The sequence below is a fragment of the Cydia splendana genome, unplaced genomic scaffold (assembly GCF_910591565.1).
Source record: "Cydia splendana unplaced genomic scaffold, ilCydSple1.2 scaffold_122_ctg1, whole genome shotgun sequence".
Lineage (NCBI taxonomy): Eukaryota > Metazoa > Arthropoda > Insecta > Lepidoptera > Tortricidae > Cydia > Cydia splendana.
This window is the reverse complement of record NW_026946846.1, coordinates 89,925-162,013: the sequence shown is the minus strand read 5'-3', so window position 1 is coordinate 162,013 and position 72,089 is coordinate 89,925. Positions and strand designations below refer to the sequence as shown.

Sequence of the window (72,089 nt, the reverse complement as noted above, 5' to 3'; positions counted from 1 at the left end):
CACTACCGGTCTTTACCCTGTTGATCACAGAGACATCACTGAATATCCGTTTCTTGTCGGTCATGATGAATTCTATCTCGTTTCTCGTGGAACCGTCAGGACTCATCCAGGTCCATTTCCTGTGAGGCGGCTTCTGGAAGAAAGAGTTCATCATGAAGAGTTCCTCTCTCTCCAGAAAGTCGGCCAGCCTCTGACCCCTAGGGTTCCGTTGCCCATACCCAAATTGCCCCACTCTCAACTCATCCCCGCTTCTCTTGCCCAACTTTGCGTTGAAGTCCCCCATAACAACAGTAAAGTAGGTTTTAGAAGTATGTATGGCCCTACTTACGTCCTCATACATAGCTTCTACTTCATCATCGGAGTGTGACGAGGTCGGTGCGTATACCTGAATGACCTTCAGCGAATATCTTTTGGATATTCTGAGTATTAGGTATACCACCCTGCTCGACACACTGTCGATGGTTATTATGTTGTTTACGAGGGACTTGTGAACGAGAAACCCGACACCACCTTGGGACTGTTGGTCGCCCTCCCGGTGGTAGAGCAAGTTACCAGACTTCAGGGTTGTCGTGTCCTCCCCCTCTCTACGGACTTCGCATAACGCTACAATGTCCCAGTGTAACCTGCTCAGTTCCTCTTCCAGCTCGCAGATCTTTTCGTCAGTCCTCATAGTGCGTATGTTGTGTGTTACCAGGGCCAGTCGTCGTCGGGGCGGGTAGCCGGATCTTTGCCGGAGATTCTTAGCACCCCTGACCCCGCTAATGCCCTGACCGCTACCATAGCCAGAGCACCGGGGGTCGCCGGAACCTCGGGGCCATGGTTTTATTGTGCTCATCGTGATGGGGGGTGAATGCCATAATCGCCACGCTTGGCAGGCGGGTTGGCGATCGCAGTCGAGTACACCGAATTTGAGGGACGCTGCTGCCCGTCCACCGGTGGTCTTGGACGTAGTTTAAGGACATACCCGGGTCCAGCCTCTATATACAGGATGATCAATCCAAATGGGTCAGTATGGAGAAGTCGGAAACTATGAGAGATAGCGAGTTCTGTTCTTAGGAACCATGGCTTCGATTTTAGATTTAATAATAATGGCATTCAATTTTTTTTTAAATCTATCATACATAACCGGGATTCGAACCTGGTCAATATTCTTGTTGTTTGTTTGTATGGCAACTTTTAAACGATGCGTGATAGGTGGAGGGTGCTCGACCAAATATCATAGAGGGCCCCGAGACAAAACAAACTACATTAAAAAAAATTCAAAATGGCCGATTTTTTTTTTATTTTTTCAAGTTGGTCCGAGCGCGCTGAGATTTGGCATGCGGCGAGCATGGGGACCCAAGATTACCATGTCAAAAAAAATTTTGGAAAAATCCAAAATGGCGGCGGACACGGGCAAAGTCAAATTTCCAAGTAGGTTAAGCGAGCCCGAAGGGCGAACTTCAGGCCGGGAGGCCGAAGGCCGACCCCGGCGGAGGGCCGAAGGCCCGGAGCCTCCACCCCGACTCCCAAAACGCGAGGCCGAAGCCGAGTAAACGAAGGCCGAGCTCCGCGTAGGGCCGAAGGCCCGAAGCGTCACACGAAAGGGGGAAGTTGGAGCTTAAACACGACCCAACACTTTTCCTATTAAGAGTCGCGTTTTGGGAGTCGGGGTGGAGGCTCCGGGCCTTCGGCCCTCCGCCGGGGTCGGTCTTCGGCCTCCCGGCCTGAAACTCGCCCTTCGGGCTCGCTTAACCTACTTGGAAATTTGACTTTGCCCGTGTCCGCCGCCATTTTGGATTTTTCCAAAAAAAATTTTTGTCATGGTAATCTTGGGTCCCCAGGCTCGCCGCATGCCAAATCTCAGCGCGCTCGGACCAACTTGAAAAAATTAAAAAAAAGTCGGCCATTTTGAATTTTTTTAATGTAGTTTGTTTTGTCTCGGGGCCCTCTATGATATTTGGTCGAGCACCCCCCACCTATCACGCATCGTTTAAAAGTTGCCATACAAACAAACAACAAGAATATTGACCAGGTTCGAATCCCGGTTATGTATGATAGATTAAAAAAAAAAATTGAATGCCATTATTATTAAATCTAAAATCGAAGCCATGGTTCCTAAGAACAGATTTCGCTATCTCTTATAGTTTCTGACTTCTCCATACTGACCCATTTGGATTGATCACCCTGTATATATAATCATGCTAGTTTAAAACAGTTACATTATTGTACATAATAACGTTCATCCCTAAACAATTTTTTAAATGACAAGATGACGTATTTCAAGGTGCTGTTTTTGCAATGATGTAACTGTTTGAATACAATTATTATTAGAAACATAAAAATCATTAAAAAATATTGTATTACAGCCTTATTATTGTGTACTCAGTCTTATTACATAAGCCACTAATAGCATATTATAGGTAACAGCTGACATACAGATAGCTCACATTCCTGTTTGTATGTACATTAGGTATCTATTTTTGAGAGCAATGTGTGGAAATTTTAATATTTAACATTGGGCTCAAGCTAGTTGTTTTTGTGGCTAGCTACAAATACATTTTATTTTTCAGTAAATATCTGTTATTACTAATATTGGAAACCGGTTGGCTGCACCAATTCTTTAATTAACTCACCATAAAAAAAAACGTGGTAACGTCAATAAGATTCATACTCAGAACCAACTGATTTGCAATAGTAATCCAAATTTGATGTTGAATGTCTAAACCACAGGCAAATGGGTATCAAAATAATCAATTTCCTCTTTTTGACTATAACCTGATAAGTGACAACCACAAGTGATTAGACTTACATAATGCCAAGTGGCTGTAAAAACATTTAAAAAAATGTTTCCACCAAAAGTAACATTCTACAGATGGTCAACAAACTCTGTAGGCAGTCAACTAACTCCTACACATAGATTATAACCACTCTGAGCTAATACCGTCCATGGCACCGTACCCACTTATGTTTTTCATGTGAATACACGGCCGGAGAAAGTAAACGGCTCCTGTGATGAAACTGATAAACTTGCTGCAGCCAAGAGATGACATGTGAGAAATTATCAAACCTTTTAGGGAAAATACCTCAGGTACTCCACACTGGGCGAGATTTGGTCGGAACAACAAACGCTTCCGCCAACATCGGCTCATATATTCTGAAGATGCAGAGGGTTGCGGTAGAAAGGTGATGGGGCTACACAGCACCACATCTTCGCCGCTATCTTCGATGGTATCTTCAGATGTGCGATACAGGCCAGACAGAGGGACTGCACTGTTGAGCTCGCCTCCTCCTCTGAAACCATTAGAGTCCTGATTAGATATATTATAATTCAAATAATCATCATAGCTTTTTGGAATATTATGACTAATATCACAGTTAGTATTTAAAACATTATTGCAGCAAGAATTAATCACAATTTGTCTATTATTATTTTTAAAATGATCATTAACATTCAAATTATAAATAAGATTATCAAAAATAATAAAATTAGCTCCTTTAACGTCAGCATTTGCACGTGTAAGATTATTATCTACAAATTTGTCCTCAAGTAAAACAACGCTCACAGAATAAATAACCCTTTTAGGATTAACTGAGTCTATTAAGCGACAATACTCTTTGCACATTTCACCAAATCCTTCAAAAATATGCTGTTTTGCCTTATCATCCAGCTTACATCTCTTCTGATTAGGCACATGAGAGAATGCTACACAGCCAAAAATGTGTAGACGACGAAGATCTAACCTATCAGATCCGGTGCATACACAATCATGAATTCTGCTTGACAATGCACTGGTAGGCGATAAATAAGTGGCTGTCATATTAGCCACGCCCCAATAGCAGTCAGGCAACTGAGATTCATGTAACATGGCTCGAGCAAAAAACATATGACAAAATCTCTCACTAGTACCAATTTGAGAATGAGAAAAAATTGTTTGGTGAATGATGCTTTCTTTTTTAAGGTAATTGGACAAATTTTTAATGCAACATATAGTACCCTGGTCAATACACAAAACTTTAATATGCAATCTAGTTTGGCTTTCAACTAATGTTTTAAAATTAACAAAATTAGAACTCACCTCAGGCTTTTTCTTCAGAAGGCAGCTGAAGATACATCTTGATTTGTCATTGGTAAATGTCAGCAAATACTGAGCTCCGCCCCAGCTGGGTATTAGAACCAGTCCGGCACAGTCATAAAGCACCAGGTGCAGAAGGTTGGCAGCACGCACTGCACTTGACTGTGGAAATGATGTTTCACACATCTTCCAAGTAAGGCAGGCAATGCACCGAGCCATCACGCCGTCTTCAACCTGAAATACGACACAACACTCATGCCCTCCACCTAGTACAGACATACCATGGTTCACACCTAAATGCTTGTGCCAAGTAAAAGGCACAGCAGCAGCAGCATTGGCACTCGTGGATCCTTGTCTATACAGGGACATAGAGTTACCTAATAGGGGGTCAGGTCGAGTTTGCACATCTACATTAGACTTGAAGAGTTCATTGTTAATAATTTTGCTAACAATTAATGACTGATTGCCTGTGATTTGACATATTGTACTATAAGAATTGCAATAATTGTTTGAGAACACTACAACATAACCGGATTTATTAATTTCACTAACAGACATTACATTTTTCCCTAAATTAGGCACATATAGCACATTTAGAGTCAATTCAGGAGAGATAAAAGTCTTACCAATAACTACACTATTTAGTTGCTGTCCATTGGCTACTTTGATCACACATTGCTTGCTTTTGGCATCATGAAGTAGAGACAAGTCACCAGACTTGTGAGCCGAAGTCCCGCTGTCGCGCACATATTCCTTGGAATGTGTTGCTGAGTAAGCGGGAGCAGACATAGTGTGCTTCTGTCCAGTTTTCTTTATATCTTCTCGCTTCTTCTTAAAGCAGCGGCCCATCTTCTGACAGCAAGTACATATGTTATTGTTGGTTTTCTTCTTCCTGGTAGCCATAAAGGCTAAGTTGTCTGTTGTATTACAATTACATTGGCTTCGTCTGTGATCTTCTTGAAGTAATCTGGTTTTGTCCACTTCACTGGTCAAGGTGCTGGTGAGGTTAGCCGTCTCAAGGCTAAACACTAGTACAGTGAACTCCTCCAGTAGAATCTCAGCAGTTTCTTTATCGTCGATTACGTAGAGGTGTGGTTCACATGACAGACAAATTAACAGTCCGTCCTTTGTCGTATCCGTGTCTGTGCCACCGACGCAGCCCCATAAACCGTCGAGGGTAAGCACCATTTTCACAGCAAATTACCAATTAATCCATTTTTCCAAGCCTTTCAATTTCACTAAGCTGGATATGGAGGTTATGTCTCACGTGCTTGCAGTCGTCCCTGGTTGCGCCATTGCCGACCGTAACTCGGGTAATCTGGTAATTATCACAACGCCTTTATAGCTTTTCTTAAGCTTTTGTGTCTAGGCCCTGAACCTGTTAGAAATTAAGGAGCGAGAGCACAGGGAACCAGGCGATGGACTACAACCGAGATCACGGTAAATGAATAACGCAATGGCATATGTATGAGTGCGTATATTAATCACATATTAATAACGTACTATATCAATTTACAAATATGGGTTAAAAGTGTTTCTTGTAAAAGTAGTAAATTGTTAATAAAATATAAATGTATAAAAGGGGACGACACAATCTTACACGGCTGCTTGATCTGGGAGCCATAGACAAAGAGAGACGGACCACAGATAACATATTCACAGATTATGTACGGCATAGATAATATATTTCCAACATTCACTCCGTGGAGAAGTGTCATGGCGTGCGGGTGGCTGGCGGAGTGCACGAGTGATAACAGTTGTTTCATTTGATCACCCAGTACACAACGGAGCCTGGACGTCACAGATACTATTTGGAAAAAAACGTTCTACCTTAGCGACAAAAACAACATGTTTGCGAAGAAACTTGCACCGAAGTATGTGCCATGTAAAATCGTTGCTAAAAAGTCTAATTTAGTATACGAACTAGAAGACATGCAAGGGAAGAATATAGGTCACTGGCACGTTAAAGATTTTAAGATCACCAACTACAAAGTTTAATAGGATTAAATAGTCCCCTATATACGATTTCTACATTAACTGTCTAAATTTATTCATTAGCCTCATGAAACTGACTTATAAGCGCTGGCACATTCTCTAAATACTCTAGAATTCTAGATGTTAGATTAGATTATTTCTACTTTATAACCCCCTACCGGTTTGTGAATTCCATGCCTATCAATAGGCTATCAGGTCTTCTAAAGAGGCCTAAAATATACAGAATAGCCAGTATCATCATCTAGACCAGTGAGGTTAGTGAATAAACTTATTTAAGAACCATTAATAAATACATGAGAGTATTTATACAATCGTAAGTATAATACTCAGTCTGCTAGGACACAAAAACATATATAGAAATGTTTATTGCTTATTTGGCTGTGTGATGTATGTATGAAGAGGAGGTATATGTTGAGATTGAAGCCTGAATGATGACTAGTGTATCTATTAAGTAGACAACAGAAACAGCGGGTTTTCCTAGTAAAAACCCTAACCTAAAAAGAGGGGTATGTAACGGTTTACCGTTATTTTCTAATTAAAATTCTATAAAATAAGAAATAAACTAAAACCTAAATATAGCTATAAATTACTATAATACACATTTCATACATATTATCTAAAAAAATATACAAAAACCTTAAAAACTAATAAATAACATAAAATAAACCTACGAACAAACAGAATTGACGACTGCATTTGCTATTAGATGAAACTAGATGCGAATACAAAGGACTACGTCACCCGCTCGCGATAAGCGATGTGATCCGGCCAGCTAATGAGACACATACGCGTCCGCGACATTCCTACCACGGCTTTAACAGCGAGAGGTCAAATCGACTAAATACTCAGATACAATTTTCAAGTCATGATGTGACAAATTTTTTGTATGGTGTAAAATTTATTCTAATATTAAATGTGTTAATTAAATTAAGTTCCAGTATTTCCCCAAATAGGGGACCAAGTCTGGGGTTGGAGTCGGAATCTACCAACCTGAATGCGCATGCTCCGCTACGTTCCGGAAGGTTCCCGTGCTGGATCCGGAACCTTGTTTTGAAGACGGCCACCTCCAAGTGCGACGTTCTGCGACGTAGTGCAGGGAAGTGACCCCTATCAAGGACTCGTTTCGCTACTTGTTATTGCCAGCTCAGAAAAGATCCACAACCTTGTCTTTCCTTTAGTTTTTACTTTTTTACAATTATATTTCGTAAAATTTATTCAAGTTAGTTTTCTTCCGTCTCATTTTGCAATCTACCTACTTCATGCGACGCTAAACGTCACATAGTGACCAGTACAAGGATGATGACAGCGATGATGTAAACTCCCATAGTGACCAGATACCGGAGGATCATCAGACCACGGACGTGACAGATACCCTGGAGTGTGATGGAACCAGTCATTCAGGAGGACGAAGACAGTATGTAACCAACAGAGGGCGCATCACTGAGAAACCATTCAAGTATGATATTTAACTGGATTTGACAATATAAATATATGTATTTCTTTTATATTCCATGATAGTATACAATCTATGTACTAAAGAGTCTTAGATATCAATTTTTCTTTTTTTTTTCAATATAAAGTAAATTCAATAATAAATTGCATAATTAAGTTAAAAGTAAACAGTCCAGTAATTACTTTTTTTTTTTAAAGTAACTCAGTTTAAAGTGTGAAAAAAAAAAGGAAAGGAATGAAAAGTCAGTTTGCCAGAATGTGTAAATAGGCGTTAAGCATTAAGTGTATATAGGCGTGTATAGTAGGGTAAGATTCGGGTAAGATTATAGTATTGTGCGTAAAGAGAGGAATAAAAAAAAACAACAAACAAATTTGTGTATAATGTTAATATTGCATGCTTTGTAAATAATTACTTAATTTAATGAACTTAACTTAGTGCCGAATAAAATAAGGAAATTTGTAAATAGTGATAAATAGTTCTAAATAGTTATTAGAAAAAAGACACCGACTCCAAAACCATTTGTATAGTAAATATTAATGAACTATTGCATGATATGTAGTATAATTTATTTAGCTATTAGTGTATATAACAAGTCTAACATAAGACATTATTTCATTTATTAAATTGCTGTGTATATGTCGCTTAAAAAAAACATTACCTTTAAAAACAAAAAAACATTAAAAAAAGAAGAAAACTTTACAAAAAAAGATGTGCTGTATATAAATTGCTTGTAGTTTAAGGTGGTTCTCCTTATGCGAATTTCATACAATTTTATTGGTCAATTTTCTCTTAATAGGTAGATTTACAGCACTTACAACCTTGATGTTTAGGTAGTACATAATCGTCTGTCGTCGCCAAGTTAAAAATAATGACCAATTATTCAATATTTTTAATTGAAAAACCATTTGAAAAATGCGAAGATTTTAGTTGAGCGCTTGTTTGTGTGCGTGATCTTTACACTATCCATGTAAAACAAGATGGCGAGATTCAGTTTAATAATAACCAACATAGATGTCACTTTAACACAGGTAATTGACAACCGCAGGTAATTGCGGTTTTTAGCGGATTAAGGTGGATCATTACTAACCTAAAGTTAAGACCTGTAACTAACCCTTTTTCTGCAAATAAATATGAATATGAATATGAATATAGGTGACCTAACTAAGTAGTGTCTAATTTACTCAATAGATGGTAATAACGTAAAGGTATATAATTCACAAATTATGTTGTAATAGTTTAGCTTACAAACCATTTCTGTTAAAATTGGATCCCTACATTAGTACATGTAACTACCTAATCGGAGGTCAGGCTAGATTTGCTTTCTAAGGGTTTCTAGGAATCTTCGTTAATCAATTATGAGTTCAAAACTGGGATTGGTAGTAGGTGATTATTTGCAATGATTTTAAATAAAAATTATATATTTATAAATTATAAATGAATTTTCATTAATTTTCCAAATTTATAAGATCATAACATTTATAATAAATTATTATTAAGTCCGCCGGAGTGTGAAGGGTACTTATTCCATAGATAAGCTGTGCGTTTTTCTGCATACGTTTTTTCAAACTACCTACCTACCGCTCGAATTTTTTTACCGTCATCATTCTCTTGCCCTTGTCCCATTCACTTGGGGTCGGCGCAGCATGTCTTTCTCTTCCACACTTCTCTGTCGCCCGTCATTTCATCATTCACTTGCGTTCGATTCATATCATCTCTCACACAGTCCATCCACCTTTTCCTCGGTTTTCCTCTTCTCGTACTTCCCTCCACATTCATTCGTAATACCTTTCTCGTCACATGGCTTTCATCCCTCCGCATCACATGCCCGTACCACGCTAGGCGATTTGCCCTTACTTTTTCGGTTATGGGTGCAACTTTCAGGCTTCCTCTTATATACTCATTCCTTATCCTATCCATTCTCGTCACGCCACACATCCATCTTAACATTCTCATCTCCGCTACATGCAATCTCTTTTCATCCGTCACCTTCAGGGCCCAACACTCTGATGCGTACATGACGACAGGTCTTATGATTGATTTATAAATTTTGCCCTTCAACCGAAGAGGCATTCGGGCGTCGCAAATAGTTCCCGTAACCTGTCGCCATTTCATCCATCCTGTGCTAATCCGGTTTTTCACGTCACGGTCAATATCGCCATCGCACTGTACTAGCGAACCGAGATACTTAAAGTCGGAGCAGACCGGCAATGTAACGCCGTCGAGTTCAATGGCAGCAAAACTGGAGAGACCGCCAAAATCGCAGAACATGTGTTCTGTTTTAGATCTGCTGATCTTCAGGCCAACATTCTCCAATTTTTGCCGCCATCTCTCAAGTCTGCTCTGCACCTCGAGTTCGTTTTCACCAACAAGCACAATGTCATCGGCAAACAGCATACACCAGGGTGCCTCCTCCTGTATGTCAGACGATAGAGCGTCCATAACAAGCAGGAAGAGGTAAGGGCTTAAAGCCGATCCCTGGCGCAAGCCTACCGTGACACCGTACCGTTACCGTTACCGGTACCGTTTTTACCGTTCACCGTAAATTAGACTATTGTACGCAAGAGTATTGTGGTTGTGGTTTACTCGCTGGATTTATTTATACGGACGCCTAAACTAAAACTCATTAACAAGCTTTTATTAGGTCGACCTGAGCCTCTACCATGACTTGGCAGAGTATTTCTCACTTACTTTCAGTGAATAAACGTGCCGTATGTCACGTTTTACGTTTCTTTACGGTCTAATGTGCCTAACTTCACTCCACTCCAAACGATGCTGTCCCTTTCTAAGTATACTAAAAAACAGAGCAAGAGTTATATGGGAGTTTTGTACAGCGCCTCTAGGTTTCACCTAAAGAACTAAATATCAAAATTCACCCATTTTCTCACGTCTACGCCATCTACGTAATTTACTTTCTATGCATCTCACTTGCACTAATATGCGAGACCGAGATGCATAGAAAGTAATGTTACATAGAGCCCATCGACACCCCATAGTATGATAAATTAGGAACGTACTTGTTACCAACGTTGAGGCATAGAAATAATCTTATCGAGTTAAAATGACTGCTGTTGCATTTTGGTAGCACATACCATACTTGCTTTCAAACATAGACATATTATACTTTTGTTTAGGTTGGTATGTCCGGTAGTAAAACGTCAATAACGTCATTTTAAACGTAGTGGTAGTGATTTAATCATAGATATATAATATACTTAGATGACGCCTCAGCGAGCTGTCACTGTTACCACTTTTGTTTAGTGTACGATTAACAATGTGGCCCACCTTGCTGTAGCCATGTCGATAAAGTCATATCGATAAACTATCGACATTTCTTGCAATTTTAATTTTACTTCAAAGGTTTAACGATACCTAAAGTGAACAAAAACGCTTTTATTCTTTTTTGTGGTTATCAGATCACAATTTTATCGTCACGCCCCAGCAGGGAACCAAGGGAAAGTTCAGATATTTAATTAAAATACATAAATACCTACTAAAATATGTGTTCCGCAATAATTGAATTATTTTATTACATTATAATATATTCATTATCCATTAGCCAATTATGTGTATGTTTAACGAAGATATTGAAGCTTCAGTTAATCGCTATTTCGTTCCGCTGTGTGCTGTGTAGCGTTTATCGATATATTACATGATTAAAATCGACTTTTCACACCCCTAAAAGAGCACACATATACGCTTTTACGCACACATACACAACCTGGTTCTACCTAAAACGATAACACCTTGATTTGAAGTCCATCTTGTCAACAGTATGGTTGTCCTTTTTTGACAAACGGTATTTTTAAAAGAGCGAGGAGAGAGAAATGATTCTAGTTGCTGCGCCGTCAAAGAGAACAGAAAACGTTGGGGCCTTGGATTTAATTATCTTTGGTTACATACACGCGAGTGAATATGTCAATGTCAAAATGAATGGCAAATATAGGCTAGATTTTCCTCGCTGCCGTAGGCCTAAGGCCTCATTCTCACGAGAGCTTTTTCAACGCGCGTTAAAAAAGCGTTTGATTGTCACAAATGGAAACATGTGTATTTATTTATTCACACGATGGCGTTGGCGCTTTTTACCAAGCGTTGTTGGATTTTCGACTTTAAGCCTTGGTTATTAAATTGGATTTAGCGTGCAGACAGATTCAAGCGCTTTTTTAACGCACGTTAAAAAAGCGCTCGTGAGTGTGAGGCCTAAGCCCCCATTCGCACGGGAGCTTTTTCATCGCGCGTTAATAAAGCATTTGAATGACACAAATGGATAACCATTACTACATTGAAGGTCAGAAATCATTCTTTATCGCGCCGACTTATTGAAGTGCTGAGCGGCGCATTATAAATGATAAAGAATGCAATATATAACAGTTTTCTCGCCAACGGCGCAATAAAAAAAGATTAAATAATTATCGTTTTTTCTTTCGCCGTCTTGCAAAGCCGAGCGGCGCAATACGAAGAAAAACGCAAGATTCATATGAAACGCTATGATGCACCAACTAGCGTTCTCAGCGCGTCCAAGAAACATTCGTCTCGTGTAGTCAACGTGCAATCTGAACGCATCCCTTCGTGCTCGTGCGGGCGGCAGCACTGCGCAATCCTCGAGTTCCTCGACCAATCGCAGCGCCGTACGTGAACGCCGAGAGAACGCAACACTGCGATTCAACACACAGCGATAACGCGACGACGCCATTAATCCGTTTCGTGTTTGAACAATTTAATTTATTAATAGCACAGTTAGATAGCATCATAAATGTTATCCGCCTAAGGGACAATCCTCAAGTGAGCGCTACCAGCAGCAGCGCAAATGGCGTAAGTGTCAAGTCGGAGAACCTCAAACTGCCTCGGGTCGTCATAAAAACATTGACAGGTAAATACACAGAATATTACGAATTTATAAACATGTTCACAGCCATGATCGATAAGTGTACTTCTTTTTCAGCAGTGCAGAAGCTGTATTATCTTAAAAGTTTTTTAAGTGATGAACCGCTCGATTTAATAAAAAATCTTCCATTAGAAGACAGCACCTACCCAGAAGCACTGCGCTTACTGAAGGAACGATACGATAATAAAGTTCGAATTACGCAAGAACATATTAATACACTGCTAGATATGCCTACAATCACGCGATCTAATGTCACTAATTTACGAAATTTTATTTCAGTTTTCAAACAGCATCTTGCTGCTCTGCAAAACCTGGGTGAGCCTGTAGATAAGTGGGATGCCGTAATTATTTGCATCCTATTTAAGAAGATCGACCTGCCTACCTACAGAGCATTTCAAGTGGAGCGAAATAACAATGTGTCGCCCACGGTAAAGGAATTCCTAGGATACGTTGAAAACCGTGCCCTAGCATTTGAAAACACTGACATGCAGAAGGAGCCTTCGCAGAGCTTTGTCAGCCATCCTGTAATATATATTGTAAAAAATGTATACAATCATGAGGTCAAAAAAAGGAAAAGATGTAGGTAATATGACTTTAGGTCAATTTCGCCAAAAAAAAATATTTTTTTTGTTTTTTATTTTTTTAATGTATTTGTACATAAAAAGTAAATGCTATTGGTAAACTTGTCACTTAAAATGGATTTTTACTTTTTTTTTCGTAAAACTTAGTTTTTGCAAAGTGTTACTTGTCACTTTTTGACATCTATCAATAAGGATATTTAGACTAAATCCCATAGTAGCAACATCGCCATCAAACAGGCGTTTTGCACTATGTAACAATAAAAACTTGTTTTTTTTTTATTGGTATTAACTCTGAAACTAGGCGAATTTCAAAAAAGTTTATAGGACATTTTTGTCTCTAAATATGATCAGGGGCCGATTGCATAACAAACTACAACTAATATTACAAGCGGAACTCCTTATTTAATAAGTGAAATTAGAAAAGGAGTTCCGCTTGTAATATTAGTTGTAGTTTGTTATGCAATCGGCCCCAGGAATACGCTGTTATAATTATTCGGTTTCCTCATGTTACACCGTGTATAATAAATCAGTTTCGAACCCTAAGTAAAAACTATGTTATTTCGAATTTTGACAAGCTAATACATGAATATGGTGCATCATATAAAAAAAATGAATATGACCTTTTTTTATTAAGAATTTATTAAGGATTATTTCTTTCATTGACACTTTTTACCTAAAATGTATACTTTCCTCAAAAAAATTAAAAAACTGTGAACTGGGACATATTTCATGCAAAAAGGGGAGGTTGCGTCAGGGGGAGGGGAAGTGACGCTAGTGTGCGTAAAGCACCATACCCTAAGGTATCATACTACATTCATAAAAGGCTGGCTATAAGTAGTTTTCAAAAAACACAATTTGACCGAATCAATAGTTATGATTACTTAAACATTACCTACCTAGGGCCTAAAATGAATAAAGTATGGAATAATGTTTCGCCCCGAAAAACTCTGAAATACATACTTTGTAGCATGTGGTATGTATAATGAATGATTTATTTATTTGAAACAATATACCCTGTATTGTATTAATCCTTGGCAGTGCTTTTAACAATTTGTTCGAAAATGTGCGGCAATGATGACATTTAGGGTAGACCGAGGCGAATCGGATCACTGGGGAAATCGGATCAAAATAAGCATTTCTGTAAAATTTGAAAGATCACGGTTCGTTACAGCCAGTCAATCAGCGTCCCGCGTTTGCTCTGTTCCTAACGCATGTCGCCACAGTTACTGTCATTGTAAAAGACTCATGCGTCGGTCACGGTGACACTTCCCGATGAGTCGCTCGTACAGGTGTATTGTGATTTTACCGCCGATGTAAAAAATGTGCAAATACAGTCCGTGATAAAAGTAAACGCAAAAGGCTAAAGGTTTGTAATTGTTGTTACTTATTGTTAATGGCGCATAGTGTTTCCTGATTTGATTTTGTTTTTATTGTATTTAAAGGTATGTTTCCGTTACACGAAAATAATTCAAACATATGATATGGGGTTATTCGGATCATCTGATTGGGGGCGATTCGGATCACATTAGAAAACAAGGTTTTTGGACGTTTTTTTGGCTTATTTTATGTTCGCATGTTTTAGATGGTGCGTACGTATAAAAACGAAACGACGAAAGTCTTTAATCAATGTGTGTTTCCAGTGATGACTTACGGCTCCGAAACGTGGTCTTTCACTATCGGCCTCATCTCAAAACTCAAAGTCGCTCAACGAGCTATGGAGAGGGCTATGCTCGGAGTTTCTCAACGTGATCGAATCAGAAATGAGGAGATCCGTAGACGAACTAAAGTCACCGACATAGCCCACCGGATTAGCAAGCTGAAGTGGCAATGGGCAGGCCACATTGCACGCAGAGAAGATGGCCGATGTGGTCGAAAAGTGCTCGAGTGGAGACCACGGACTAGCAAGCGCAGCGTAGGACGTCCACCCACAAGATGGACAGACGATCTTGTTAAGGTCGCCGGAAGAAGCTGGATGCGGGTCGCTTCCAACCGGCACGTATGGAGGTCCAAGGGGGAGGCCTATGTTCAGCAGTGGACGTCTTATGGCTGAGATGATGATGATGATGATGACGTATAAAAAGAAGAGGTATCAGGGGGAATGGTCGGGAGAAAATATGACTACAGCTGCTAATAAGGTTTTAACGAGAGCGCTGTCCCTACGTAGAGTCTTTTGTTACCAACAACTAATTTTCTCATATGGGGTGAATCCGATATGTGTGATTTTTCATGTTTTGGTTTGCAAAAGTTTACAGTTTTTGTTTATTTTCATTTAAGTTATTCGATTTTGTTGGTAAATGGCCATTAGCATGTTTTGGATTTATTGTTAATATATATAGTGGCATATAGGAGTGATATTATGTTGCACTTTCTGTAGGTGGCGTGATAAAAAATTTAACTGGAAAGGGGGAATAAAAATAATGGTCAAATGCAACATTAAAGATACCAATGATAGTTGATCTCAATTATTTGACCTTTGTGATTCTTAATCTTATGATTAACATTGTTAACCATTATTAATTAAGATTTTAGGACAGTTTTTTGATCCGTTTTACCCCTTAAAATGGGGCGAATCGGATTTTTTACGAGGTTTTGTATTTTATTTTTCATAAATCATATTTAAGTTTTATTTTGTGTCTGAACCTTGGATTCCGTTCATTAATAAACAATTTATCCAACTGAATATTAATAAAAACAGTATCACCTTAAAAAAAATATTTATTGACCGTCAAACAAAAAATGATCCGATTCGCCTCGGTCTACCCTATTATACTTCCTATCCAAATCCAAGACAACAATATAATTTACTGAGCAGCAGTATGTAGTGAATAAAAATGCTGTTGAAGGTAAATTGGAGTGTGTTGTGGGAAAAGTAATAAGTTTGAATGTTTTTGATAATTAATGGGAAAATGCCTCGGATAAAATCCGCAGTAAAACATTGGGCTATTGGAGTACAAGGGTCCTCTTGTTGAGTTAACCTGGTTATTGGGAGTCTGGTGGGATGTTGAGAAAAGATAATGTGACGATTACACAATAAACAGTACCACGCAACTACCCGCTAGCTTCACTCCGTGGAGAAGTGCGATGGCGGCGGGTGGCTGGCGGAGTGCACGAACAATAACAGTTGTTTCATTTGATCACCCAGTACACAACGGAGCCTGGACGTCACAGATGGCGACGAGGGTAAAATATTACAAAAAAAATACGGAAAGGAAAGGTAACGGTGGCGGAAAAAAAACAAACCTAAAGTATGGAAATCCTAACCTAATAGCTACCGTATTTGTCCATTTCCTCCCGAGCTGCCGATTGTATTCAGGTAATACAAAATTTTGGGCGAGGTGATATTCAGTGTAACGAGTGACGTACGGTTGTACATAATGCGAAAATTTGTTGACTATTTACATAAGAACAGTGGTTAACTTTACAACTATTATTGAGTAAATAATTGATGGTACGTAACTCGGGAGGAATGTTTACTAAGCAAAGAAGAAATATACGCGTGCTTATTACACTAACTCTTTGACAATGGCTACTGTGCGTGAGCCTAGTTACCAAATGTAAATCCAAAAGTGTAATCAATGCAAGATAGATCAATAATTGGGGTCACTACAAAAAATAATGTACTCATGTTACATTATTCCTATGATGTGGCACCGACGTATTAGCCATGAATATTTCCATGAAATGACAGAAACGAATATGCTGATGGTTTGCGTGTTACAAATACAGATGGTACATGGTTTATTTTCTGACTCAAAATCGTATATTAGAATTCATATGATATAAAGGGTAAATAATCAAACTACCTTCGCGGAAATCATAATTATTATGAGTTGTGTATTTACCGTTCATACTTAAAATATACCGACCTACTTAGTCGTGTAATCAAATACTAAGATATTTTTACATGAGGGAACGTATAGAGAAACCTGCATATTAAGTCGGTATAGTTGTATACATTTTATGGACCTTATGTCCTAAAAGAAATATTGTTCGGTTAAAATAACCAGTTATAATCAATTGAAATGCTATGTATAGCACGATATGGGTATGAATCGATGTTAACTTAGTGTCGACTTAACATGTATTTATATATACATAGGTATATGCTGTTTATGATAATAAACAATGCTAGCAGGTAACGGACCAGTTAAATTATCAAGGACCGTTACGATGTCAAGTGAGTCAAGAACATAGATAGCGTACTTAGACTGATGAATGCCGAGGGCTTTGTTATTGTTTTACTGTAGGAGTAGACACGTAAACTCAGCATCAAATGAATTGAGTAGTAAGTCGGAGTCGGACTAACAAGAAAAATAAATTGCAAGAAGTAAACTGTACATCACATCTATGCTGCAGTTGGTATAAGTAATAATTAGTAGGTTGAAACGTTCAACTGGTACTAGCAAAACAAATAATAAGTAGGTTGAAACTTTCAACCGGTACTAGCAAAACAAATAATTAGTAGGTTGAAACTTTCAACCGGTACTAGCAAAACAAATAATTAGTAGGTTGAAACGTTCAACTGGTACTAGCAAAACAAATAATTAGTAGGTTGAAACGTTCAACTGGTACTAGCAAAACAAATAATTAGTAGGTTGAAACTTTCAACTGGTACTAGCAAAACAAATAAGTAGTAGGTTGAAATGTTCAACTGGTACTAGCAAAACGAATAATTAGTAGGTTGAAACTTTCAACCGGTACTAGCAAAACAAATAATTAGTAGGTTGAAACTTTCAACCGGTACTAGCAAAACAAATAATTAGTAGGTTGAAACTTTCAACCGGTACTAGCAAAACAAATAATTAGTAGGTTGAAACGTTCAACTGGTACTAGCAAAACAAATAATTAGTAGGTTGAAACGTTCAACTGGTACTAGCAAAACAAATAATTAGTAGGTTGAAACTTTCAACTGGTACTAGCAAAACAAATAAGTAGTAGGTTGAAATGTTCAACTGGTACTAGCAAAACGAATAATTAGTAGGTTGAAATGTTCAACTGGTACTAGCAAAACAAATAGTTAGTAGGTTGAAACTTTCAACCGGTACTAGCAAAACAAATAATTAGTAGGTTGAAACTTTCAACCGGTACTAGCAAAACAAATAATTAGTAGGTCGAAATGTTCAACTGGTACTAGCAAAACAAATAATTAGTAGGTTGAATCTTTCAACCGGTACTAGCAAAACAAATAATTAGTAGGTTGAAACGTTCAACTGGTACTAGCAAAACAAATAATGAGTAGGTTGAAACGTTCAACTGGTACTTGCAAAACAAATAAGTAGTAGTTTGAATCTTTCAACCGGTACTAGCAAAACAAATAATTAGTAGGTTGAAACGTTCAACTGGTACTAGCAAAACAAATAATTAGTAGGTTGATTGTTCAACTGGTACTAGCAAAACAAATAATTAGTAGGTTGGAACTTTCAACTGGTACTAGCAAAACAAATAATAAGTAGGTTGGAACTTTCAACTGGTACTAGCAAAACAAATAAGTAGTTAGTAGGTTGGAACTTTCAACTGGTACTAGCAAAACAAATAATTAGTGGGTTGGAACTTTCAACTGGTACTAGCAAAACAAATAATTAGTAGGTTGGAACTTTCAACTGGTACTAGCAAAATAAATAAGTAGTAGGTTGAATGTTCAACTAGTACTAGCAAAACAAAAGAAATGATAAGCGAAATCATAACACTTACCTACGATACAAACAGAGAATAATTAGTAAGTTGAATGTTCAACTGGTACTAACAAACCAAAAGAGTCAAATGTACCTAGTAACTAGTCTAGTAGACGCGATAGTGGTGGTTGGTACTAACGATAGGACCTTTTGTTATAGGTCGTCCAAATTAGTACAACATAGTACTTAAAAGTAAACTGACGCGATATAGTGTTGGTTGGTACTAACGATAGTATCTTGTTTTAGGTCATCCAAAATGTCCTAGATACCACCATTAGATGGATTCTTTAGCCCACCAAAACTTAATAGGGAGGCAAAATAGTCATTAACTGACATTATGTTAGTATAGAGTGACCTCCTATTATGTAATGTATTTATTGAATTCGAAATTATATAATAAGCAGTTAAGTGCCTCTGCCTACTGTTCCAGTTAACTTAAGGCGTAGGTATAGATGGATGGCCTCGGGAATAGGTATATCTACTAATGTAGATTCAGGATAGATTTCAATTATACAAAAAAAAATACGCCAGTTGGAAAACATTTCCTGTAAAGTATTACAATTTAACCTTCTTCTAAACTATACCCGTATCATAAATTTACTGCATTTTGCAGATGTTCGTATGGGTAAGAACTTAATGTATCAGTTTAAATAAAAACGAACAAAGTATATATAAAAATATATTATACGACGACTTTGACGGTATTCCGGTTAAAGATTGTTGTAGCAATCCTGTTGGAACAGTTAGAAGACAGGTTAAATTATAGTTTAAGAGAAACAAGCAGGTGACCAGGATAAGAGTAATAATGCATTCTGCGTAAGTAGCCGTGGAAATTGTGGAACACAGAGGCATGCCTAAACTGCCCAAATAAAACCTATAAATAGATGAGGATATACAATTCTTCAAAATCGTATATGACCCAGATTTCATATAATAAATCCCAATTCCAATCTATTTTAGAGCCGGAATACATGATTCTATAGAATAATAATCAGGGCAAAGCTCAATTACAAACCCAAGTACAACAGGTACGTAAATAGACGCTGGGCCTGTCATAATACATCATGTCATGTAGTACCTAAAGTCAATGCTGTAAAAACTGAAGTGGCGATGCGGGGAGCCTTACATGGTGAGGAAGCACTGCTTACTAAACTACGAAACTATACCCAAGGCAACCATGACTAAGGTACTAACAGAAAAACTCTAGTGACCAGCAGTTAACCTAATGTCTTGTAAATAGACATACGACTTTTGTCGGTTAACAGTGTAGATGACGAAGTCCCTTTTTAACTACCTAGGTAGTAGGTACACCTACTCAGATGAAGATGAGTGATGTGTGTGATGTGATGACTAATTATAATTAAGTGTAATTAAAAAGGCACTTTACCGGAAAATATATTTCCTTATTTCAGTCACATGCATAAACTTACAATAATTAAGGATGCCAAAACGCTTAGGTATGCGGTTGAGACAATACATACATTAGAAATTATACATAGTCTCAGAACCGATACATTAAATCAAAACAGAAACAAATAACTAAATACTGTGTGTCGGTACACATTCCTACACATTATAAAATAAAAACAATAAGTATTCGAATTAACCGTGATTTTGATCGCTCTCAATGACAGTTTGCCTGATGTTTAATTTGTTGAGGCTAACAAATTAAGTAAAACTAGTAGATTAAAGTTGTAGCTTGAACCACTTCATTGATCTACCCAAGAGTACACATTTATTGTACTAATTGAGCACTAAGACTCAAAAGACCAAAAACCTAGGTCTTATCATTTAGAAACGTTAAACGTAACGATAAAATGGTAAAGTACCTAAACATTCGAACTGTACTCTGGTGTACTCAGTATTTCATGGGATCATGGTTAGAATAATGGAATTCCATTGGTTCGTTGGGAGATGTTTATTGAAATTAAATGACATACTTACCAATGGCAGGATATAGGAAGCAGACATACTTACAAGGTGTATACCTATGTTTCAGGTTTATAAAATATGTTGCAAGTAATTGAAATAAACCGATGAAAAAGTGTATAAGTACAACTAATAATATTTATGTGACAGTCTGACAGTAATTATTGTGGAAATAATAATACAATACTTACTGGTCGCAATTCAATTGAAAAATCAGCTTTCAATTAGTAAAGTGTTACGTTATTTTCATAACATAAATTGTAATTATGATTCTTCGCATAAGTAAGTTGCTAGAATAATATTACATTCGATATTATATTTGCTGTGTTACTTTTTGAGCAATAAAATGAATAAAATAAATATTTGGATTAATTGATGTCAAGATTATATTATTCAAGTATTATAATTAAAGAACGATAATTAGATATGTATGCAATGCAATTAATAATAATAATGGTCAAATAGGCAGGTAAATCTTAGTAGGTACCTAACAAATTAATAATATATAAATCTATTTATATAGATTATTGTTTGCTTAACCTATTCACAAGTAAAACTAATCATAGGTACTTGACGTGGTACCTCTACAACGAATGTAACATTCCTACTTTATTTGACCTTGGATTATCTACAAGTATTTTAAATTGCATTATATATATTAACATCATACAAGACAAGTAAAACAGAGTCAATCAGTTATTGCCAATAAGTAACTAATGTCCAAGGCGCTTGGCAACCTAACAATGTTATTGTACCTAAATCATGAAATAGGTATTAATTAGTAAAATATTATATTGTATGCTAATGGAAATACCTGGAAATGTGTAAGCATCAAAAGGAAAATGTAGTAATTAAGGCGTTTAAAGTAAATCTTTGAGTTATAAGCAATTGAATAAAAAACTCAAAACTGCAAATAGGAGAAGGAGAGGGACTGACACCTAAGAAGAAATTGTAAAAGTAAAATAATAGTTTTACAGATTTAAAGGCTTGCTAGTGTTGGAAAATATTTATTATTTAACTGTTGTAAAATGAATACATCCACACCTCGCCGAGTTTCTTACGCCGGTTCTTCTCGGGTCTGAGGTTAACCTTTCCGAACCGGTGGTAGTATACCTAGATTGGAAAAATAAATTAACCTAGCGAGTATAAGATAATACGATAAACTGAACTATTGTTGCATGATAAATATATAAAGTAAAATAAATAAATCATTATAAAAAGGGAGAGATGTGACGATTACACAATAAACAGTACCACGCAACTACCCGCTAGCTTCACTCCGTGGAGAAGTGCGATGGCGGCGGGTGGCTGGCGGAGTGCACGAACAATAACAGTTGTTTCATTTGATCACCCAGTACACAACGGAGCCTGGACGTCACAGATAAGGCCAAATAACTAACATGCAATTTAATTATGTATACTAATTTGATACATGGCACACCGCCTAAGCGGGCGCTAGGAACAATGTTGGACCGCTAGTAAAACGTGGGCCGTCCCCACACACGATCGCGAAATGGGCGAGACGCGAGACTTTGGCCAAAATCAAAAACGTATAGTCAGTGCACTCACGTTACCGGAGCGAAGACGCTATGCGCGGGAGCAACAATACTCACCGCGGCAGACGGATCATAATCAAGTCGCGGCGGGCGTCCATCGAGCCTTAGCTTAGCAAGTCAAGGCGAGGACCTGCCCGCAGCAGCTGGTGCAGCATCAATGTGCCCACGTCTTAGGCCTTGGGATCGCCGAGCGACCCTGCCCGTCGCTCGACGCACGAGCCGTGGGCAGAAATCGTGCCCTACGGCATAAGACGGCGTCAATACGCCGCGCCGAGGGGCTGGTGGCGCACATGGGCGCGCAGGGGAGACATAACCTCCCGCCATGCTCGAATCCGCGAGCAATGTAGGAAACACTCTTCAATTCCCTTCATAAATACAATTCAAACGCGGCGGCAACCGCACAATACATTATGGCTACTCCCCCAGCCATACCAGACGGCGGAGGGAAGCGTAAATCCATCCCCGAATATTATCCCATCCTCTCAGTAGTGAGTCCCATTCTCAAGTTTTTGACACTAGTGACAGTTCTCTCACCCCAAAGGTCAAATACCGCCAGTGTTTCGTTTCGATCCATACCAACACGTTAAACGTCAAGCCAACTTAAATCTTTTCCAAATCAAATGATTCTCGAAAAATATAAATGCTCATTAACACTTGTAGTATCTTAAGTATTTAATAATAATTACCAATAATTACATTTTTATTGTACGTTTCTACCTTATTTCCTTTGGAATATATCCCCTGCTTATGCCGTAACTAAACGCGTGATTTTATAGCTGTCATTGCGCCTTGACACTTAGAACTACCTAACGAAAGTCTTTTTTATGTTTCTAAATAGTTTCATAAATGATTCTAAAATACTAATTAAATCAGGATGTGACCTGCTTGAGCAGTTAGAGTGAATCACGAGGGTCATTTTGAGATGCGTAAAGCCAGGTTCAGCTCAGTAACTTCAGCACAACCTGGGGGACAATTTCCGTTCAAGTGGCATGCTCTTTGGACTTGTTTCTTCGAAGCTAGCCAGGAGGCTGGATATGCTAATCAACCTGCAGCTAGGAAGGTACGTTACAGTTTTACATAAGTGTCATACTCTGGTGTATGTTATTCTGTCGAAAATGCGACACTAATGTTGTACAGGTTATGTTGTATGAGAAAGTATATGTTTGCTATAGGAAATTATGTAGCATCGCTACAATATCCCCTCTCTCGGCAAAGAGGTTAAGTCTGCTTAACCGAGGCAGCCGGGGTAACCGGGCAAAAATAGATTAAGCGGATACCAAATCAACAAGTCCATTAGGACATTAATTATGCATGCAGATATACATATTCGTTTAACATTAAGCTTTGACTCTTATTTATTGAGCGTGCTAAAATCTACCTATGTCCATCTCTGGGACTATAAGTTTTATTTCTAAATTTTAACTCTATTAGAAATCACAGTGCGTGGCCACTACACTGTGGTTTCTGCAACCTAACTAAATTTTTTTTTTTAATTCAAGTAATCCTAAATTGACTGGTCTGACCACTATTCAACATAAATAATAATAAGATATTCTTATTTCTAAGATTCACTAAAGTATTTAAATCCTAATTTAATATTAAGTATTTTCAACTATATTTATAAATTCTTACTATTTAGTATATTACAAGTAGTCATATACATAGTGCGATATTAATAATTAAGTTTAATATAGCATGCCCTACTATGTACATGCCTATGACTACAAAATTAAGTTACTAGTACCTTAATGTAATGTGGTAACTAGTTGCTAATTTATATCTACAAATTATATTAATAATAGTGGAGGCTAACTTGTAGCTCACACTCAAGTCAAATCCCAATGTGTAGCCAGCGGGCTTACACTAAGTGAAAAAAGAAAAAAACTTGGTTTTCCTTTTCATGTCTAAGTCAGTGAATTATATCCAATATAATTACATCACCCTGGACCCTTAGGGTGTGTAGTCACAAAAAAATTTGGTTTCCCGGAAATCGCTTAAAAAATCTTGACCAAATGAGTCAAGGAAGTATGCGTACTAAAAAAAATGGGTTGTTACCTATGTTCACCCGAATAATAAAAATAAGTTGCTAGCTTGAAAATACACCTTGTAAAATATAATATTGAGCATAATGTCACTTAACCAATGCTTTGCAATTAAAAGGTAACTGATTTTTTCCAGATTACCTTAACTACAAAGCGGTTTGCTCTAGCAGTCGGAAATTCGGAGGTTGTGTGACGAATCAGGAATACTACTCCATATGGAATGCAGCATGCCGTTCGACAACATGTCCCTACCTTTAGCGAATACAAATGGTGCATGTTTCAGTAGAACTTTAAAAAAAATGCTATGCAAAAATAGCTGAAATTGAGGTAGGTTCTAAGACCAATTTCCTCAAATTTCAAAAAAAGTAAAAACATAATAATATGAACATTTAAGTTCTATGAAATAGTTCCATTTAGAACTGAATAAGTCAAAATCAAAAAAAAATAGAGCGTCTCGTCTATGCTACTAAACTAAGTCTCCGGAATGTAAGTTTGAGTTGGTTTGACAAATAAAAATGAATTAATTGTTTAGTACTTTTGAAATGGGTGGGCCGGGCGGGCGGGTGTCCAACGCGGCACCCCATGGTCGCGTATTAAACAATGAGGCATTAGGCACGGGTAGGGGTGGGTAGTTAAAGTATCCCCCCCCCCTCCTACTTCATGAAATTCCTCTCCTTCCCCGTCCGGCATGTCGGTAGAAAAAAATGGTTTGCTTGTGTCAGGGTATATAATAAAGTATAATAAATTGATAACACTTCACTTTATACAGGAAGTGTTAAAATAAATTACCACTTTGCTCTCAAATGAAGCGTGGTGGAAAAAATAATTTGTGGCTAAGCGCTATGCTAATTAGTCATAGTGTAGCTTAATAAAATTGTAATAATTGATAAATATGCCACCCTGTCACAAGTAAACTTACAAATTAATTAATATTGTAGTTTTGAAAACAATAATTTCACAATTTTTTTTAACTATTAAGTTTTTTAAATGACAAAAAATTTACAAATTGATGTTATTACTCTTCCAAGCTCGTAGTAACCAGGTTTGATATTTAAATTAAGCTTTCTTCGGGCGCCATTGTAGTGAATAAAAATGTGACTTATAGTGGAGTGGAATGTATGTGGGAAAAATAATAGTTTTAAATGTTTTTATCTACACACATATCATAAACTCTCTATGATGCCTTCAAAATCCGTAAATAATGGCCCACATTACGATAAACTGTTTTGTTACAGCAAATTTCTTATCTGTGAAAATGTGGTAATAGCTTCATTACTATATCAAAATCGATTTGGTAATGCATTCAAATTTCGAACATCTCTGAAAAAAAAAAGCAAATTGATTTGACCCCTATTCTAATATCAGTCGAGATGACGTTTTATTCTAAATCAAATGACAATTGCATACAATATTGACAAATCTCGCATGTAAGTTGGTATCGGACGATATGGTAATCGACCCCGACTCTAGTTTGTCTTTGAATTAAAAAAAAACTACGGATGCGTGACGTGCGTGAAAAAAGTTTTCATTTGCCGCCATTTGACGTACAGTTTATCTTTTAATAGTTTGTAAGTAAAAAATAATTTGTTTTGTTGTTTTTAAAGTAACTATAACAAAAGTTTCGTGTAAAATGTGCGATAAAGATGTTTCGGAGACGCCATCTCATATCCGCGAGTTCCACCAGAGAGCAAAGTGCCCCAATGTCGGCTGTAATATGAGGTTAGAGAATATATCATAGAAAGTTTATAATATGTGTGTAGATAAAGCAGTGTATGTAACTGTACATAATTAGGCATTAAAACACTCGTGTGATACTATTATGAAACTCATTTCATTCGTTTCATAAACCCACACTCGTATTTTAATGCCTTTCATTATGTAGCAGTCACATAAACTACTATTAATAAGAACTGGAAAAATGCCCCGGATTAGATCCGCAGTAAAACATTGGGCTATTGGAGTACAAGGGTCCTCTTGTTGAGTTGACCTGGTTATTGGGAGTTTGGTGGGATGTTGAGAAAAGATAAGGCCAAATAACTAACATGCAATTTAATTATGTATACTAATTTGATACATGGCACACCGCCTAAGCGGGCGCTAGGAACAATGTTGGACCGCTAGTAAAACGTGGGCCGTCCCCACACTTATATCTAACACACGATCGCGAAATGGGCGAGACGCGAGACTTTGGCCAAAATCAAAAACGTATAGTCAGTGCACTCACGTTACCGGAGTGAAGACGCTATGCGCGGGAGCAACAATGCTCACCGCGGCAGACGAATCATAATCAAGTCGCGGCGGGCGTCCATCGAGTCTTAGCTTAGCAAGTCAAGGCGAGGACCTGCCCGCAGCAGCTGGTGCAGCATCAATGTGCCCACGTGTTAGGCCTTGGGATCGCCGAGCGACCCTGCCCGTCGCTCGACGCACGAGCCGTGGGCAGAAATCGTGCCCTACGGCATAAGACGGCGTCAATACGCCGCGCCGAGGGGCTGGTGGCGCACATGGGCGCGCAGGGGAGACATAACCTCCCGCCATGCTCGAATCCGCGAGCAATGTAGGAAACACTCTTCAATTCCCTTCATAAATACAATTCAAACGCGGCGGCAACCGCACAATACATTATGGCTACTCCCCCAGCCATACCAGACGGCGGAGGGAAGCGTAAATCCATCCCCGAATATTATCCCATCCTCTCAGTAGTGAGTCCCATTCTCAAGTTTTTGACACTAGTGACAGTTCTCTCACCCCAAAGGTCAAATACCGCCAGTGTTTCATTTCGATCCATACCAACACGTTAAACGTCAAGCCAACTTAAATCTTTTCCAAATCAAATGATTCTCGAAAAATATAAATGCTCATTAACACTTGTAGTATCTTCAGTAATTAATAATAATTACCAATAATTACATTTTTATTGTACGTTTCTACCTTATTTCCTTTGGAATATATTCCCTGCTTATCAATTTCAATTATTTATTTAAATGAAGATAACAGAGATCCCATTGTGTTAGTATTACATATTATAAGGCTTAAAAACTATATTAATACTTAAAAGTTATATTAGACTTAATTAATTTAATTAAATTTATCATAATGGGACAACAAACGTGATCAGCAATCATCCTTAGAATGCTGTTTGTGCTATCCCTGGTTCTACGCAGTAATGAGGCCGCTTTCTTGCGCATGATTGCTGCAAACGCATCAGTTCGAGCCTCCGCAAACATGGCGGAAGCGCTGCAGAACCTAGGCAGCCCAACCAGCACTCTAAAGGCGTTGTTGTACACCACTCGCAGAGCATTATAGGCTTTCTGGGTATAGCTGACCCAAAGGCTACCTGTGTAAAAGGATGAACAAAATGCCTTAAACAGAGTTATTTTTACCGCTTTTGAACATCTAGCAAACCTTCGGGCCAGCATATTCGCCCTTACACATAACGCTCTCCGCTCTCTCTCAATATCCTCATCATCCTTTAAGTCGTCGGTAACAATATGCCCTAAGTATTTAAACCTACTGACTCTCTCGAGAGCGGTCCCATTGAGTCGAACGGGGGGCACATGTGAGGGACATTTGCTACCGGCCTTAAAAACCATTACCTCGCTCTTTTTACCATTGTAAATCAAACCGTGTGAGGAAGCATAGGACTCGCATATGTAGACAAGTTTGCGGAGCGCGCCAATCGATGGCGCCAGCAGCACCATGTCGTCTGCGTAACTGATGTTGTTTAGGCATACGCCATCAACATGGCAGCCGACATGAGCGCTGCTAAGCTGCTCGATCAGCGCGTCCACATATAAGTTAAATAATATTGGTGAACTTAACCCACCTTGTCGTACGCCACATTCGAGCCTATACGGTTCCGTAAGCCGTAACTAAACGCGTGATTTTATAGCTGTCATTGCGCCTTGACACTTCTGGGTTACCTACGCCATTTCGAAAGATGTTTTGCCGATAGTTGTTTCGTCGAAGACCTTTTATCGAATCTACTTTTAGACGAAAGCTTGATCAATCGAAGGTACCATTCATCGAAATATCATTTCACCGACAATGCTTTTTGTCGAAAGCTTAAAACATCGAATATTCATTTTATCGAAACTTTTTTACACATGATATTTCATCGACATTTGATGTACATACTTACCTACTTATGCAATGTTTTATTTATTTACTACTAAACGAAAATATTATCTCGGATGATCGATGTTCGAAATGATATGTCATAGTCATAGTTATCAATTGTTACATGAAATTAAATACAATGCCCTACATGATGTTACAACAACGCTAATTATGCAGCATTTAATTACATACATTTTATGGAAAAAAATAGCTGTGTCGTTTAGTTTCTTTAAATGTGTCAGTGTCGCTTGTACGATTATTGATGATTTATGAAGGTACCTATTCAAAGTGACCCCTTATTTACCACATCGTATCCTTTCTCCCTTCCCTTACAGCAAATTAACTTCGTACATACTAGCCTAGCTACTTAACATCACGCTAATTATCAGTTTGACTATCCAATTCCAGTAGGTATAAGTATATATAATAGATAAATAAACTTGCAAATAATGAACGCCTAACTTACACGAATATTACGACTTCGTCTAAAACGCCTTTAGCACAATTAGGTAAGGTTTATAATCCTTAAACTTGGCATTATAATAAAATTGTATTTTTTTACTATAACTTTACCAATCTTGTACAAATCACTCACTTTTAATTAAGTTGTCTAATGGCTGTAACTACGGTTATAAAAAAAAATAAAGCTATATTATTTAAAGAAGATGTTTTGCATGGAGGTATTTGTATGTATATATGTATCTACTTTATTGTACATATAAATAAAAACACGAGAAACACAGTTACAGAGTAAATTAAATATAACAAAGGCGAACTTATCCTTTTATTTGGGACAATAAATTAAGTAAACCTATTTACATATAATAAGTAGGTATTATAATATTTCATTTAGTATTATTTCACCACGAGTTTGCATTACATTGACATACGTGAAAATATATGATTACACCAAGGACGATATAATTATTTACACAAATTATTTCGCATGGCAATACCTGATTAACATTATTTTTAGTCGCACTGAAATTGTAGGGTAGATTCAAAACAAACAACACTAATCTTGACAAGTAGTTGCTGGGTTCACTATTAATATATTGTATTAGTTGGCTCATAGTCTAATAAAACATGGTCTTCCATTCCCAGAGTGACACGGGGCTACGTCACAACAACATGGCCGCTATATATAGCGCTATCGCATATTATCATATAGCGCTGTCGCATGATGACGTAAGCCCGTGTCAGTTAGGTGACCTAGAAAAGACGGGAATGGAGTACCAGGCGGAGTATATTATTATACCATGAGTTGGCTTGTCTGTGATAACATCTAACCATGTCTGATTGTGATTACGTTCCAACTGCATTATCAAAGCGTGGAAAGGAAGTGCTGTTAATAGAAGGATAGGAGCTATGCCAGAACAAAAAAACAGACAATAAATTTTATTGGTGTTGTGCACTTAAACAAGAAAAGCAATGTAGAAGTACTGCAATAACCTTATATCGTCGTGATGTTGGAAAGCATATCATATGCAGATCTATGTCGGAACACTCCCATGCACCGAATGCGGGTTTGTTAGACTCACTAAAGTTACGAAGCAGTTTAAAACGCGATGCCGTAGTTAAAAACAGTTCAACACCAGCACAATTAATACTGGAGAATCTAGCAAACATAACCAGCACCAGTGCGTGTTCTATGCCCAACAAAAATGCATTGAGACAGGTAAAAATTATTAAAATTAATAAATTACCTAATACACATTATTTTAACATAACGGGACTTAATACGTTTTTTATTTACCTCAACGTTTCGAGTAACGCCCATCGTCGCGATACGAGTCCCGTTTTGTCAAATTAATGTTTTCATACATTGTGTGAACCTGAAAGTTGAATCGTCTTATACGTTTAGTAAGCGTGTTGGGCACACCACCACCTAATAAGAAATACATGACTAAACGGCGTATTTGCGTAGTTTTTGCGATGTATTTTTTTGTTTTGTCACTTGCCTGTCGCTCTAGGCTTCCATAAACCATAATACGGCCATACTTTACTTACTACGCTATTTTGACGACGACGTGTCTAGTGTGTGGCCCTGCCGTGCCTATGAAGCCGAAGGTCCCAGGTTCAAATCCTGCTAAGGGCATATTAATTGTGTGATGAACACGTATATTTGTTCTTGAGTCATATCAATCGAAATACAAGCCATATCGCCCTTAAGGATGACTCACGCTAGACCTGGCCGTGCTCGGACCGAGGCGTCCGACATGTCATTTTCTATGACGACTGATCGGTGATCACGTGGTGCTTTCCATAGAAAACGAAGCTCCGGAAGCTCCGGCCCGGCCGCGAATTTACAAAAGCTATACTATTTCAGTCACGACTCAGATTTTAATAGGTGAGCTTTTGTTTATGCATATTACTTGACAATATCTATACCGTTTCGGTAAAAAGTAGTCACTGAAATGGATTAGCTTTTTACATACATATTTTCAAATATTATTCACGCCAAAACCTAGTCGAGTTTAGTAAGTTCAGGGCTTCAGGCACGTTTGAATGTGATATCTAAATTTTAATAATACTTATTTACTCAAATGGTTTAGATTTTGTTGCGATATATTTAAACATTAATGCTCTCACAATACCTAGTCGAGCGGAGTCTCGCCGTCATTATTCATCGAGTATTATTTGTACGACACTAAAGTTCACTGAATATTGATTTCAACAATTATTTTTTTACTAAATTACTTTTCACCTAGTATTCATGTAAATTGCCAAAAAAGTAGTTTAGGTTAGTTTGATCTGCAACCTCCAAGAAAACGAAATGTTGCTGGAAAAGTGGGTTAGGTTAGGTTAGAACTGCGACCCCCAAGAAAACGAACTGTTACCAAAAATGTGGGTTAGGTTAAGTTAGAACTGCGACCCTCAAGAAAATGAGCTGTTGCCAGAAAAGTGGCTTAGGTTAGGTTAGAACTGCAACCCCCAGGAAAATGAACTGTTGCCAGAAAAGTCGTTCTATGCAAAAAAAAGTCGGTTCGCTGTTTGGTCGCAGTTCACCTAACACGCTCTTCCTCGCTTCGCTCGTCGTCGCACCTATATTGACTCAGTGAACTCTGTCAAATGACTAGACGATATCGTATTAATATATATCTAGCAAGTTGAATGATTTGACCAAAGAAATGTACTCCAAACGTTGTACACATAGTAATAATCTACTTAACAATAATTCTATAAAGTAAAACGTTGTCATGATGAAAATTTGGTGAATGTTGGTTGCCAAAGTAAATCATCTGCGAATAGTTGTCTGGCAAGTGAAATTCGGACAATAAAACTTCGGAGAAAAGGCAGAACACCGTAGTAAATCTTGGTCCTTAAATAAATCATCTACTTCGTTATGTACCAATGTATTATAAAATACAGTCGACTTATAATTGTATTACGATTTCACATTAAACTGTCCTAATAAGAAATCTCAACTGATATAGTTCTTAAATGAAAAAAAAAATTAGGCATTTTTAAGTAATTAGCACGAACGGTAATTAATACAATACAATCGGAGTCATTACTAAAATATTAGTCAAGTTTAGATCGCAACAAACTAGCATTTGTAGCAACAATATCCATATTAATTTAGCCAACAAAGTCTATACGATTTCAGTAAATTTCTGTACTGTAATGGATTAGGGTTTGGTCAAGTTTTGTCCAAACAAAAGCTAATCCAGTTCAGTTCGCATCTGGACCTTATCAGTATAGGCTTTGTAAATTCGCCTCCCGGACAACATAGCTCAGGTAATAAAAACTGGACTTAAAACGTGTTCATCGAAAAAGAAAGCAACCGGACAATGAAATTACAAACCAATTGGCAGATTTTCGCAGTGTTTATGGCTGAATTCACCAAAGCCCAATCCAAGATGTTCAGTGAATTTACCAAAACAATAAGCAATCAGTTGTCATGTATGAGATACGATATCTTAGCGTTGAAAGAAGAGTTAACAAAAAAGGGAACGAAGACTTGAGCCACGAGAAAAATAAAAATAAAAATGACATCTCGGAGCTTAAAACCTTATGTAACCTGAAAATCGTCCCAACTCCCTCAACAGCGAGGTAATTGTCGTGTGAAGAAATCGTGGCCGAAGTTAGGGACCGCTGCGTTAGAGATTTTTTTTAAATCATAATGGGCATGAATGAAGCTACTGGGAACACTGGTGCAGAACGATACAGAATGGACAGGGAACAAGTGACAAAGATCATTACAAAAAATTATGAGGAAAAGGGTGGTCCAGAGCCCCTGAAAGTGTCCAGACTTGGAAAATATGCCGCAGACAAAAATCGACCCGTAAACGTGTCTTTTGAAGCAACGGCAACGGTGAAACATATTTTACGAAACAGATCCAAATACGACGAGCATATTAAACTATATTCAGACCAACCAAACTCGCGCCCAGAAAGAGCACCTTAAAGATCTGAGAGAGATTAGAGCGACGCCAGGACAGCGAAGAAGCAATTTGTCAATAAAATCTTTGTAAGTTATATCTATATTTTTATGTATGACTGTATGTGTTCTAAACAATAATAGTACATTACTACACAGGCCGGGACGAAAGGGGTTGCCGGCCGAAGACATATAGACGGCCGAGCGAAGCGAGGTCGTATAAGTCTGAGGCGGGCAACCCCATTTCCCGCCGAGGTATGTATAGTGCTTTTCTCAAAAATAAATAAAATTAAATAAATAATAAAAATTGTTTATTTCAGATTTTTTTTAACAATCCATATTTGTGTTAGTCTACTTATATCTAAACTTAAAAACTACATGTTAGTAAATATGTGTGAATACATAATTAAATTAGAATTCTAAGCCCTACCCGTCACAATACTGACCCAATATTTTAATATCGGACAGTCGAGGCGTCCAGCCACCATCCTCAGGATGTTGTTATTACTGTCTCTCACTCGTCGCAGCAAAGAGGCTACCCTCTTGCGTCTGATGGCATGGAAGCCATCCGTGTGCGCCTCGGCAAACATGCCTGACGCACTGCAGCGACGAGGCAGCTTTAACAACATCCTATATTATTGTACTGTATACACTGAGAGAAAAATCACCACCAGGAATTAATAAACAGTTCTGTACTGGGGGAAAAAATGAAGTTTTAGTAGTAATCATGGAAGTTTCACTATTTCTGTAAAATTTATTTATTTCTACAAACAGCTCAGTAATACTAAATCTAATTTCAGCAAACAGACTTTAGTAAATGGAGCATTAAACAAAGTTCAGTATTTGTTACAATCCATTTTTATTACTACTAAAATTCTCCGATTTTTACTAGTAAAGTTTGTGATTTTTGGAAAAAAGCATCTGTGATTTCAAGTTATGATTTTAGTAAATGTCTCACTTACATCGTTTTGTAATATCTAAAAAACGAGTTCGCGGGAATAACATTACCCCATTTAAAATAACAATTCAGTTGTTACTATAGCGACATTACAAAGTTTACTGGTATTTAGTAGATAGACTTGTTGTGTTTATGTTCATTGTTGTACCAATCACTAAACGAGTTTTGTAATACCAACACAGCTACTTGCTACGTTCATTTGGTTAGAGTTAGTATTGTGTCGGATGTCGGGCGGGCGTGTCTCCTGTCTTCTTTGTTTAAAACATACTTAAGTTAAATAATAAATTTAGGATATATTGTGGGCCATGGACATATTAACCCGCGACCTACTGTGTAGTTGGGGTCTACAGGAATATATTGTTCTGCAACTTCGAGCTAGCTGTTGTTATTCTAGTGATAATGACATCAAAGGTAAATCTAAACTGTTTGCAATTCCAACCTCCCTAGCACAGGTGCGCCGCGAGAGCATGTTGCGCGCGTAATAACTACTAGTCTCTTTCTGACTGTATGAATAAGAAAGGAATGGGTAGAATATCTCGACAGGCTTTTATAGTGCCTCTTTAGTACAGAGATATACTACCAAATGCTTTTTTATTCATACAGACAGAAATAGAGACGGGTAGCTACCACGCGCGCGACATGCTCTCGCGGCGCCCGTTTGCTAGGGGCGGAGGAATTGCAAACAGTTTAGTTTTTACCTGTGACGTCATTATCTCTAGAATAACAACAGCTAGCTTGGAATCGCAGTACAGTTTAGTAAAACCTATGACGTCATCGTCTCCGATATTGCTAAAGCACGCTTAGAATTACAAAACGGTTAGTTTTCACCCATGACGTCATCACCTCCGATATTGCTAAAGCACCTCTCGGAATAACAAAACCAAATTTCTGAAATTACTCTAGCATACTTCAAATTACAAATATAGAAGTTGTATTCCCTACTAAATGGAAATTGCAAAAGTCAATTTGTTCCTATTAGTTGACTCTCCTTGTCCCCGGATTAAGTTTTATTTTTGTAATTCTAATTGTGTTTTTGTTAGTTTTTTCTCTCAGTGTACGAAGCGTGTTGTGTTTCACCCATAGACTGCACGAGTAGAAGGATGTACAAACCGCTTTAAATAGTGTAAGCTTCACTTCCTTCGTACATCGTGCAAATCTACGGATGAGCATGTTGCCTCTGACGGCTAGGGCCCTTCTCTCTCTTTCAATATCAAGGTCATCCTCTAAATTCTCTGTGACTATGTGAGTAAACTAGACCCAAAATATAACTAACACGTACCTATATCTTTTTACTTTCATGTATCTTTGATTTTTTTCGCCTTGTATCCATCTGACTGTCATTTTCGTCACATAAGTTTACAATAGTCTTTCATGTTGATATCATGTTTCACATACATCATTGCTTTATGCATGGAGTAAATAAGTATAATTTCCACAGTGTTCACGATTTTGTAGTTACTTTCATTTCTTTAAAATATGCCACAAAACTGTTTCTAATAAACAGTAAGCCATTTTTCTTTGTTTCTCAATTAATAAAATTGCCATAAGCAACCATATACATACTTCGTCTTTGACTTGGCGGCAGAGGCAGCAAGTGATTTAAAATCAATTCTGCTTACGCTGCCAATTCCAACTCCTACGATTTCAATTAATATTAATTTCATTATTTCGTCGGAACTCATATTAAAGTCAAAAAATCAACAACGCACCATAAATCCAATAAAACAGAAATACAGAATGCAATTTTTTCAACTTTGCCTCCATAACAATTTAAAAAAATAGCTACGCGTGTTTGAGTAGACCTTTTTATCGCTAACGTTTAGATGAAATATTTTAAATGTTTTTATTTGTGTAGTTAAATTGTAATTTAAAATTATAGGATTTAGTTAATAATGTATTATTAATTATGTTCATTTTGATTTTATACAAATAAAACTGCATATTATAGGAAACATTGTTTTGTGTTTTTTTTTATAGGCGAGGCGTAGTGGCAGAGTGTCATTACGAACCATAAAGCAAATACTGCCTCTAATTTTTTTAATGGCTGAATGCCACGATGCTGTGTCACAAATATCAGTGAAATGAAAATTAAAAAAGAGGACTTTGCCGGCAGGAGGAATTCCATTAACGACCTCTTGTCCTAGCCGCACCTGAAACGTCATACTTCGCAGCCTATTATTAGGAACATAACGTCAATATTTCATTGCATGTTTGAGAAAAAAATAAATAAAGGGTAGCCCAAGAATCATAGAAGAGGACCTAGAAAACTCTGAACACACCCAAACACCACGGAAGACGTAGATACAAAGGTTGTTATGATGAATTGAGGATATAAGTATTAGCAAATCATCTTTGATTGTTCAAAGATGATTTAAAATAGATAAAATATGAGATAAAATATGTATTTTATCTCAACGTTAGAAATATCCTAAATACTTAAATGCAAATTGGATTAATTAAACCAAAATTATTATTTTTATTAAAATGTTACAAAAGTCTTTAATCACAATGTTAATAACAATATAAACATAGCTGAAGTTAATTTATAAATATAATTAATAATAATAATAAATAAATAATGTGTTTATATGTATTTTTTATTGTTTTTTATGTGCTTTTGTATTTTACTTTTATATTCATGTTATAAACAACCTAACTTAAGAAGAAAAATAAATAATAATAAATAAAAGCTGTTGGCTTCGGCCCCACGTACGCCTCCCAAAGGTCCGGGACCCCATGGTCCCGAGATATGGAAAAGACATACAAATAATAAATAAATAATAACATTGACAGTAATTTCATACTACAAGGTTGCGATTAAATTAATGTCGAATATGTCAAATAATTGTAAGTATATGATATTGATATAAGTAGGTCATGCTGTCCAACCACAGCCAATGGTCAGTTGGAAACATGTTATTACAATACATGTAACTTTACAGTTAGCACTTATTTATAAGCATGTAAATAAATCTACTAATTATTTTATTGAATGCTGCTTGCTGTTACCAATGTATTTACTATAATATAATAATGTGTATGTTCTCATTATAACTGAATATGTATTGTAAATATTATGTAAACCTGTGTTGTGTACAATAAAGTGATTACTACTACTACTACTACTACTATATTAATAAATATTTTTAAACTGAAAAACTGAAGTCCCCAATCCGCATTGGGCTAGCTTGGGGACTACTTATAGCCCAAGCCCTCTCGCGTATGAGAGAAGGCCTGTGCCCAGCAGTGGGACGTATAGTATAGGTTGAATTATTTTTGATTAACCTGCTAATCTTGTAATATTTTAGTAACTAGTATAGTTCGTAGTTTTGTAACTGAGCCCGAGCTAATCCTATTGTCTATTGTTAAGTAAAACCGCTCGTGCCACGTGCCACAACCACCTGCATAAAAACTAGGGCTCGCGGTCGTGTCCGGGTTTCGTGTACACGTGTTCGGTACCCGTTTCCGAACTACACGTACACGGTTTTCTGACCCGTTCTACACGTGTAGTTGTGCACACGTGTAATTAAGATCCGTGTATCCGGGTACCCGTGTACCCGTGTACACGGCGAAACGGACCTTAAATACACGCGGGCCTAACCCGTCCTTGGCGTGTAGCGGAGATTGTAGTAATGTATATATGGATGTTCAATGTGATTGATATGTGTTGTACCAATTTAATTTATTTTTCACCTCAGCAGCTCGAACAAGGGTACTTTGCTAACAGTGAGCAAAATGCGATTTTGTTAAAGGAAAATATAACATATTCCGTTCGTGGGAGTTTCAGTCAGAGATGGGCAAAATTCATTTGAATGACGAATTACGAATGAGAATTACCAAATCATTCGCGAATGACGAACAATTTTTTCGAATGATCATTCGTGTTCAATTCATTCGCGAATAATTTATTCGGCGAATAAAATAGCCCACGAATAAATTATTTGCGAATAATATTGTCGAATAGTTAGCTTACAAAATAACTATTTAGCTGTTTTATATCCCAATAGTAAAAAGAAAATGTTTTCTATCGGTTTATCTGGTTGGTTGATTTGAGGTGTGGAAACTGGGAATACGCCTCATGTATTGGCGGTCACGTGGGGCGAGAACAACTGGAAATACACCCATAATGGGGGTATTCCCGTTTGTCCCCTTCGGGAACATGTGGGAAAAGACAAACAATCTTTCCCATTTGTCCCCACTTCATTGAAGCAGGAACAAATAGGAACACACCATTAACGGGTGTATTCTTATTGTTCCCCGATGGGAATAGGCGCTGCATATAAAACATTTCCATTTGTCCCTCATGTATGGCGTAGGTCACGTGAATAGGGGACAAATGGGATTACATCAATAATGCACCCATTATAACCAATAATGGGTGTATGCCCATTTGTCCCCGCGGGGAACATATAGGAAAAGAAGCCGCATATAAATATTTCCCATTTGTTCCCACCTTATATTTTGTAAGGACAAAAGGGAACACACCATTTTCGGATGTATTCCCATTTGTCCCCGCCGGGTACAGAAGTGATAGGATTTGCATATAAATATTTCCCATCTGTACCCTCCTTATTGGTGTGGGGACAAATGGGAACACACCATTTTCGGAAGAAGTCCTATTTGTCCACGCCGCGAGAGACATTTGGGAAAAGACGCTGCATAAAAATCTTTTGTATCGGCACCAAATGGGAACACCAATATCGGGGACAAATGGGAACACCAAAACTCATATAAAACATTCCCATTTGTCCCCGCCTCATGTATGGCGTAGGTCACGTGAATCGGGGACAAATGGGAATACACCAATAATGCACCCATCATTACCAATAATGGGTGAATTCCCATTTGTCTCCGCGGGAAACATATGTGAAGACCCTGCATAAAAATATTTTCCATTTTTCCCCACCTTATTGGGGTGGGGATAATTGGGGACACAATTTTCGGATGTATTCCCATTAGTCTACGTCGGGAACTGATGGAATAAGTGCTGCATATAAATCGTACCCATTTGTCTCCGCCTCGGGGACAAATGGGAACACCAATATCGGGGACAAATGGGAACACCAAAACTCATATACAACATGCACATTTGTGCCCGCCTCATGTATGGTGTAGGTCACGTGAATCGGGGACAAATGGGAATACACAAATAATGCACCCGTCATTACCAATAATGGTCGAATTCCCATTTGTCTCCGCGGGGAACATATGTGAAGACCCTGCATAAAAATATTTACAATTTTTCACCACCTTATTGGGGTGGGGATAATTGGGAACACAATTTTCGGATGTATTCCCATTTGTCTACGTCGGGAACTGATGGAATAGGTGCTGCATATAAATCGTACCCATTTGTCTCCGCCTCACGTATGGCGCCGGTCACGTAGGGCAGGAACAAATAGGAATACACCAATAAAGAGTGTATTCCCATTTGTTCCCGCGAGAAACTTATGGGGAAAGACGCTGCATAGAAATCTTTTGAGGTGGGGACAAATGGCAACGCCAATATCGGGAACAAATGGGAACACCAAAATTCATATAAACATTCCCATTTGTCCCCGCCTCGTGCATGGCGTAGGTCACGTGAATTGGAGACAAATGGGAATACACCAATAATGCACCCATTATTGGTGTATTCCCATATTACTAATAATTACCAATAATGGGTGAATTCCCATTTATCTCCGCGGGGAACATATGGGTAGACCCTACATAATAATATTTTACACAAATATCGGATGTATTCTCACTTGTCCCGGCCGGGAACAAATGGGAATAGGCGCTGCATATAAACAATTCCCATTTGTCCCCACCATGGATGGCGACGGTCAGTTGGGGCCTTTCCCAAAATTTTCCTTGGCTCTAAAATACGCTGCAGTTGCATACCTATTCAGATTTGCCATCTGAGTGTGTATTACAAAAATCCTTCGTGTAATTTATTCGAATAATTCATTTCTTATTCGAAATTCTAAACGAATGGTTTATTCGCGAATATTAATCTCACCATAATTATTTAGATTAAAAATGATTCGAATAATGCCCAACTCTGGTTTCAGTAAGCATAACTACCTACTTTTGTATTAAATAATCATTTAGGTTTATATAACACTTTAAACTCTCGCGTTTTGTACACATATTTAATTACACAAACGGGTCTACCGCGATATAATTTCATTGTTTTTACCTTTAATTCCGACGTTTCAGCTGAGTTGCACCAGCTGTGGTCACGGAAAGACTGACGTCCCAACAAATGGTAACATGGTGGTGGTAGTATTTAGGTTTACTTTAATTATCAAAAAACTACATCAATGAAGAAACTGAAATACCAACAATGAAGTCAACGGCTACTGAGATATTGTTAATTTTAATCTTATGATTATTGAAACAAATTGTACTTACCTACCTATTATTGACATTACAAATCAATCCAGTAAAACTGCAAAGTAGGTAATCGAATCTTCCTAACCTTCCACATATTCAATCGTATGTCTTCATAGCACGAATCTCCGCTACACGAGAGTGAAGGGTCGAACCGGCGGGTAAATAAGATCCGTTATTTCGTGTATCCGTGTACCCGTGTACACGGGTACCCGTGTAAACGTTTCCGAATCCGGGCGGGTTCGTGTAGTTCGGGTTCTTAAGCCCGGCGGGCTTAAGAACACGGGTACCCGTGTCAGCGTGTAACACGTGTATCGGGAGCTCTAATAAAAACCCGCGTAATTCGGTTACTGAGTGCCGGCGAGTCGAACACTACAGAACCAGTCTAAAATGTGTCATCGAGATGCGTAACAAAAGCGCGTTATCGGAGAGCGCACCTACACTGGTTTTTTGAGCGTTGGACTAAAACGCGCTCAGGTGCCAAATAGAATGAGTATGACCCTTTTTTGCAGGTAAGTAGCACGCGCGGTTTTACTTAACAATAATAGACAATAGGATTAGCCGCCGGGCTCTGTTACAAAACTACGAACTATATTATGCCTCTCGTTGGTGTGGTGAAAACGTCTCGTTTGTGTTTCACTAGTGCAGAAGAGTTTGTTCACCTCTCGTGCCTTGAAACCCTCGCAGCACTCAACATTTCACTTTTTCAACCACTCGATACACTTGTGGTCAAAGGTATTTAATTACTAAGTAGATATTTTGTATTTTCATTTTAATGGTAAATATTTCAAATAAGTCACATCCCTGGAAAGGACTGGTAAGATGAGTTTATTATTATAATGAATATACTTCATTAAAATTATAAGTACACGAGAGAGTGGTATCCCGAGCATTCGGGAGGCGTACGCGAAGCCAAAGCCGATCGTATTTAGAAGCCCTTTCATCAATTAAATAATATAAGAGGTACGCCGAGCGAATAATGACTGCCCGTGTAATAGGATGCACTCAGAGACAGCACCCGCCCGGTTGTCCACAGGCTATTCAGAGTTAATGGCGTTTCTCAGAGGATCGGCAGTACCGCCATTGACAAACACGATACACAGCGCGTGATATTGAATGACTACCACATGCTCCCGACATGCCACAGACGGTTTGTTGAATAATATTCGACAACGTTAGTTTTGTCCACAATTAGACAGCGACGTGGCAGAGTTCGTCAAAATATGTGACAAATGTCAGCGTCAAAAATACTTTAGAAATACAAAGAAACCGATGGTCATAATAAACAACCATAGGTAACTGCATTTGATTGCTGAACTTATAGGTATAGTAACGCTTCAATGCGACTTGACCAAATACGTCGAGGCGTATCTGCTTACATCTAAGGACACGGTCTCAGTAGCGACAGCTTTTGTTAATAAGATACGGTAACCGTCGAGAAATAATAACTGATCGTCGACGTACGGTATGCAAACTTTTAAACATAACTTTTATTAACTTAATCTTTTAAACATAAATTAATCAAAAGTCAACATTCTACAATCATCAGACCATTAAGATTCCTTGGCAAATAATCATAAACATTAATATCTTATTGGCGTATTTTAATTAATAATTAAACTAGAAATTGTAGTTCATGGTTACCCTACAGGTGTATTGCTTACAATACGACTGTTTATTCAGAAACGAAATACACTCCATACTCCATACGAGCTCGTGTTTGGCAGGCAATGCAATATTCCGAGTAATCTTTGTAAAGCAGCTTTGTGTTTGTGCAGCTACGGTGCGGTGTGCGGACGGCGAATTAAATTACATTACATTTCACCGTCCCGTCCGTACACCGCACCGTAGCTCGTAGCGACATTTTGTCTCTATTTAACCATCGTCCGTGTCCGTTACCCCCCTAGTTTGCTACACTTATTATGCTGATAAAATACACCAAGTTTACGTAATTTTATCTCAACTACAAGGGGATGCTCAACCACTTCTAAGTTGTATGAAATCCAAAAAAAAAAGTATTTATTATTCAGTATTTTATTTAGGTATCTGGTTTCACACTATTTGCACATGTGATTTGTAAGTTTTGAAGTAGAAAATTTTTTTTATTTCTATTTATTATAATTTTTCAAATGTAAGATTTTTTGAATTACACCTAAAAAAATCATAAAAAATAGAAATAAAAATGATTTTTTACTAAATAACTTTTAAATCACACTTTCAAATAAATTACTAATTACATAAAAATCTAAAAAATAATAACTTGATTTTTTGGATTTCATACAACTTTGAAAAATTTGCAGTGAGCAGTGAGTGAGCACCCCTTTTGTAGTTGAGATAAGATTACAAAACTTGGCATATTTTGTCAACAGAACAAGTGTAAAAAATGAGGGGGTGCCGCTTCTTCTAGCTAGAGTTTGATTATTTCCCATACAAACGTGAACCACCCTAGTGTCCGTAGATATATTATTATATTTAACTATTGATTGTCACTGCAAGTTAATAATTTTAAAACACATTTCTCTTATATGCTTAATAGTATTTAAATACTACGTTATCTGTTCCTTATAATGACTATTACGAATGATTGTACATTTTCCAGTATTTTTGGTGCAGCAGAGTGGTGTTAACGGAATTAGTATAGATAATTTCAACTGAAATGGTAAATTAAGGTTAATATTAACTTAACTAACGCTAATTAATCATTGGGGTTGAAATTATTTATACAATTCCGTTAACACACTCCGCTGGACCAAAAATGCTGGAAAACTATTACAATAACATAACTGGCCTTAGGTGGACCAAATCTCTTTACAGTAAGACTTACGAAAATACTTATTGTCAGTTAATAAAATTGACTATGGGTATACCTAAACTCCAACCTAACTTAGCCAACTAACTCGGAGTTATCCATCTAAAATATGTAGGTTGAAATGTACTGATAACTTCGAACAAGTTGGCTAGCCCTAGAACGTAAGTACCTACATGTGGCCCTAAGAAGAAACAGATTTGATTTTCGTCTCTGGATATTAACATTATAGACAATATATTTATACAATTTGATGTACATGTTGCTAGGTTGCTAGGAATTAATTCTTCGAAAAAATCCAATTTGATTGGCCTATAAGTAAGAACGTAGGTACCTAAATCCTGACCAGTAATATATGATCATTGTCAAGAGGACGCTATAATTCTCATTAATACGGTAACAGTTTATTAAATTATTAGTATAGTCTGTACAATGTGGATTGCCACGCCTCGTGCCAATCAACGCTGAACGATGAAAACTTGGAAATATAAGTCAAAAGACATAGGGTCGGTTGCACCAAACTGTTCGTATCGTTAAAGGGTTCACTTTATTTTTATGTATGGAAAGTTTCATAGTAAAGCGCTGGGGCGCGCCGGCTGACGTTGATCAGTCTGTCAAATGTGGTTGGTGCAACTGGCCCTTATATTCACGAAACGATCGTTCTATAGACTTCGAGTACAGTACAAGTAGTACAACAACACGTTTCGTGCAATGTTACGACTTACGGTTACCCTACCGTGGCGGTGTAGTGCGTCTTGAATGTTCGCCGAGAACAGAGTTGATGACTTTTACGTTATAATGCGTAAAAGGCACTGATCGATTGTCGGGAGAGCGAGTGAATCGACGAACGGCATTGTTAATGTAGTGTACACAACCTGCTACTGTATGAGCAAGGTTTCCGCTGCACCTATTTAATAAAGTTCTTAAAGTGAAAGTTTTATTATATCGCCCCAAATATTTTGGATTGTCTATCAGCATGTCGCATTACATTATGTAATGCTCAGATACAGCATTAGTAAAATTCTACTTCATTTCTAACAGGTACTTAGAGTGCATAGTCTTTAAAATTAAAATAAGCATCATTATCGTATCGGACTAAAGTTACAATACTTAATTCACGAAGGCTGATATTTGCTTCTAATTTCATACAAAATTTTAAAGACATAAAAAACAGAGAAATAAATTCTGTCAAAATACATAAAGAATAATGCGTATGAACGTTACTAAAATTCTACATTATTTCTAGAACTTAGAGTTCATAGTCTTCCTATCTAGAATATTCGATATTCTAAATGTCAAACAACATTCCCTACTCAAATTCTACGGCAAATAGTATCATAATATTAGGAAGTTAACAGTCACATACGACTTTTTGTTTTCGAACACTTCTAGAAATCGATTTTCGCTCATGTCGTCTCGGATATGGGTGAAGTTGGTATCGATGCATTCAGTGTAATGCCCTGAACACAAATGTATGAGATGACAAGCGCGAAAGTGGTGGGGGTAGTTGCTGTGACGTCATAAAGTCGGCAGTACAAACTTTTTTTTATTTTCTTTTAAACATACCATGTCGGGTACCAAATGAAAGGGCTTTGTGAGTAGATCACAAATATATAACATACTTGAACATTTTCAATACTTGGTCCTTGGTCTAACAAAATATTTGAAAACGTTCAAAAATTAAAATTTAGAGCAGTTACTCGTAGATTGTAAAATTCAACTGTGGATTGTAAAATTTTGTGCGACGTACACGGTTGGAGCGAAATCCAAAATTCTTGAATATAGCAATGGAACTCCTCTAAAATTATGTCTAATTTTTTACTATGTAAGGGAAAAATAATAAAAAAAATATTGGTATAAATTATAATATACTTTTAGCCCTCTACTATTCGATTATATATAGCAATATAGGTATGTATAGGTATTATTAATAAATTTAATTTATGTTTATTTTTTAACAAGTTTTATTCATTAGTAACATCTTTTTTGTACAGATATACTCGATTTCTATACTTATTTTTGTTTAAAACGTATATTTTTTGACACGTTCGCGGACGCTCAATCACACCAGTTGGACACCTAAATTTTGTATGGAAATATTGGGACTGTTATAGCATTCCTGTCACTACAAATATATCTTTTAGGTTTGTATATGACGTGTAATGCTATGCAAGGCGAATGCTATGCAATCCGCGTCAATATGAAGTATATTTTTTATACGCTATGTGACAACAAATGCTATACAATTCGGATGCATAAGCATGTCTGTCACCTGACGTAGTCAAGATGGGATCTTATGACATCGCATGTTATAGCATTCATACATCGTGCTCGATGGACTTGATGGCTGAGACTTCTGACTTCCTAAAGGCGCGATTTTTGCTCTAAAGACTCATTTGCTGACCTCTTCAAACAATTTTCTTCTTTTGTTTTGTTCCCTCTTTGCTTATCATTGTAATATTGAGTCCATCTCATACATGCCCCATCCCAAGCACGTTTGCTGTTCATTCGACCTCAAATTATGTGATACTACCTACAAATTATGTGTTAGAGACCGGCTCTAATCTAAAGGCCCAGTCATGGGTCTCATAGCATGTTGTACAGAGCCGAGTGGCAATGTTGAGCTCTCTTAAAATGAGAGGTTTGTTCTTCTAGCTGTCCAAGGTATACGCAGCATTTTACGCCAACACTACTTCTCAAAAGTGTCAATGTGTACCGCATTACACTTTTTGAGTTCCCTGTAACGCACCGCCGCGTTAAGTTCTGGACGTAAAGCGTCCACCACTTTTCCTGCCAAGCGATGATTCACCCAACTTTATATTCTTTTTCGGATGCATCTGCACCAAATATAAGGCGTGAAATATACACAGAATGATACCACAAATGCGTGTCATAAGGTGCTTACCTTGTGGGAGGTGATCATCGAGCGCCAACAGGCTATAATTCACAATTATATGACCAAAACTATGACTAGTAACGTAATTATTTCAATAATAGGTATACACATTCATGCCTCACTTTTTCACATTAACCGTTATTAAAATTTTACTGTAGTGTAATTAACAGCAAGTAAACACGTTTGTTTATTAAAACACAATGAAAAACTTAAAGAAATTGTAAGAAAAACATTAATTACGATTTTATAAAAATACGTCAAAATCGCTATCGCGCACGAAATTCACCCGAATTACATGAGTCCACTCCCAGACGCACCTGCCGGGCTACTAAGGGAGCTGCCATACAAAGACGAATGCTATAGCATCTGCGTCACAGAAAGGGGGGCCAATTTGGAGACGTCACAGGATAATTTTTAACTTCGATAAAACTATGTAATATGGCAGTACGCATTATTTGACTCTGGTGACTGGTAGAGGAAAAGTTGGTGAATAATATTATACTGTGGTTAAGCGGATTGATAAGCATTTCAACGAAGAAATTTAAAAAGAATAACGGATGCAATAGCAGGCGCGTCACCAGGAGGAGTACAAAAACGGATGCTATGCAATCCGCGTCCGCGAACGTGTTAAAACCACGTAAATAGGGGTTTTATGGAAAATGCCCTTTAACCCGGATATTGTGCACAAATTGGAGTTTACAACCCATAACAGAAACGTGAAAACTATTTTGAACAACGTATAAACGTCACAAGAACGTCTAAAAAAATAGCTCATGTAATTTTTTTACACTGTAGAATTTTCCTTATTGTTTTGCATGAAATTGCTGTTTAATATGAAAGTTTGAAATTTCATTATTTCATAAATATTGAAAAAGGGCCAAAAATTTTGGTAATAACTTATCATACGCTTATAATTTCAATTAAATAAACACATATTAGTGAAATAGTATATTTAAATAATTGATGAATATTTACCTTTATTAATTTCTTTAGCAGCCGAGTAGAGGGCTAAAAGTAGTGTTGATTTTGAAACTTGATATAATCACTATAATCTACATGACAAACTGCAACTTTTGGTACTGGTTCCACATTGATAATATTTTTTTTTTCATACAACGACGTTGCACCCTAGTAGACATCTCAAACCCCAGTGTAACGTGACCGTAACATCCATAACAACCCATGCGTAATCGGAGAGCTTTCGTATACCGGTTTCTTTAGCCATTGACTCGCGTATGACAATGTTTTTATCTAAGCTGTTGTTTACTGTCAGACAAAAGTAAATGTCGTAAGCAGATATAATTTCCCTAACTCTTAGTGATTTCATGTATTTTTACAACATCAATTTACAGGAATAATATCTAGTAAGTTGTCGTAAATTTATCTTTTTGTTTACTTTGTTGTAAATAGTTGGACATATTTAGAACAGTTATGAATCTCTTAGCGAACTTGGTTTTGCATTTAGGAACCAGGTATACAATGTCATTTCTTCTTCGTGAATCACGAATCGTGGTGCTGAAAAGTCTGGTTGATTTTTGTGTTGCGTCAGAAGCAAATGTTTAATAAAAAATAAGTTCAAAAACTAAAACCCGACTACTGCAAATCGCGCTCTAAAAAGTATGAAACAAGATAGAATTCTTATCTGAAATTACAATTGGTCGTATGCCACGATTATAAACTTTAAAGTAAAGTGGCATACGACCACGGCTATCCTCAACACGGTAGTAAATTATATTACGTTGTATTTTTTATTAAAAAAATGATAACATTTACAATATTTCCTGTTTAATAATTTCAGATAAGAATTCTATCTTGTTTCATACTTTTTAGAGCGCGATTTGCAGTAGTCGGGTTTTAGTTTCTGAACTTATTTTTTATTTAATTAATTTTGGGGTCAAGACTTCGTTACTAACTATTTGAAGTTACTTTACTTTTGCGAGGGCATCCTCAGTACAGAAATGCGCATATATCGGGCTGCGCCATCCTTTGGCATGGAGGCGCTTTCGGCGCCCGGCTTTGGAACGCGTATTAGGTACTGCGAGCTTCGTACGTCGGGTTACGCCAGACTCTTTTAGTATGAGAGCGCCTTCGGCACCCGGCTTTGGAACGCATACAGCGTGTCTGGTACGTCGGGCTACGCCAGACTCTTTTAGTATGAGGGCGCCTTCAGCGCCCGGCTTCGGAACGCCTACAGCGTACCTGGATTCGGGATTTCGGGGTTGGTGCCATAGTAAAAGTAGCTCAGTTTAGCGAGTAGAATCGAGCCCTGGATTTAAAGCCCCATGGTCAGTAACACACAGTATACCTATTCACGTTATAAAATATTGCAGATCATTAAAAAACACCATGTATATAGTGGCCAAACAAATTTCTTTTGCAAAAATCTTCTAGTATCGCCTTAATTGGGTAATACGCGGATAGAATCCAGAGCGCTTGTAGATTCGTAGTTCGAAATACCTACACTGAGAGAAAAAACTAACAAAAACACACTTAGAATTACAAAAATAAAACTTAATCCGGGGACAAGGAGAGTCAACTAATAGGAACAAATTGACTTTTGCAATTTCCATTTAGTAGGAAATACAACTTCTATATTTGTAATTTGAAGTATGCTAGAGTAATTTCAGAAATTTGGTTTTGTTATTCCGAGAGGTGCTTTAGCAATATCGGAGGTGATGACGTCATGGGTGAAAACTAACCGTTTTGTAATTCTAAGCGTGCTTTAGCAATATCGGAGACGATGACGTCAATTTACTAAACTGTACTGCGATTCCAAGCTAGCTGTTGTTATTCTAGAGATAATGACGTCACAGGCAAAAACTAAACTGTTTGCAATTCCTCCGCCCCTAGCAAACGGGCGCCGCGTGTCGTGACGTCTATACATATGCAAGGTTGACAACCAAAGTATCAACCATGCCCGAGTTCTAACGAGACATAACGACAAGATATATCTGAAAATATACAACATAATACTACAGAGTGAGAGATGAAGTGATTTCCAGATTTATACTCTGATTTAGATTCTAATACAATGTACATTCTATTCTGATTGTTTGGCGGAGATTCTTTCTCCGCCGCGGGCCTCCACAACTCCCCTTATAGCCCGACCCTGTCCACTCACAACCATTTTGCTTATTCTTGGCTGTTTCTATTCTAATTCTCATTCTTCATTCTTAATTATCCCTTCATCTCTCTCATCTAATTACTGATGAAACTATATTTCTAACACTCACCGATTTAAACCCGCAGGTCATCTTTCTTTCTATCCAACTTATTTCCCGCCACACGAACATTGTTCCGTTGGGAAAAAAAACGTCTTCTTCCTCCTACTGTCAAAGATTCGTTAACCGTTTTAAACATACTGTCAGTGCTGCCAGTATAAACAATTAAAACTGTCCAAGGCATACACTTACCTGCTATTTTGTTGAGGATCGCGTACGTCGCGACATTCCCCAACGGCGCAAGTTTCTATAGCAGGGCTATCAGCTGGCTAGTCCATTGGGCAATCCTTTCTCTCGCCCGGACAGCAGCTGCTCTCCTCATTCTTTCTTCATTGGGATTTGACACAGTTTCTACTCTCTCTACCTCTTCGTCACCTTCAGTCACCACGTTAGCACGCTCAACACTACCATTTCTCTGCACCCGTTCTACGGGAGTGAGCATTTTGTCTGAACCATTGGTCTCCAATGTAACATCATCCTCTACTGCAATTTCTTGTGGCATCTGTTCTGTTGATTCCCTTTCAGGACATCTGGTTTCTATTTCAGATATCTCTGCGATTTCTTGTAGTGAAGATTCCTCTGTCTCCCGTACATCTGGATTTACTTGAATTCTTTCTTCTGTTCCTGGATCTTCTAGTGTAGCTTCTTCCACCTCTAGTGGATATAAGTGACCTATCGACCTTATAAATTCCTTTCCTTCAACATTGACCTTTGCAACTCTGCACTCTCCATCGGCTCCTCGTTCCAAACTGATGATCTTTCCCACCTTCCAGTTCTCTCTGTTTTTTGAGTCACCTTTAATCTGGACTATGTCACCAATATGAGGGCTTTGGTTAGTTTTAACTCGGGGTTCCTTGTGTGAATGTTGGTACCTTTCACGTAGACTGCAAAGGTATTGTCCCAGAAACATTCTTTTAAATTCTTCTAGGATCACTCTACCCTTCTTCCATCCTTCAATTAGATTTTCTTTGGTGACTGTACCACCTGGATGCGGATTTTGTATAGAAGGTTCAATCGCTATACATTTCCCATAGGTTAGAAAGTCTGCCGGCCGTAAAACATATTCTATATCAGACCCAACACAAGTAAGTGGACGTGAGTTCGCCACAGCTTCGATTTCTTTCACAACTGTACCTAGCTGTGAGTCATTTAGAACTCTCTTCTCTAAGGTTCTTTTCATGCAATTCTTCACAACGCCGACCAGCCTTTCATAAAACCCTCCATGCCATGGACTGAGCTGAGGGATAAACTTCCATCTTATCTTATTGTCCACGAAGTATGTGTTCGCCAATAATTCTGCAGTTAATTTAAACTGTAATGCATTGTCCGAGACTATGAGTTCTGGTTTTCCTCGTGTAGATATGAATCTTCTCATTGCAAGTAAACATTCCTCTGCAGTTAAATCCTTAACTACTTCCATGTGAATTGCGCGTACAGCCAGACATGTATACAGACAAATCCATCTTTTTCTCATGTGTCCGTCCTCCGTGACAAAGATTGGCCCGAAATAGTCGATTCCGGTATATGTGAAAGGAGCACTATAATTAGCACGTTCTGCTGGCAGTGCTGGTGTGGGCGGAAGTTTGTAAGGACCACCTCCATGTTTAATACACTGCTGGCATTTTCTAATTATTCGCTGAACCTTAGCTCTTCCTTGAGGAATCCAGTATTTCTGGCGAATAATGCTTAGTATATGTGGGGCTCCCACATGGTAGTATTTCTGATGAGTCTCCAGGATCAGTCTGTCTGTAAATTCTGAGTTCTTAGGTATCAGTATCGGATATTTGGTGTCATATGAACACATTGTGTTCATAAGCCGACCTTTACATCTTAATAATCCATCCATATCCACAAATAGTCCTAAATTCCTTGATAGGCTTGTTTTCTTTCCTGCTGCCTCTTGAGGAAAGTATAATTTTTGTAAATTCTTTATCTCTGTGCAATTTGTATCAACCCCGATGGCCGAAACCTGCATCTGGCCATTGTCTTCTATATTCTCTATATCTATTGTCATTCCTTCCGTATTTTCCTGTTCTATGGTTCCTCTGATTGATTCTTCTACTTGAGATGATAGGTCCATCTCCATGGTATCCATTATTGAGTCGGTTCCTGCGAAAAGAGCTGACTGGCTGTGTTCTTGCAACTTCGGCCAGCCCTCCTCACTCAGCGAAAGAAATTGAGGTCCATTGAACCACAATTCCTTCTTCGTGAGCCAAAGTTCCGGTCGTGTTGCCAGATCTGCAGGGTTCAATTCTGTATTGACATATCTAGGCTCTATATCTTTATTTTGTTTAATTTCGTTTATTCTTCTGCAGACGAATGGAGGCAATAACTTTTCTGATTTCATCCAGTATAAAACTATCTCACTGTCGGACCAAAGACATAGTCGTTTCAATTCTATTCTAAGGGTGTTCTTTACATAAGTTAAGAGTCGCTTTCCGATGACAAATCCAAGTAATTCTAACTTTGGTATTTTGAGGTCTTCCGTGTGGTTTATCGGGGTAACCCGGGATTTAGCCATAATGAACATCACTTTAGTGCCCTTTTCTTTCTTATTTACTAATCTCAGATACACTACAGCTGAGTAGGCTCTTTTAGATGCATCAGTGAAGCAATGAAGTTCACATTCTGTGTCTTCATTTGGTGACAGGCCAACATGTCTAGGAATTTCTATTTCAGCAGCAGTCTTTATAGCACTTACTGCCTTCTGCCATTCTTCCTCTAAGTCCTCTGGCAATTGAGAATCCCATTTTTCTTTCCTTTTCCATAGTTCTTGAAGGAGGAGCTTCGCAGGCAAAATTAAGGGTGCCGCGAATCCGCAAGGATCATATAATGAAGCAAGAGTTCGCAATATTCCTCGTTCCTATTCTGCTTTTCCAATTAATTAAACTTATATTATTTTAACAAAGAACCAGCCGTTACACCTCGATCATCCTTCCTCTCTAGAATACCCGCCTGTTATATTTTTATTAAAAATCAATTCTTACCCACATTTTATTTGTTTTATTTTTAAAGATCGCCAGTGTTGCTAACAGACGGCCATTCTGTTGTAGGAATGTCCCCATTCCGGTTAATGCTCGGCCATTCTACACAAGGCGTATGGCCTCATACAATTATTTTATATCTCTTAATAATCAAGAATTTATTTACAATAAACACATTAACAAAACTAGTATTCCAAAATGTAACTTTAATCTTATACAATACATCATTAATCAATCAAATCAAAAAAATCAAAGCATTTATTTTCAGGCTGCTAAGGCCCACAGATACATACCTTACAAACTAACATATATGTATATACAATTATAAAAAAGTTAAATACTAAAAAATCATTTTCGTGACGCAGTTTTCTGTTGCGGCGTCACTTGCTCTGGTGTAGGATTAGGCAGATTCCCACGGAACCGCCGAAATATCACACCCTTCGGCCAGAAGTCCGTGTTCGCGATGGCTTCCAGCAGCGGCCGCGGCACGCGCACCACAAACGAGCGGAAGTGCACGTAATGACGCGATCGCAGCTGGAACACTTTCAACTCGTAACGGGTGTTCTTGCGCAGATATTCCACCACATCGTCAGCCGTGGCGGAAACATGCAGGCGCGATACGTATAGCGCCGTATTCGGCGTGGCAGCCCTCAGTCCAGATGCAATATCTGGCTCCGCTGTGCCACACTGGCTCTTGCGAGGCGCCTTGCGCGGCCGCCTCTCCTTCGACGCCTGCGTGAATCCTTTTTCGGCAGGCTTTAATAAGCATATAAAAAACTAAAATGAAATAAAACTTTCTATGGCAATGTATCACTTTGATATAACATAACGTTCATTATGCAAGCAATTATTTCAGAAATTGCACTCATCATCGTCGATTTAATCACACAATTCTTCAGCGTAGACGTCGCTTCTTTGCAAGTGTGCACGTCACCGTCGACGAGATCAAGCACTCCTTCTTATGTGTACACGTCACCGTAGATGAGATCACACACTCCTTATGTGTACACGTCACCGTAGACGAGATCACACACTCCTTCTTATGTGTACACGTCACCGTAGACGAGATCACACACTCCTTATCTCATGTGTATCCGTCACCGTAGACAAGATCACACATACCTTCTTTGTTTTTAATGTGTATCCGTCACCGTAGACAAGATTACACATACCTTCTTTTTTTTTTTAATGTGTGTCCGTCACCGTAGACAAGATCACACATACCTTCTTTGTTTTTAATGTGTATCCGTCACCGTAGACAAGATTACACATACCTTCTTTTTTTAAATGTGTGTCTGTCACCGTAGACAAGATCACACATACCTTCTTTTTTTTTAATGTGTATCCGTCACCGTAGACAAGATCACACATTCCTTCTTACTCACGTCACCGTAGACGAGATCACACATTCCGTCTTATGTGTACACGTCGCCGTAGACGTGAGGACACACTCCAAACACTGAAAATAAACTCATGTCAGTTACAACTGGTAATACAATTAGTAGCAGACTACTAACAATTTCCTTTTCGTCACTTCTCCACTCAACAGTAAATAATCATTTCATACCGAACAATAAAATGAGGATAAGGTTATGATTCCACATTTAGCGTCAAACCTCCACTTTAATCTGCCTCACCAAACCTTTTTCATTTTCATTTTTAAATGTTGCGGCATTGAAACAACTAGCATTTACTGCATAACAATTACAATTTATAGAATACCATAAAAACTCAGTCCCATTACTGTGTTTTTCCTCACAAGCCTCATAACAATTTACCTCAATTTTTAACACTCAAATAGAGAAATATTGTTGTTCATGGTGATCGGAATATAGACACTCCAAAAGACAATTCATCTACAAAGGAGCTATCAAGTATAATGAGAAGTTTTAACATGGCAATGCACACAAAAGCACCAACCAGGATCCATGCATTAATGTGTGCGTAATGCTAACTGACACCCACCAACTTGAATTATCAGATTATGACCTGTCACCTCAAACATCAATGAAATCAAGACTGGCACGACCCGGATTGAACCGAAAAGGATTTATTGTTGATTCAACATTCGAAAGCTTCATGATAGCATAAAGGCTCCGAGGGTCTCTTCTTTTGTGAAGTTATTAGCTCGAACAACGCTCAGGAAGCGTTTAATTATCCTGTGTCTTATTCAGACTTTTTCCGATCTGTGTTTTCCCATCATTATCATCATCATCATCATCGACAAAAGGGAACCAAGAGGTTATCTGCCAAACAATAAACTCTTCAAAAATATGACAAGATATTAAAAAAATGTATACACAAATTGCAATAGCAAATATATATGTATCTTCTAACAATAATACACAAATGTAAAGCAACCTGGAATGTCATATACCCACGCAGGTACCAAATTTAGATCAGACAACAGATATAATTACTTTAAAAATGAATTATAAGATCTACCAATAATAATTAGTAAGATACAGGTAATGTACTATCCTACATTAATAATTTTATCGATTAAGTAATTTCAATGAGTTGACAAACAAACTAAATGTTGAGAATAGTCCACAATACGATTCTCTTAATGCCAACAGTAGTTGAGTAATAGTAAAACCTTTGGTACTGACGATATTTCAACCGAACCAGTGAAGTCAGGCAGGTTATTTTTAAGCAGACCTCTTGCTCATGTACATTTATCCTTCAGTCAAGGCCCCCTCCCAGAACAGCTTAAAGCTTCGTTTGACGATCTTAAAGTAACGATCCCAACAATTACAGATCGCAGTTTTACAGTGTAATTACAGCACAACAGTGATTGTCCCAATAATATCAAAATTAATAGAAAAAGCTTTTTATTAACAAAAGACAATAATAACCTCCTTACTAAACATGACATTTCACACCCTGACCAATTTGGGTTCCGTAAAGGACCAAATCCAGAATTGGCTTGTTTTGAATGTGTCAAATTTGTGACTCAAAACTTCAATAAGTCACCGATTATGGAAATTTTCCTCGACATGACAAAAGTATCTGACTCAACTGATCATGCCGAGCATCTCAATAAATTATATGCTAATGAAACTTAGAGGCCAGGCAAATGATTGACTTAAATCTTACCTAGCCAACAGAATGCAGTGCACGGAAATCAGCAAACTTGTTAGAACTAACAACCAAATTAATCACTGATCACCTCTTTGATAGTTTCTAAAGTAGGTGCTACACTTATTTATTACTTAAGGGGGGAAGGGGATTTTTTTCATTAATGATATTCAGATGGCGATACAACTATAATTTCAGCCAGTGGTCAAGATCAAAGTATGTATAAAACAGATATTTATAATGCCCCATCTGATACTAAATATTGGATAGGAAATTAATAAGCTTCTCATTAAGCTCAGAAAACACAACCCATGCAATTCACCCATATGGAACAATACCTCGACAGCCCAACACTCGTATAAATGACTATGCATTTCATAAAACAGGTAACATAAATTAAGTTCTTTGGTTTAAATTTCAATTCATTTTTAAATTGGAAGGACCATAACCACTCTGTCACAATGTTCAAGACTTGACCATTTCGTCTTGGCCTGCAAAACTACGACTATCTGCTTCCTACGAAGCAGTCCCCATGGCCCATCACGGCCACGTCTCATCATACTTTAGCAAATGCTCCTATGGGGATCAGTTGTAAACCACTATTTAAATATTACTGTAAATCTGGCTTGTATGTATGTATATACTCAAAATCTGTAATTTTCAAAAATCATATCCAAAATATTTTCAAGACCTTAAAATGATATGTGCTCCGTCAACCCAAGAGCACAATATCTCACACCATCCACGCTGCATGACAGAGATGCAGAAAAAATGCTTATAAAAGATATACAATAACCATACCCGTTCACACAATCACCCGGGGCCATAAGTTTAACAAACTTCTATTGGACTGGCCTCCAGATCACTGCTTTTATAATACTCGCAACATTACCTACTGATTATGTTGCTCATAAGGAGCGAACCAACTTTTTTTTTTTTTACTATTTGTAGGTACTCGCTGTGTGATAACTAAATGTTACTTTGTTTTAATTCCTGCTGTCTATGATACACCTTGGTGGTATAGTTATTAAGTATACCTATTCTTTAATGCTCATTTATGTTTGCCATTTTGGCTCATGTACCTCGTAGTTTTATAAATGTAACTATGTTAATTTCTTATTAACGGTGTACTGCATGCCGCCTATAAACAGCTGAAGAAGGTGAAACGATTACACACTTAACCCAAGACACTTATTGTACCCTTTTTCTGCTAATAAATCATTTCTATTTGTACTCTCTTTTACTACTACGTTCGAACGTCTCATTTAACCTGTCAGCGTCATTTCGATAGTATGATGGGAAGATCATGAGTATTTTATTTTCCATTTTTGTATTATCGTTCGTAAGGCTACCCTGTGACAGCTTGAAGCGAAATCCAATGGAGAAATAAAAAGAAACATTATAGTGCTCATCAGCGTCATCAGCAGACTTATGATATCGGAACCAATCATACCGTCAATAACTAGATACATACATGTACCATTAACAAAACTTTACAGGACCTGATACTGGACCATACTGGGCATATCTATCCAAAAAAATAACAGTCTTCTAATTGTGGTCCACCGCATGTAATTTCCGAAAATCAAATTACATTCGTGAAGTTCAGTTTTAATTACTTATGGTGCTAACATTCGTTCAAAATTGAGTAAAGCTATGCATTTTTATTCAGTATTTACGTCCTAATTTACATGGCGCTATAGGTTCAGCTTGTAAGTTAGTCTCTAATAACATATAAGGTGTTACTAAGGTACTGGACTGGACAGCGCTCGTCCGCGACTACGTGACCCACAACCGCGACTAACAACTTCTCTATTCAACTGCAAGTGACACAAAGGAGCCAAGCAACGATTGCAATACAAGGAGCTACAAAAGACTTTTTATCGCCCGCTCAGAAGCCAAAGTGCAAATTGCAGCCGCCTACAACTCACATAGAGCCACAACACCAGCTGCCCAACACGCATTATACGAGTAGCAGCAAAACAGCTACTGTAAGTTAAAGCTATAGCTGAACCTCTTAACCAGTTTTATGTCACCTCAGCCTGGCTAAGCTAAGACTATGCAACCATTTTACAGCCATTCTATCTCTAAAGGTTATAAAGTAGGTGCTGAGTGTCGCCTAATTGTCTGCTGGGTTTGTATTTACACATTTGATCCTCAAAACAAACCTGATCGACTGATACATTAATTAAAAATTGTCATCCCCATTACTAAATTATTCATTGAAATATCAGCTTTATTGTGCAGACAAACGATGCAAGTTGTAATGACCTTACTGTATAAGATGTAAATTGTAACGTTAGTCTACCATACATTTCTATATTGATCAAGCTCACCGATCGCTGCATCACGGAAAACCCAAATAATGCTGATCCTCATTCACGTGTAATGGCCGTATATCACATGGGGTCAATTAACATTGGACCGGGCGTGAAGGCGAAAACAAGCGTTTCGTAAATTGCTAATATCTTGTAGTCTGCACTTGATATTTAGTGGGTAGTTTTCTTTTTAGCTTACTCGTAAATAATCTTACTAAAATCACTGAATGATATAAACAATCTATAATAGTCTATATACCTATCTTAAAACTTAGTCGTGTTTGTTATATTACAACACATAACTCGAGAACAGCTGACCCATTTTCATGGTTTTACTGTTTGATTTGTCTCCATCGGAATATCAGATAAACTATTTAAACAGTTAGAAATATTAGAACAAATTAAATTATTTTTCTGAAAATATTTTAATTTGTTTTTATGTAGGCCTTGGTAACTTTCTCAGTATCTGACATTTATTTCAGTTAATACCTATTAAAATAGATGTAAACAAAATTATAAAAGTAATTCATTGCCATAAAATTGCTCCTAGGTTAGTCCGACACGAAATTGTAGAAAATGATTGAGGGCGCCACTGCGCTTTAACAGACAACACATGATGCAACACGGGTCCATCCATCTCCTTTTGCCGCATAAGTTCGTCCTTCTCGTTGTTTGACGTTGACATATATAACTTTACATCGTAATTCAAACATGTACAATAGATAAATTTGATCATAAAATCACGTATTTTATTAATAATTGTACATCATCTCTGCGTGATTTATCAATATAAAATTATTTATTAAGAAATACTTTTCCAAAAACATCTTGAATTCAGATCACAATCCATCAACATGCAATTTCGGGCCAATCGCCTTTAAAAAATGTTTAATGTTATCTTCCGAGTTTAATTACATTTTGTTTTCTTGAATTTGATGCTTACTATTTCTTTTCTTCATTTAATTAACTAAGTTGACACAGAAATATTTTAAAATAAAAATAATTATTTACACTGTTAGTCGGTCGGTGCGAAGTTTGCCGGGTCAGCATATAAAAGCCGAAACTAAGTTCACCTGAAAGGTAGGACGAACAGTCGAACACGACATTCACTGACAACGACATACGAAGTCGCCGGGTCAGCTAGTTAAATCATATCATAAGTACCACTTTATGGCTGATAAAAGAAACACTTACCCATAACACCATCATCATTATAAAATGAATACTTACTTTTAATAAACACAGGATAACCAAGGGGGAACCTTAAATGATTTTATAATAACATATAATTATGTACCTACACCTATTGCGTAATGTACCAGTTATCTGTTTAAGGGAAGAAATCCCAAATTATTTGGGACCATTTTACATAAGTATTTACTGGATAAGAGTTACCGTTCACTGCAAGAGTTTTTTTTTTTTGGTGATCCTCCCGGAATAAATAGTACTTGAAACTGCATAATACTATTATTAACTCTTTTTTTTATACATAGTTTATTAAAATGTCTGTACAGTGTAGTTTATAAGGTTAATACTTAATACTTATGTATAAGTATGTAAAAGACAAATTGATGTGCCCTTACGGGGTACTTAAGTCATATATTGGCAATAAAGATGTTTGAAGTTGAAGTTAATCGCTTATCAAAATCGTCAATTCGTAAAATAGGTAACAAATATTAATCAGAAAAACCTTTATTCCTTTATTTTTGTAATCTCAATACTTGTACCCTGTACAATGATTGTATATTTTTTTTTTTATAATTTACTGGCACTACTTACATATGCCACTAATATTGTATTAGTGTATAGTTATTTTACACTACTCCAATATTATTTAATACAAGTGATATTCCAAATTGTAGGCGTGTAGTTGTTAAAATTTGTATGTAATCAAAATTAACACATACCTGAGGTTCTCTAAACGTTCTTACCACTTCGGATATATTAGAGGTCATCTGCTTCCAGAAATATATACAGCCTTTGATTTGTAAATCAATGTATTCTGCTTTTCCAATTAATTAAACTTATATTATTTTAACAAAGAACCAGCCGTTACACCTCGATCATCCTTCCTCTCTAGAATACCCGCCTGTTATATTTTTATTAAAAATCAATTCTTACCCACATTTTATTTGTTTTATTTTTAAAGATCGCCAGTGTTGCTAACACTTGGGAAAAAGGGATATCCTATATTTCCACAATTTGTCGCACAATATTGGAGTATTTTGGACAAAAAGGAGAATGTTTACAATTTATTTGTAAAAATGTGAATGTGATTTGACAGTGACAGCAAACGATTATGGAGGCGCCACCTGGCGTAATAAAATGTCAATTTGCCTCCTAATTACAACAACATTACATTACAACAAATCTAACTACTTAGATATTGTTTGTGAATGTTTATGTAAATACGCCATACGAATAAATAAAACAAGTAAACATTTATTTATTTATTTAGGTATTATAAAAAAGGGAAGTTCTTTTCTAAATATGTACCTATGTACAACAATTGATTCTGTACTAATTTGACTGCTAGAGGATAAAATTTGTCCTAGAAATCCAATACAGTGAAACCTGGTTAATTGGCACCTGGATAAATGGAAAACCTCAATAATTGCAACCAAAAGTCCGGTCCCGGTCCCTTGAGACCAAAAGGCCTCTATAATTGAAATTTTGGAACCTCTATAATTGCAATTTAGATTTTAGGGCTTTTCGTAATTTTGCCTCTGTAATTGACCACGTCGCAACTAAGACCTCTATAATTGACACTGTGCTAAAAAAATCCGTTATTTTTGCTCTCCTTTGTACCTCTATTATTGAAACGAGTCTTACTTATTACCTCTGTAATTGAAATAATGTAGTTTTAGACAGCAGAAACAATATTTTAATAGCAATGATCATTTTATTTATATCTTCATCCAGAATTCAATTTATTTATTGGGTATCTATCACAGGCATCACAGCCTGTAGTAGGTGAAATATTTTTGATTAAATCAAAAACAAAGTATGCTGTTTACATTCCAATAAAACTTTCTTCTACAATTCAAGGGATTTTTTTAAACCCAAATGATTAATAAGAAAATAAAGTAGTAATTAATGTAGTGTAAAAGTGCAAGTATAGACAGAAGCTATATATAGACCAGAAACCCAGAAGGTAAGCGTGTAAATCTACTTTCAATGGTTATTTGCACCTCCATAAAAGAAATTTGTCAGAACGCAACCTCTATTAATGAAAACCTCTATAATTGACACAACGATTTGTTGAACCTCGTTAATTGACACGACCTGCTTAAATGAAAAACCTGGTTAATTGACAAAAACTGGCCGGTCCCTTGAGATTGCAATTATCCAGGTTCCACTGTATATAGCCAAGCCAGAGAATATCAGATTTTGTGGTGGTTTATCCTTTCATAATATACAGCATACACTATGTTAATCATGAGATTTAATACACTTGCATTGATTAATTCCTGCCTATTACACAAGTCACACTGTAGCCAATAAAGCTGTAATTATTATAATAGTAACTTCCCTAATCACTCTACTGAGGCAATTGTTGCGACTAATTGGAACAAAAAGGGATAGAAATAGATTTAAATAAGTGTTCCGTGAACAAAGTTTTGTACGGAACACTAAAAAAAGGAGACGTAATACAAACTCAAATATTTATTTAAAACAGTCCAATATAAATTAGTAAATACAAATGCTTACAGCTAGTAGATCCGTTCCGTGTCATGTTAGTTAGTACACTATATATAACTGGTGTTCCTGGGGAGTCTTAGTCGGGTCGGGATTTGAATTCAATAGTTATTTGTTCTACAAGGGGGCAAAGTTGTTGTTTAACCGCTCGTGCTAATATTGATACCCGAGCAAGCGAAAGATTCCAAAATTGAACCACGAGCGTAGCGAGTGGTACGAAAAATGGAATCTTGAGCGTTGCGAGGGTTTCAAAGCACGAGAGTTAAACAAAATTTGCCCCCGAGTAAAACACAAAATTTTTCACCACACCAACCCGAAGCAAATATTAAATGTAAAATATCAAACAAAATCAAACCAAATCAAATTCAAATGAATGTTATTAAATATTTATCATCCAAAATCATCATTTTCTCAGAGTCAACTCTACCAGCAAACATAAGAAAACAATTCAAAATTTGCTTTTGATTACTTTGCCTCACATGTGAATTACTGGTAGCAAAGTGTAACTTTGCTATCCGTTTTTGAAGTGCAAAGTAAGCCTTTCCGGGCTGGTGTGGTGAAAATCATGTTGTAGCTGGTTTGTTAGTGGACGACACCTTGCATTTTGTGAGTATGCGCTGAAACTTGGCACTGTTGATTCTTAGCTAGTCATGAGCAGATACAGACCGGGAGCCGTCGAGAGCCACCTCTCTTTAGTGGGGGGGGGGGGGGGGCGGAAAGTTCGACGCTGCGGCGCGTCACTTGGAGCAACATTTCTATTCTAAAACTATACCTATTAGGGCATGTAAGATATCATTTTCGGATAAATTGAGGATGAGGAATCAATTTTTAGAACAAAAAAATGCACTTTCTGACAAAAAAAGAATAAAGTAGAAATTTTCCTTTTTCAAATTGACTAAAAAACCTATTTACCTATAATCACCATTTTTTTTTAAAGTGTAGCAGGAATCTGAAAAAAAAAATACAGTCATAAACCTTGTAGCATTTACCTTTGGATACCTCCTTCCCATTTCTGTGTACTGTATTCCAATTCCAGCAATTAGCTTTCCACGTCCGATCATTCTGACTTGCTTATTATGTCTGCGATCACATTACGATACTTCGTGAATTATATCTGAAATTTACAGACGTTAATAAGACTCTGAAAGTCCTTATCAACCCTCGGGATACATGGGAAGACTGGGACTTCTGCCTGGCTTACTTTGGGCTATTGTTTCTATGACTTTCCATATGCAATGCGGCCCTAAGCCACCTCAATACATACCTTTAGGTTTTTCCAATTATTTTATGTAATTTTAGGGGAATTTCATTGATTTTAATGCTGTATATTCCGGGATTCTTTCATTGATTACATTTTGCAAGATGATTGACGTAACCCGTCAATCACTCTTCAACTGTTCGGATTTCACCACTAAAAAGGCTAGTATGTATATTTTCAGCAAATGTCATTCTAAATTTCGTTACAAATAATAACTGGTACTCAACTAATTTTAAATTTCAAACTATGTAATTCTAGTTCTTAAGTTCACCTATAAAAGCGGTACAACCGTCATTCTGAGGCAGTTTATCGCCAGCTCTCTTCTGAGCGTATTCTAAATTAAGGGTCCGTACGGGGCCAAGTGAGGCCCCGCACCTTTATTTAAGAGACCCTCCTCTTCCTGGCGTAACTTCCTACCATAAATACTACTACTATAAATTACGAACATCGTGCGCCACCTTGAAGTCGATAAGCCTCCCAGATTTGGTGACCCTCGCTGCGCGCCTGTGTGCGCCCTCCTTGACGCTGCGCGCCTGTGCGCGCCCTCCTTGACGCCGCGCGCCTGTGCGCGCCCTCCTGACGCCACGCGCCTGTGCGCGCCCTCCTTGACGCCGCGCGCCTGTGCGCGCCCTCCTTGACGTCGCGCGCCTAATCGCGCCCCCCTTGAAGCCGCGGGTCTGAGCGCGCCCTTCTAGTCACCACCGCGCGCCTAAGCGCGCCCCCCTTGAAGCCGCGCGTCTGAGCGCGCCCTTCTAGTTACCACGCGCCTGAACGTGTGAACGCGTTTCTCCAAGCGCCGCACCCCGGAGCACCGTGCTACCTACTACGCTACCACTGCTACCCTGTGTTACTATGAGACGCATCGTGTGATGGAGTTGGACGTCAACCAGGGAAGTGTGAGCGCTGTTCAGCCAGACGGCAGAGCTGTATTCGGCTGTCGAAAATACCAGCGACAGTGCTGAGGTCCGGAGTGTAGCTGCATTAGCACCCCAGGTAGTTCTGGTTAGCTTTTGGATGATGCTATTCCGGGTTTTTAGCTTTGCAGACACTTTCCCAAGATGCTGTTTGAAGTTCAGGCTTCTGTCAAGAGTAACTCCCAGGTATTTGGGGTAGAAATTATGTTCCAGAGTGGTGTCCCTAAACTTCACTTTGAGCTCTTTTTTTGCCATTTTGTTGTTTAAGTGAAAGCAAGCTACTTCCGTTTTAGAAGGGTTAGGACACAGGCGCCAGTTCGTGAAGAAGTTGTCCATGGTAGAGAGATCCCTTGTTAGCGTTAGTTCGGCAGCCTGCATGTTTGAGTCTAGTGTGACCAAGGCCAGATCGTCCGCGTATCCAAACTTCCGACTGGTTGTTTCGGGCATGTCGTGGACGTATACATTGAAGAGCAGTGGTGCGAGGACCGACCCTTGGGGAAGGCCATTATTTAAGACTCTTACTTGGCTAGCACACTCACCAAGGTGTACGCGGTACGGCCTGTTACTAAGTGCACTTTCGAGCAACCTGTAGATTTTTATGCAGGGCACTATTTTCAGCAGCTTTAATAACAGTCCCTGGCGCCAGACGGTGTCATAGGCTGCAGTGAGGTCGATGAACACTGCAGATGCCTTCATGTTACGATCGGAACCCTTCTCAATGTGCGTTGTAAGTGCCAGAACCTGGTCCGTGCAGTTTCTTTGGGGGCGGAAACCAGCTTGCTCCTGTGGTATGGAGTTATTGATGACGCTAGAAATGCGGTTGTATATAATGCGTTCCAGGAGCTTGTAAATGACACTAAGAAGTGCTATTGGTCGATAGCTTTCTACTTTATCGTCTGATTTCCCGGGTTTTAAGATAGCTATGATTTTAGCACGTTTTAAAGGAGGGGGGATTGTGCCCGAGTCTATTATGGCTGTGTAGAACTTGGCGATCCAGTCCCGTGTGCGAGGTCCACAGTATTTAATAAACTCTGGAAATATTTCGTCATCACCACAGGCTTTATTTATCGAGGTTTCCTTTATGGCAGACATCACTTCGTCTGCAGAAACTGGCCGCCCAAAGTCCTGATGCGGCAGTGTTTCATTCTTGAGATTTTGGAGCTTCTTACGGACTTTTCGGGTGTGAAGCTTATCACTGGGTGCCTTTGACAGTTTGTGGATCCTAAGGGCGATTTCATTAGGGTCCACTTTGGGCTTTCGTTTCTGGGACGTGTCCCCGGAAGACAGTCTGTTCAGGGTGTGCCAGGCTTTACGACTAGAATGCTTAAAGCTCATAGTTTCAACTGTTTGTGCCCATTTCATTCTGCGAGCATCATCCAGTGACCGTATAAGTTCGTGTGCTACCTCCCTGTCTCCAGTTTCAGAAAATTCGTTCCACAGCGTCTCAGTCTCAGCGTTCCAACAAGGGATGTAGTTTTTTCTGTATCCTCGGGGTATGTGCTTCTTAGCAATGCTTTTGATTAGTTTCCGAAACCTCTCGTAGTTTTTGGGCTCGGGGGGGATCCATCTTAAGCAAACATCAAGTTCGGCTGCATAGGCAGGCCAGTCAGCCTTTTGAAAATTCCAGCGAGGTACAGGATACGATTCTACCATCGGTATTTGTAAGCCAATCGTTATAAGGACTGGTCTATGTTGGCTGTGAGGGAAGTCTGCAAGGACCTGCCTAGTTGCCCGATGGTAAGCGGTAACCGTAGCCCATGGATGCCTGTGACGTCAGCAACAGTGATGTTTTACAATTGTCGCACCTGTCACCGTGGTGAAATTGGAGCCAGGTCTTTACTGCCGGAATTGTAGAGACAACAAGTGAGCATTTAGTAAAAGAGTAAAGACTCCTTCAGAGAGACATCTTTGGAAAATGTGTGTCAAGTGAGGGACCAGTATGTGCTTATATTTTTTTAGAAATTTGTTAGAAATCCCACCCCAGCCAACTGCAGTCATCTTTTAGACTTTTATTATTTTTCTTTCTCCTTCTGATTCGCCCGTCTTTAATGACACAAATGATTTTGCGGGGTTGTTGTTATGAGAACAAGAGCTAGAGTGTAAAGAAGGCAGCGTACTTAAAAAAAATGTATGCGTAATTTACAGACGAAAAACTCGATGGTAGCACATGTAACAATATTGAGGAAAGGAAGGCTTTCGTTGTTTGTTTATGTATGTAACGGTTTTGATGCATTTCCAAACTAATTTACTAGTTGTCCCAGCTTTCTGCAGTTGCGCCTGATCATAACGATAACTTTTTTGTTTAGGTCATTGCAGAAGTTGCGATATCTTTCGTAGGTTAGCTGTAGTATTACGTTATGTGGATTTCGATTGGCTGTTAGATGTAGTTATCCCTATGTCTCTTGCAGCGCACAAGTCCGGATGTTACCCATGGTTTTATATTATAAAGGTTATAATTTCAAGGCGTGTCTTTGTTGTGTTATTTGATATAGCTTGTTGTGTCATTTTAATCAGGTATGACGTGCTAGAGAACTTGGCTTCAGTGGACGAAATCAACGACGGGCTAGTGGAAACTGTCCACACAGTAGGGTCTAAGTTTTTTAGACCCCGCCGTAAAGATAGACCTCAGAAATTCACCGAGCAAACCTTAAACCTCATGGCTGAACGACGCTCGCTACAGTTGCAGTCTCCCGATAACGCGGAGTCATATAGGCAGCTCAATAGACGTATATCTAAGTCCTTGCGACATGATCTGCGTCTCTTTAATACTAACCGTATTAAAGAGACTATTGAGCGAAACCAAGGCTCCAAAGTGTTCGCAAAGGACAAGTCTATTGGGCAAAGCCAGCTGACAAAGCTGAAAGGGAAGATGGCAGCATAGCGTCGAGCAAAGCGGAGGTTTTAGGTGAGATCGAGAGGTTCTATGGACAGTTATACACTTCGATCGCAAAGCCCGTTGACAGCTTGGTAGGAGATCCAAGAGCCAAGCTGTCCCGACATTATACCGAAGATATCCCGGACATCAGTCTGTACGAGATTAGGATGGCCCTGAAGCAGCTTAAGAACAACAAGGCGCCGGGCAAAGACGGAATCACTTCAGAGCTTCTGAGAGCGGGTGGAACACCGGTACTTAAAGTCCTCCAGAAGCTCTTTAATTCCGTCTTGTCCGAGGGCATAACGCCTGAAACATGGAATAGAGGCGAGGTGGTGCTGTTCTTCAAAAAAGGTGATAACAACCTATTGAAGAACTACAGACCCATCAGGCTTCTGAGCCATGTCTATAAGCTGTTTTCAAGGGTCATCACGAACCGTCTCGAACACAGACTTGATGACTTCCAGCCTCCCGAACAAGCCGGTTTCCGAAAAGGCTATAGTACCATAGACCACATCCATACGCTGCGGCAAGTTATACAGAAGACCGAAGAGTATAACTTGCCATTATGCTTAGCGTTTGTGGACTATGAGAAAGCCTTCGATTCGGTGGAAACATGGGCGGTGCTTGAGTCTCTTCAGCGATGCCATATTGACTATCGGTACATCGAAGTGTTGAAGTGTTTGTATAGTAACGCCACCATGTCGGTCCGAGTACAGGAGCAGAGCACGAGGGCGATTCCATTGCGAAGAGGCGTAAGGCAGGGTGACGTTATCTCTCCGAAACTGTTTACTGCCGTAATGAAAGACGCCTTCAAGCTCCTGGAATGGGAAGGACTTGGCATCAACATCAACGGCGAATACATCACTCACCTTCGGTTTGCCGACGATATCGTAGTCATGGCAAAGTCGATGGAGGAACTCAGCATGATGCTCGATGACCTCAACCGAGTTTCACAACGGGTGGGCTTGAAAATGAACATGGACACGACGAAACTTATGTCAAATGCCAATGTTGTTCCCATCCCAATCTCTGTTGGGAACTCGGTACTCGAAGTTGTTGACTCGTACATCTACCTAGGACAAGTAGTCCAATTAGGTAGGTCCAACTTCGAGAAAGAGGTCAACCGCCGAATCCAACTCGGTTGGGCAGCGTTCGGGAAACTACGTAATGTCTTTTCGTCCGACATACCTCAGTGCCTCAAGACGAAAGTCTTTAATCAATGTGTGTTACCAGTGATGACTTACGGCTCCGAAACGTGGTCTTTCACTATCGGCCTCATCTCAAAACTCAAAGTCGCTCAACGAGCTATGGAGAGGGCTATGCTCGGAGTTTCTCTACGTGATCGAATCAGAAATGAGGAGATCCGTAGACGAACTAAAGTCACCGACATAGCCCACCGGATTAGCAAGCTGAAGTGGCAATGGGCAGGCCACATTGCACGCAGAGAAGATGGCCGATGGGGTCGAAAAGTGCTCGAGTGGAGACCACGGACTAGCAAGCGCAGCGTAGGACGTCCACCCACAAGATGGACAGACGATCTTGTTAAGGTCGCCGGAAGACGCTGGATGCGGGTCGCTTCCAACCGGCACGTATGGAGGTCCAAGGGGGAGGCCTATGTTCAGCAGTGGACGTCTTATGGCTGAGATGATGATGATGATGATGATGATGACGTGCTAGTATCTACGTCAGCAGAATTATAGAGTGAGCCAAAGTCAATGTTACGTAAATCGCCTTCAAGTTTATGTTTATTTCATATAGATATAAAAAGTTGCTTGCACGTTGTTTTATGTGGTTAACCCCTGGAGCGCCCCAGAATTACCTTAATATGGAACTCCTATACTAGTTACCAGCACACGTGTCTGTTTAGGGCGCGCCACGGGTTAACGAAAGAGGGTTAGTAGTGTAGCGTTGTGATCGGTAACTGTTGAATTAATAACGATTGTTAGGGCAGGGAAATTTGTTTTAAGCATGATATGGTCCAAACAGCATTCCATGAAAAGAACATAAATTAAGGTAGTTTTGTGACGAGGAAGCGCTGATCGCCGGGAGAATATTTATTTGTATGTCTCCTGTCAGTACAGTTGTCTTGAAAGATATTAGGCTTTTCAAATTGACATCGAGGGACTCTATTAAATTAGTTAATTTTTTAAAAAGAAGGCGATCTGTATAATGCTAATTTAGCGAAGTCTGTGCATACGTCTGAGATATTAGGTTCTTCAACTGAGACGTTTAAATTATTCCTGACATATACTACTACTAGTAGATGTGCTGTTTATTTGTCCAGGCCCCAATTTCACCACGGTGACAGGTGCGACAATTGTAAAATCACTGTTGCTGACGTCACAGGCATCCATGGGCTACGGTTACCACTTTCCATCGGGCGGGCCGTATTCTTGTTTGCCACCATCATTGTATTATTTAAAAAAACTTTATTATATCGGAAAAAAACAGATATTTCTTTTGCGAAGTTTCTGACAATTGTCAAGATTTAGAAGAATTGTAGGTAATTCTTGACAGGTAATGAGTTATATGTCGGAATTTCATGACAATTGTAGTGTTTCTTGTGACAATTGTCATAAACTTAGCAAGAGAAATATCTGTTTTTTTTCCGATATAATAAAGTTTTTTTTAATAAAACAATGATGTTGGCAAACAGGAATACGGCCCGCCCGATGGTAAGCGGTAACCGTAGCCCATGGATGCCTGTGACGTCAGCAACAGTGATGTTTTACATTTGTCGCACCTGTCACCGTAGTGAAATTGGAGCCAGGCATGTATAAAGTGCTGCCAGAGAGTCTACAGCCATGTAGATGTGCTGTTTATGAGTGCGGCCATGTAGTGTGCTGCTAGAGTCTACAGCCATGTAGATGTGCTGTTTATGTGTGTGGCCATGTAGTGTGCTGCTAGAGTCTACAGCCATGTAGATGTGCTGTTTATGAGTGCGGCCATGTAGTGTGCTGCTAGAGTCTACAGCCATGTAGATGTGCTGTTTATGAGTGCGGCCATGTAGTGTGCTACCAGAGAGTCCATAGATGTGGTATTTAGTACGAGTTTGCCGTTACAGTCGAAAGTCAGAGTTAGGATCTGAAGAGTTTAATACGAGTTTGAGTTTAATACGAGTTTGAGTTTAATATGAGTTTGAGTTTAATACGAGTTTAATATGGGTTTGAGTTTAATACGAGTTTAATATGAGTTTAACACGAGTTTAATATGAGTTTGAGTTTAATACGAGTTTAATATATATATTTTGGGGAGAAAATTTGATATAAGTACCTGTATAGTCCATATAAGTATGTACAAGTACCTACTAAACAGGAAAAAGCATTGGTATGCTGGTGAAGGGTAAAAAGAAACAACCAATCATGCAGCGCACTGAAATTTAATTACAGGGTAAAATGGATTCCGATATTGGCTTGGCACCCCAAGATCACCTAGACTGCCGTCACGAGCAAGACTGATGCAGAGTCGCGGGAGACGCTGGATGTCAGCGACGGTGAATCTACCACAGAGGACGCTGTGGACTGCGACAGCCAGGCGTGAGGTGCCTGAAGACAGATGTAGTCACCACAGCAGGCGCTGACGACGAGGGCCTCTCTCGGATGACCCGCACGAAGAAGGACCGCGGGAGTCAAGGCGACGCTCAAGAGGGACCTACAGTGGAGGACGTCATCAAGTTGTAACTAGTATTGTAATTTGAAAAAAAAATATTTGATTTCAGAGAGAAAACATTAGATAATTGCAAACTTAATTAAAAACCTGATTAAGCCGTTAATGTAATTACGTAGCTTTCCCAAAACATTATTCCCATAAACAGTTCCTACATTTACTATGATAGGTCTAAAGATTTGATTATTGATGTCAATTATTATTACTCATGCTGTAGTAGTTGTTTCTTTCTTCTTATTCTGATATTGTATTGCTCGTGCCATGTTTGTTAGAAGTAGAACTTAATTGAAAATAAGTATGTTACACTACTAAAATCAGTGCAATGAAATTTGAGCTTATTCTATAAATACGTGCCGATAATGATGTGTCTATAACCCTGCGTGTAATTAGCTAAAATAACTTATCGTATGGGGATGTAGATTTTTGTAAAAGTAAAGGGGTTGACAGTGTGGACGATGTATTTCATGAACCTTTACATGATTAGTAGTAGTATAAGTAGGTATTTAAATATCCTTTTTTATGTAGCAGTAATAGTCTGAAGAATAAATACCGTTTACATCTGCAATACCTGCTACCGTGAGTAAATTAAATAATTTGAAGTTTACCTCAACTTGAGTTGCTGTAATTCTTTGTATAATTTTATTGTATTCTGGTGTACAATGAAGAGTATTGGTATTGTATAAACAACATACTACTTTTAACTATAATAGGATTGAAAAGGCATTAGGCAACACGGCCGAGTGTGATATTATTGTTGATCGTGCACCGGAGGTAGCACGCAGTCGGATGGCCGAGTTGATATTTCATAAGATTTCAAGAATAAATTATCATTATTTTGTGTGAGTTATGTTAAACTTATGGCATTCAGTGGGTAGTGATTAAAAATGTGATTAGTGTTTACCCGAATATTTGTTAATTAATCTGTCGGTAGTCGCGAAAACGACCCTTCTCCTACCCGCCAATTCTAATGATGAAAAAGGAAATGTAACTTACCATGTAGTGGATGGAAGGGGCATTCTCGCTATGGCGCTTGAACCAGTACATTGAGTACGAAGGCTAGTGTTTGTTAAGTTAAGATTGTGTAAGAGTGTCGAAAGGGTTGAAGTAAGGACTTAGAGTAAAATAAAGGTAATTGATTGTATCCAGGACTTTGATTCATCACACTAAAGGTAGCAAATATAATTTGCTAACTCAAAGTTAATTTAAATGTCAACTTAGGTTTGTGGAATATTTCACGAAAACTAGTGGTCATCGTATTCAAAATCGTCTTGTCATAGAATTAAAACAAAACGTTAAAATTAGAAATACGTCGATTGACCGCCGTCGTTTCAATCTCAATTCTAATAGCGCTAATATGGCAGAGCTGAGAGATTAATCTGCCATAATACGGGTTTGTATGCGGTAGCCGGTCAATAATTATTGAGCATGTGAAATTAACGATATTTAAACGGAAGTACCAATTTTACAAAAAAAAAACAGTGCACATAACAATTGCTTTCTACCCCACAAGGTAAACCCGAAAGCAATATTATAAGATTATGTGTAAATATAGTATTCGTTGTGCCGTGTCGGTTAATTCGATTTTGTGGGCGGGATAAACGAGTGATTTGTTTAAAATACTCGCCTATCCCACTTCTGAGCTAAATGATACTGTAGGAGTTTCATTAATACGACGATAGTTGTTTACAAAAGTTTATTGGCACAATGAATAGAATTATCAACAAGACTGTACATGTAATAAGCGTAATAATCAACAATAAGACACTGACCTGAATGCAGTACGCTGATGTAACAGTAATTAACAAGTTACACAATTTATACAAACTTCGTAGCACCTAAGTACCTCCAGTGACTGCACGACCGCTCTCACTGACTGTCGATAGACGAATGCCATGCGCCCCTCTCCTCTTGCAACGGTCGCTCAGCCACTCGAGGTGGGGTGACCGGTCACGTGCTAATCACGTGATCGGTCATTACAAATACTTTAATATTATATTATTTAGCTTATTCATCGTTTAAAATATGCTGTGTTTACAAATATTTATATATTAATTATACGGTATCCTAACACATGATACTCCTATGCCTACTTTAGTTTAGAGGCGATGGCACCTGACGAGGTAGAAAACGACTTACCGCCGACTGTCTCTTCGCCAGCTGTAGAGTTAGCAGGCAGTGCACAGCCACGTAATAATTCGCCAACTTTAGAGGAAGACAACCGATCAGTATCTCACATTTCTCGGGGACTCCCTCTGGTCGCATAACAACTTTTGTCATATTTTTAATTGTCATAACACTTTATTCATAAAATTGTAAGTCATAAAAATCTTTAGTCAGAATTATTCCTGAGCATAACTGGATTTTTGTCAT

The 72,089-nt window shown here is 38.2% G+C and overlaps 2 protein-coding genes across 2 annotated transcripts; both read right to left on the bottom strand.

Moving 5' to 3' along the window:
* Nucleotides 1–2,870: 2,870 nt before the first annotated feature.
* LOC134805491 (uncharacterized) lies at nucleotides 2,871–5,556 on the bottom strand. Its single transcript, XM_063778786.1, has 3 exons — nucleotides 4,682–5,556; nucleotides 4,059–4,289; nucleotides 2,871–3,273 (listed from the first exon to the last, which is right to left on the bottom strand). Exons 1-2 carry the CDS (start codon nucleotides 5,241–5,243, stop codon nucleotides 4,285–4,287), a joined length of 567 nt encoding a protein of 188 aa, XP_063634856.1. The 5' UTR covers nucleotides 5,244–5,556; the 3' UTR covers nucleotides 2,871–3,273; nucleotides 4,059–4,284.
* A 43,053-nt stretch (nucleotides 5,557–48,609) lies between these two features.
* LOC134805492 (uncharacterized) lies at nucleotides 48,610–64,831 on the bottom strand. The gene is made up of 4 exons (XM_063778787.1): nucleotides 63,212–64,831; nucleotides 52,404–52,664; nucleotides 49,117–51,787; nucleotides 48,610–49,032 (listed from the first exon to the last, which is right to left on the bottom strand). Exons 1-3 carry the CDS (start codon nucleotides 64,829–64,831, stop codon nucleotides 49,172–49,174), a joined length of 4,497 nt encoding a protein of 1,498 aa, XP_063634857.1. The 3' UTR covers nucleotides 48,610–49,032; nucleotides 49,117–49,171.
* Nucleotides 64,832–72,089: the final 7,258 nt, after the last annotated feature.

Bases quoted from the DNA above. Each gene is read 5' to 3' on its own strand.
- LOC134805492 (XM_063778787.1), bottom strand. From the start codon at position 64,831: ATGGTAGAATCGTATCCTGTACCTCGCTGGAATTTTCAAAAGGCTGAC. The intron at 52,665-63,211 runs GTATTTTCGACA...TGCTTATTAAAG, and splicing joins GGACCTCAGCACTGTCGCTG to CCTGCCGAAAAAGGATTCAC. The intron at 51,788-52,403 runs GTGCGCGTGCCG...AAAGCAGAATAG, and splicing joins TGCACTTCCGCTCGTTTGTG to GAACGAGGAATATTGCGAAC.
- LOC134805491 (XM_063778786.1), bottom strand. From the start codon at position 5,243: ATGGTGCTTACCCTCGACGGTTTATGGGGCTGCGTCGGTGGCACAGAC.